The sequence below is a fragment of the Erpetoichthys calabaricus genome, chromosome 8 (assembly GCF_900747795.2).
Source record: "Erpetoichthys calabaricus chromosome 8, fErpCal1.3, whole genome shotgun sequence".
Classification (NCBI taxonomy): Eukaryota; Metazoa; Chordata; class Cladistia; order Polypteriformes; family Polypteridae; genus Erpetoichthys; species Erpetoichthys calabaricus.
This window is the reverse complement of record NC_041401.2, coordinates 102,059,886-102,110,445: the sequence shown is the minus strand read 5'-3', so window position 1 is coordinate 102,110,445 and position 50,560 is coordinate 102,059,886. Positions and strand designations below refer to the sequence as shown.

Below are 50,560 nucleotides of genomic sequence, written 5' to 3'. Positions count from 1 at the left end.
TCAGAATCAGAATCAGAATCAGCTTTATTGGCCAAGTATATGTACACATACAAGGAATTGGACTCCGGTTTTACCTAGTATTGTCCCTGATGCTGTGAGATTGACTTAAGTGTTCATGAGAGTGATGGCCTGAGGAAAGAAACTGTTCACATGTCTGGTAGTTTTGGCGTACAGTGCTCTGTAGCGCCTACCAGAGGGAAGAAGTTGAAAAAGGTTGTAACCAGGGTGTGATGGGTCTGCAATGATGTTTTCTGCCCGTTTCCTGACTCGAGATCTGTATAAGTCTTGAATGGAGGGCAGATCAACACCAATGATTTTTTCTGCAATCCTGACTGTCCGTTGAAGTCTGTTCCTGTCCTGTTTTGTGGCTGAGCCAAACCAGACTGTGATAGATGAACAGAGAACAGACTGGATTACTGCAGAGTAAAATTGGATGAGCAGCTCCTGAGGCAGGTTGAATTTCCTGAGCTGGCACAGGAAGTACAACCTCTGCTGGGCCTTTTTAACAATTGTGTTTGTGTTTAGTTCCCACTTTAGGTCCTGGGAAATTGTGGATCCCAGAAACCTAAAGTTTTCCACAGCAGACACAATGCTGTTGAGTAGTGTGAGAGGGGGCAGCACTGGGGGGCTCCTCCTGAAGTCCACTGTCATCTCCACAGTTTTAAGCTTGTTCAGCTCCAGGTTGTTTTGACCGCACCAGAGGGCCAGCTGTTCAACCTCTCGTCTGTATACAGACTCGTCACTGTCCTTGATGAGGCCAATGACTGTCATATCATCTGCGAACTTCAGGATTTTAACAGACGGGTCTCTTGAGGTGCAATCATTTGTGTAGAGGGAGAAGAGCAGAGGAGAGAGGACACATCCCTGGGGGGCGCCAGTGCTGACTGTTCATGTGCTGGATGTGATTTTTCCCAGTCTCACTTGCTGCTTCCTATCTGTCAGGAAGTTTTTGATCCACTGGGAGATGGGAGCTGGTACAGTGAGCCAAGTGAGTTTGGTGTGGAGGACTTCTGGAATGATAGTATTGAACGCCGAGCTGAAGTCCACAAACAGGATCCTAGCATATGTCCCTGGAGAGTCGAGATGTTGCAAGATGTAGTGCAGTCCCATGTTGATTGCATCATCCACTGACCTGTTTGCTCGGTAAGCAAACTGTAGGGGGTCAAGCAGGGGGTCTGTAATGTCCTTCAGGTAGGTCAACACCAGTCTTTCAAAGGATTTCATGACCACAGACGTCAGGGCGACTGGCCTGTAGTCATTTAACCCTGCGATGGAGGTTTTCTTTGGAACCGGGATAATTGTGGAACGCTTAAGGCAGGAAGGAACTTCACATAGCTCCAGGGATCTGTTGAAGATCTGTGTAAATATGGGGGCCAGCTGATCAGCACAGACTTTAAGACAGGAGGGTGACACACCATCTGGACCTGGTGCCTTCCTGATCTTCTGTCTCCTGAAGAGCTGACTCACGTCCCCTTCACAGATCCTGAGTGCAGGTATGGTGTCAGTGGGGAGGGGCAGGGGCTTGGTAGTGAGTGCTGGGAGTGTATTTTGATTGGCGTGGGTGAGAGGTGTGAAAGAGGGATTATCAAACCTGCAGTAGAACAAATTCAGCTCGTTGGCCAGTTGATGGTTCTCTTCAGTATGGGGGGATGGTTTCCTGTAGTTGGTGATGTCTTTCAAACCTCTCCACACTGATGCAGGGTCATAGGCTGTAAACCTATTTTCCAGCTTTTCAGTGTAGCACCTCTTTGCTACTCTGATCTCCTTTGTCAATGTGTTTCTGGCTTGATTATACAGGATTCTGTCCCCACTTCTGTAGGCCTTCTCCTTAGCCTGACGAAGCTGCCTGAGTTTTGTAGTAAACCAGGGTTTGTTGTTGTTGTATGTGTGAAAAGTTTTCATGGGCACACACATATCCTCACAAAAACTGACGTAGGATGTCACAGTGTCAGTAAGCTCATCCAGGTCTGTCGCTGCAGACTCAAAAACACTCCAATCAGTACAGTCAAAGCAGGCTTGTAGTTCCAGCTTTGCCTCGTTGGTCCATCTCTTCACCGTTTTCACCACAGGCTTTGCAGATCTTAAGTTCTGCCTGTAAGTCGGGAGAAGATGAACCAAACATCTGCATAAAGTCTCATGTTGTAATGCTTTGCTTTCATCTGCAAGTGACTATTGTGGCTTGCAGAGATGATCCACTCATGTATTTTATGAACAGATACTTCAAATAGAAAAAGATCCACATGTCCGTTTGAGATCTCCATTAGGAAGTTTTGACGTTTTACCCCAGGAATTGATTTCCCCCCAATATTTAAAATATGTTTTTTTCATTGTTTATCATTATCATTTTAACAGTGCCTTCACTGTACTGTTTCTAAATGTTTTTTTGGGCTCGTATTGTGGCCGTGGTCATTTTGTCGTATTTAGGCCCTATTGCTACTTCCAATGTAATTGCTGGAAACATTTTTAAGAGGGGATCATGCAGTGCTTGTCATTGAGCATTAGAGAAATAAGAAAAGAAACTCAAGACCAAAGCATAATGTTAATTCAAGAAGATAAAAAGTTAGCTAAAGGATCTGATGCTATGTTAATTTCAACCCATGGATTGCATATTTGGTTTTGACAATCAGCTTTAATTTAGTCCTTCTGTTATTTTTGACCCCTGCCTGTTTAAAGACTACTCTTTTGCCCATCACTTTTGTAAATTCCATTTCCTGTTCCATGTTTTCTTAATTTCAAAAGCTGTGTCTCTTGTCACCTGCGAGCTCATAATAATTACAGAGTTGTATTCATTCAGGATTTGTTTCTACATTCATCATCAAACTATTAATCTTGGCATCATGAGGTTGGAATTATTGATTGAACAAATCAAAGTCCCTCATTCAGTAGGGAATGCACTGGTAAAAACTGCTTATTAACAAATACACAAAACGCTAGGTGAAGGACAAATCAAGTCAGGATTCATTATTCTCAGGAAAATTAGTAATACTGGATTTAGAAATTATGTTATGATAAGGGTGGCATAGACATAGCACTCAATACTTACTGACTAAATGTGCCTCCAAATCTAAATCATCAAATAGTCCAGCACACTGAAAAAGAACAACAGCAGTAGTGGGTGACAAGAACACAAAACATGGAATCAGTGAAGATTAGCTGGTTTCCATGGGAAAAATGATGTTTGTTGATACTTAGACAGAGCAGAGCCATAAGCTGTGCTGATATATACAGTATGTCCTCCAATACTTTCCTTATTTGAAAATAATTCAGATATTTGGAGAACTCACCTCCTGGACATCTTGATTTCCATTATGTAGAAACAGGAACATCATGGTTGTTAGCTGAATCTTTGACTGTGAGTGAGCAAATGGTCTCCACTTATTTACGATCGATCTGAAAATCCTGCGTAATAGTCAGTATAGGTTACTTCTACTCCAATAACATGCAGAAAAACTTCCAGTAATTGTGAAGGGATAAACACAAAGTGGGTACCCATTATTGAAAAAGAAAGAAAAATTGAAAACTTGTTGATCTGATACACCAGACTTCCCCACATTTTGCTTCTTCTACAAGATAGAGCAGAATTCTAATTTGACAATTTCCAATGTCGCAGTATTCTCCCTGCTCTTTTCTCTGGTCTTTCTTCTACCTAAACAATAAGCCTTCTCTTTACTCTCCTACCAAATCTACATTGAGCATTACAAAGGCAGAGGGCCGACATTCACACCCATCCAGGTTTTAGGTCAAAAGCAATCTGCGGCATTTTTTTTTCCAGATTAAGGATCATTAACTCATTCAGGGCTGATGTCAACTTTTGTCAAAATTAGTAGGTAGAGTAGAGGAAGGTAATCAGCTATAAATTGCAACAAAACTCACCCTTATGTTTCAGTTTGAATCTCTTTACTAGAAGTAAAGTTACATAGGTTTGTTGATTTAACTTCGATTCCCTACTCATGCATGAGTAGCAAAGAGCAAACAATCTCTAAAATGGCACCAACATCTGTTGTGAGACCAAAGTGAATGTGCAAAGCAAAATACTCCATGGACCTTTTACATAATTTCGTTGAATAGGACTCTGACTTGTCAGACTCAAAGTTTGATGCAAGTGATCTGAAGATGGATATCAAAAACAAAAGTGAGGTACCAGCATCATCTGATCGGTCCCCAGCTGATCGTGGCGCTGAACACTTTTGTGTAGCTGATGTGCCTACAGAAGCATTTGCCTGGTAGGACCACCACTTAGAGGTACAAACCAGATTGTGTCACACTGCAACCCCTACCACCACCCACCTGCTGTGTGAAGACACCCAGGCAGCTGGCCCACCGTGCAACCTGCTGACCATCGAGGTGCCCCCACGCAGCCACTGCTGCCAGAGATGTCGAACATATGTCAACAGCAGCCACAGCACATAGTAACAGATGTTTTATGTTCACTTATGTGTGAAACCATTGCTATTTGTGCTTTTCAGAAAACTGAGATTTTTGGAAAAAATATTCAGCCCTCAAAGAGTTAAGAAGTATCTCTACCAGGCTACAGTCCTTTGGGGAGTTTTTTTTTTTTTGTGAATTTCCCATCGGGATTAATAAAGTATCTATCTATCTATCTATCTATCTATCTATCTATCTATCTATCTATCTATCTATCTATCTATCTATCTATCTATCTATCTATCTATCTATCTATCTATCTATCTATCTATCTATCTATCTATCTAGCTAAACTCAAAAAAGGCTTCATCCTGGAAAGTCAGCCATCACCCTCAAGGCTCAAGTGAGGCCTAGCTACAAAATTCGAGAATAGGACTTGCAGCCTGTACAGGCCAGAACAGGGGTTTGTTCTGTAAAAAAGAAATTCAGGGGATTTTTTTGTAAAGGACTGGGAGAAAGCTGTAAGCAGAGATGTGCAAGGATCAAAAACTAGGAAACAAACTGATCTTTTATCAGAACAAGGGGAAACAAAAAACATAGTCAAGAATTCAGAAATAAAAAGTCTTGTGCCAAACAAACTATAAAGAAACAATCACAAGTATCTTAAGGTTTATTCAGTCTTAGATAAAAATGTAAACCGCGTGCCAATACTTCTATGGTCACGTCAATTACATCACTCATAGTACAGCCCAAGAGAACTGTGAGACTCACTGCAATGGCAACCAGCAATGCCATTGTCAGAATAAGGCAACGTTCACACAAAAAACACAGTTATATGACGGCCTAAATTTAAAAAATTATAACTTTCTTGAGAACACCTAGATCACAAAATAAAAGTAAAAAATTACTTAATGGCTAAAAATCTCTTAAAAGATTTACAAATTGGCCCAAAGTATTTCAAGGAGGCACTAATGAGAAAATAACACCTTTTATTGGATAACTGAAAAGATTACAATATGCAAGGTTTCGAAGGCAACTCAGGAACCTTCTTCACGTGACATCTGGCCTGAATAAGGGACCTGAGTTGCCTTTGAAACCTTGCATATTGTAATCTTTTCAGTTAGCCAATAAAAGGTGTCATTTTGCTTAACTACTCACCACATCCATAACAGCTAACACAGTACAACAACCCTAGTATTAAGGAGGAACTAAAAAAAAAATCACAATAGGGATATTTCTGAAAGTACTATAAAAAAAGGAGAGGAGAATTGTTAAAACAGCTGTCTCAGAAAAAACAGTTTATTAACAATAATTTTTGATTCAAATATCAGAAAATAATTCAAAAATGTAAAAGGCAAAATACAAAAGGTATTTCACATAAATGTAAAAAAATGCTTATTGAAGAATAATAAAATAAAAAAGGTAAAAGGCAAACACATTAAAAGTCATACATTTACAAATGAACACACAAACAACCAATAACATAAATAAGTAAAAAGAAAAGCCACTTAAGAAAAGAATGAAGCCCTGGCTATAGCATAATAGCGACTCACTGTGGAAACCTGAGCGTAACTTGCCCTCAATGGGTTTGGATACCAACACTGTCCGCGATGTGGGAGAAAACTGAAGTACCTGGTAAAAACTCAAAATTAGAAGTGACACATAAACCACTGGAGCTGTGAGACAGTCAGTGCACAGTCATTTGCTCAGTATAAAAAGTGCAACATAAAGATTAGACAAATTAGCATGTTCATTTTAAATTATATAAGAAGTACTTTACGGAACTTTGGTCACAAATGTTTCCCTTGAATCTGGCTGTTAATTAGATGAATCAAAGCACTTGAGTAAATGAAAGCTTTGAATTAGAAATACTGGCCATAATACATGCTGTTGAAGGTAGAAGTGGTCACTTTTGGAGACAAAGGAATTCATATTTATTATCAGTTAATTGATGACATAAGAGTATGACTGAAAATGTGTTGACATTTTTGATGTTCTAGAAGTAATTATTGCAAAGGTTTTGGGCATGACTGCATTTGACTAAAAGCTGACTAAGACAGTTATACAGAAGTAAGCAGAGTTTTATGAGAATGATATTGTTAGAAGTGCTTACACAGGAGTCTGCTAAGAAAAGAGAAGATAGTTAGGATATGTTCTAAAAAAGTTGTTTCCTCATTTTACCAGGACACTATTGAGATATGTATCCACTGTAGGGATTTAGATCAGTTAATTATTTTTGTTTTTATTCTCTTCCTTAAGGTAGATCAACTATAAAAGAAAGTGCCTTTGATGAATTAATCAGAAATGCTTGTAAACTTTCGACAGCTGCTTGATGCCATTCTCTAATTAAGCTATTATATTGATTAACCTCATACTGGTACTTGTTGTTTAAGAAATACGAATTGCCTCCACAATACTTCACGATCTTGACTTAATTTGTTTACTTCAGGTTCAACGATTAGCAAAATATTAAATATTGAGACTGGGTGAATAAAGTGATTCACGAGTACAAAAGAGGGTGGCTTGTGCTTGAATTAACTTCTAATAATAGCATTTACTTATTTTGATTGATGTAGCTTTGAGCTATCTAGTAGTTGAGTGGCCACTTAATTTTTATCAGAGGCACACTTTTATACAAGTCCTATCTGACTGATAGGCAAGAGTTTGTTAGTCTTGGCAACAGTAGATCCAGCTCAGCGCCAGTCACACAAGGAGTCCCTCAGGGCTCTGTCCTCGGTCCTCTGCTTTTCTGTATTTATATGCTTCCCCTTGGCCATATTATCCGTAGTTATGGATTGGGTTATCATTTTTATGCAGATGATACTCAGCTCTACTTCAATGTTAAAAGTGGAACTTCATCAGAGCTTTCTCAGCTCACAACCTGCCTTAGTGAAATTAAAACCTGGATGGAGCAGAACTCTTTAAAATTAAATTGCAATAAAACTGAACTCCTGCAAATTGGGACTAAAATGCAACTTAATAAAATGAGCTCCTTCCCAGTCCATCTTGGCAGTGATCTCATCAGACCTGCCTCTACTGTAAAAAATCTTGGTGTCATTTTTGACTCCTCCCTCACTTATTCCGCCCACATAAATCACATTAAGAAACTTTCTTACTTTCACCTCCATAACATATCCCGTGTTCGCTCCTTCCTCTCCTTCTCTAATGCTGAGAAACTTGTCCATGCTTTTATCACATCCCGCATCGATTATTGTAATTCCATACTGGCAGGTGCCCCTTCTAATCTTATATCACAGCTCCAGCTTATTCAAAACTCAGCTGCAAGAGTCCTTACTCGAACCAGCAGCAGCGAGCACATCACACCCATCCTGCTCCGCCTTCACTGGCTCCCTGTGTCCTACAGAATCGAATATAAAATCCTACTAATAACCTACAAAGCTTTAAATAACCTCGCGCCAAACTACATCAGTGACCTTCTCCATCACTATGTGCCTGCCCGCCCACTAAGGTCCTCTGATTCTGGTAATCTTGTTGTGCCCGTCACTAATCTACACTCCATGGGTGACAGGGCCTTCAGCTGTATAGCGCCCAGACTCTGGAATGACCTACCAAAATTAATCAGGTCAGCTGACTCCATGAATTCTTTTAAAAAACAACTCAAAACTCATCTGTTCAGGAAGGCTTTTAGCTCTACTTGACTTTATTACCTTTCTCTCAGTTTACTTCTCTGTCAAGATGCTCATGTAACCTGTGTGTGTGTGCGAGACCATCAATTATGTTGTCTGTTTTTTTTTTTCAGAATTTACTGTCTTAATCTTCTTTGTTTATTTATCTGGTTTGTACAATGCTATATACTGTATATTCTGCCGTTCTTTATTTATTCTGTAAGTGCCTTGAGCATGGGAAAGGCGCTATATAAATAAAATGTATTATTATTATTATTATTATACTTAAGTGCACTCCTGTTTAATCCTGCTCCAAATGTTCATCCCCATTTTGAAGATTTAAAATATATCATTATGCTTTGTGAGTTTTGTCCATTAACCATTATGTGCCAAATGTACATTTTAGATGACCAGTATGCTATGTGGACACTGTTGCATAACCTTTACTGTACACATGTACTGTCACATTAGTGTGATACAATCTTGGTTTGTTCAAATCAAAAATTTGTTGTGTGCTTGTCAAAATACCAATACATAATGTGAGTTCTGCCTGATGACAGTTAGATGATGTAGGTACACGGCAAATGTAAAATATGCCACATATGAAGTTATGTATCTTAATACATTTTTGCAATAATTGGGAGATAAATCTACAATTTGAGCACAAAAAATGTTAGGTGCAGTGGTTAGGGTTTCTACCTCATAGCTACAGGATACTGTATTTGAAATTAGGCTGAGACACAGCCTGTAGGGATTGAGTGTGGCTGGGATTTGCTTAGAGATGCTGCAATTGAACGATCAAGTTTGAAAACTGTTCAAAAGAGTCAATCCCAGACAAGTTTGGGGACCTCTATTTTTGAGTTCTTTTTTTGTTATTCAGTGACTTCCTCTTTACTTTATGTCTTTTCATTAATGTAATGATGGATTAATTTAGAGTTTATTTCATATTCTTTCTGTCTCTTTAGATGCTTTGTAATAGGAGAATCCATATTTAAAATGTATTCTGTGCTAAGACCAGTTGTTAAAATATTTAACTTCTTATTGCAATGTCAATTTGCTATTTTGCGGCCGCCAACCCGTTGGGCTTAGTTTCTGTACTGTTGCTTATCATGTTGCAATGTAGGGCAACTGGAGGGTGAAACATGTGTTGTCACTGAATTGAGGGTTTAAAGGTCAAGGATTGTGGAAAGAAACTGAAAACTTCATGGGTGCTTGTGTTAGTTATGTGGTCTTGTTGGTTTCAGAAACTTCTCCAATGATATTTTGATTACATCTTTGTTTAGTGATTTGGCAGTAATAAAAGATAGGACTGACTCATGGTTTAGACCATAGCTGGTTCTGTGACATGTGTTTCAACTCCCATTCTCTATAAAAAAAATACATTTGACTTCAAATGTAGAAGGCATTAAATAGTTTTTGGTTTTCATATATGACTTCATTGCCATTGCTTTGTTACTCCTAGTCTGACAATTTATATTGCTTGAATTTTCAAATCCAATTTAAAACTAAGCACAAATGAACCAGGAATGTGTAACATTGAAAAACAAATCAAAATTACAAACTGACTTTGACAGTATGACTCTATTTTGAAATGCTATGGTTTCATTTGAAATATCTCTGCTAAGCTACAAGTTAAAATATTTTTTTTACATTTGAATCCAACCTGGCTGATTCATACACTCTGGTCAGTTATTTGAACCTGCAAACACAGCCACCAAATTATACTTTCTGTCTATAGGCTAAAGCACATTTTAATGTGAATATTTAATTTTACTATTCATACCAAAAAGAAAAACAGGTCAAAGGTCAAAGATAAAAAAAAAATTTCCATCAACTGCATTTTCTTTGAAGGGAAAGTCCTATACTGTCATCATGGGCGGTGTGGTGTCCAAAAAGTTTATAGATTTTTATGTAGTACAACATTCTCAGCCCTTAGCCATTCTTAGCTTGTCCGTTCTGCAAAACAACTGTAATGACTCTCTGTTAATGAACCACTTCCATTTTTGTCCACACAGATGTAAATTGTTGGAGGGTCACCACAAACCAAGGTTATCTTTATATCCTGGAGATAAAGCGCATGTTGATAGGAGCACCAGGAATCATGAGAGTTCGGGTTCTTGGCTCCACTGGCTTTGCATTAACTTCTGGCTGGAACTCAAAATGCTGGATGAGCTGATAAAAGAAAAAACGTAGATCAGGAAAATCAGAATATTGAGTTGGTCAGATTGCCTGCACAAGTAAAGTTGCTGAAACAATTCCATGTCACCTGACTGATAAGCACTAAAAAAGTACCCCAGGACCAGTTTTAGGTTTAAATATGAATTACATGCTGGGCCAAAAGGGCCACATTATGAAGAGGAACTATATTTGATCATGCTCAAGTGCAACCTTATTATTTGGAGACCTTATACAGGAAAGGGTGACCTTAGGCCAAAAGATACTCCAACACTGACAGTTAAGACAATGTTGTTCATTTAGTAGGAGACACTTGTTCTGATCCACACTGGCTCTCTGGTAGTTTAGGGTTTAGGTCATTTTCAGCATTTCTTTAAGACAGTGGTTAAACTGACCAACTTCTCTGAAAGTCATTTTGGATAAAGGAGCCTTGGAACTATTGGATGGGGAGGTTCTTTCTTCAGATTGGATGGGCAGCACAGACTTCACTACGGAAAACCCAGGAGTGATTAGGTAGCCAATTGACTGAGGTCCCCAGGACTGTGACTTTATTATTGAATTTCACTTTTACATTTTAATCTCCACCGTTGTCAACTGGCTATAGTTCATCAAGTAATTAATGGACAGAGGTCAGTTTCTAACTTGTTCTTTGTGTGCTTTAACAAATCTGCATGTGTATGTGTACTAGTTCTGTATTTAGTTATTAGTATTAACAAATCTGCATGTGTATGTGTACTAGTTCTGTATTTAGTTATTAGTATTACCTATACTTCTATTTTATCTGACAATTATTCCCAGCCTGCACTAAGTGAAGAGCACTATACAAAATAAAAAATATTATCAGTATCAATAACAAATGTTCCACATCTTCAACTGACCCAAGCAGCAACTGAGATGGTGAACATCCCCTATTTATGAGTAAATTTGTGCACTGCTAGATTGCACAAATTATAAGACTGCCTGGGTTTCAAGAAAGAGTTAACAGTGGAATTGGACAATCTTCAGGTACTGAAATGAACTAAAATTAGGAGAACTTTATTACCCTTGCAAGTGCCAAGTACATTTCCAGCTCTGCCACTCTTCTGCCCACACAGGCCCGCACACCAACTCCAAAAGGTACTGAGCTGAAGGGGTGATGTTTGAATTTCTCTGGACCCCTCAGCCATCGCTCTGGAAGAAATTCACTGGCCTTTGGAAAGTTGTCTTCATCCCAAGATGCAGCATAATGGCACAGGTGAAATTGTGTCTGCAACCAGAAAAAGTACATTTAATACATTGTAATAAATGCACTTTTTAATTATATTGGTTCTTCCTGTGTAATTAAAGTATATACTGTTAAGTAAGGCTATTTTACTTTTATTAATTTCTTTCATTATTTTGCTAATATCAGCATGCTGCCATTATGTTTGTTGGCTCTCAGTGGGCACTACCATTTTATGCTGTACATACAGGGCTTGAGTTATAATTGAGGTCTGTTGCTATATAAGAAAGTTGGAACTTGTGCTGAAAATGTTCACTAACAAAAAATGGCCATTAATGACAGTGAAGCAATATTACAGTACTTACAGTATACTACAAAACACAAATAACTTAATTAAAATGAACCATGGAGAGGTAAAGAATGTCAACCATATACTTAAAAATCCTACAGTTTCTGATAAGGAAACGGTACCTCATTAGAAAAAAAAAGGCAAAATGATGGGTTAAACATTATCAGTAAGTAATAATTGATCCCTCAGCAGAGAAATGCTGCCTTTGCTGAGGGTATGCTCAGAGTGTCAGCACCCATCTCAGCAGCTATACTCCCTGAAGTGACATAGCAGAGATGCATACCTGGTGCCTGGCAAATTATATGCAGTTGTTTCTACAGCTCAGCTAAACAGCCAGCTGCCGATTAAGCTGCTTATCTGTGTCAGAACTTACTGTGAGACTGCTCATGCTGTCAGTTACTTTCAGTGGTACAGTATGTGTGCACAAAAGTGGAAAATGATTAAAAAGTCTGTATTGCGTAATACTATTCCTCACCATTAGTGACAACTGTTACATACAATATTCATCTGCATCAAAACTTGTTTTCATTGTTAATAAGAAAAAAAAAATTACTATGGGAAAATTAAATGGAATTCTAAGACAGGGGTGTTGAACTCCAGGCCCGCAAGCCAGATCTGGCTGGTGGACCTATTTAATGTGATCAGAGTCATCCATATTCAAAACATATTACATACAGCACATGATAACAGTCTGAATACTGTTCATTTCACATATTGATCATATCTGTATATAATTTAGCTGGATTACATTTACACCAGCTATTAAAAGGCATCTCCAGTTTCTGATTGCATTTATTAGCACAGCATAGAAAGCACATCACTGCTACTAAACTGTTAGAATGGAAACTGCTAATGACCCAACAGAAAAAATGTGAAAATAAGGCAACAAGCCACATTACCATAAAGAACATTATTGATTTAACTTGATGACAAGAAGATAGACAGATAAACAGAAAGCTGCCACACTGCTCACTTTTTAAAGCTACACAGATGTCAAGGCTGGTGACACTTCTACAGTACTGACAGGTCTATACTGTCTGTGATTTTGAAAAAAGCTTTCAGACTCGTACGTCCTTGCTAATGTCAGTTATATTCACAATAATAAAGTTATTTGTGACCTTAAAAATCATGTTCAATGTGAGCCGATCAAGAATATTAAAATATTGTTCTGCCAGAGGACTTAGCTGTTTGCTCTCCTTTACACTGCTGTTTAGAAAAATTGTTAACTCTTTTCATAGAAAATGCAAAATGGAAACATAAAAAAGCATCAAAAAATGGAAAAAGAAAACAAGAAAAGAGAAAGACAATGGTGAATAGAGAAAACTGGTGTTTCTTAACGTTTTTCCACTGTGAACATCTGATGAGCGATGTGTCAAAGGCACATACAGAAACAAAATCAGCATCTGTTACTTGTTGTAGTGAGGAAATAAAAACGCACAACACAGCCTATTACTGTTATCAAATGCATCTCACGAATGGTTGCGCAGTGCACTTCCAGTAAAACAGTCAAAAACTGCTTACCTTCTACCATAGCTCACAAACATTTATTAAGTTCAGCAGTTCCACTAACTGAACACTCTGCTCTGGAAATATATGTTTTGATAAGCAATTGACAGTCTCGTGCATTAGAAAAAAAGGGTTTGTACTGTGTTTATTATTTCTGAGCATATCATATGGTATAACATTGGTAAGAAACAAGTACTATGTAAGTGAAATTCATATTTATAGTGACACCTCAAGAATTTGGAATGACTAATTAGTGCAATGTAAAATAATACTGCAGTACAATTAATAGTTAAAAATGTATTTAACACAAATAAAGGCATGTATATTAATGTTTACACAGTGTTTCAGCTGTCAGAAATAATTGTATCAATGTGCAAGAATATTTTATGAATTATTGTTGTATTTTCATAACTCAAAATGATGCTGACTTAAAACTAGAAATGTCTGTAAAAGTAAAGTATACAATACAAAATAATGTAGAATCTATGCATTATCTTAAAGTTCTGATGAACCTTGTTTAGCTTTTTTTCTAACATTACATTACAAAAGTAATGAGAAGTCAAGCAAAATGACACCTTTTATTGGATAACTAAAAAGATTACAATATGCAAGCTTTCGAGGCAACTCAGACCCCTTCTTCAGGCAAGATGTAAAAAACTCTAACACTTAACAGTGCCTGAGCAGAGGAAAACCATATACATAAAAGCTATGTGTTCAACTTGCTAACAACGGGGGCTGACTAAACACCAACCGACTCAGCAGGTGTAATTTTGCTAGCAACAAGAGGACCGACATGATGTGTTGGTATCTTGAAAAGAAACTGTAGTAATGTCTGCAATCAGAGGGTTTGATAAAAAACCGAGATGAGCTCCTAAAACAATGAAACAAAGTGCACTAAAGATTCTCCCATGTGACTGGAGAAAGAAACAAAGCATCAGTTATACCAGAACTATAAATACACCCACTATTATTCTGAGAACTATTACTTTGTAAGTTAGTAGTTAGGACAAAGCCAGCTAATGTATTGTAGTATTGGTGTAACTGTAAGTGAAAGCTAATAGTCTTTATGAAGGATAAGCGGGTTAAACATCTTCCAAAATCCAGAAAGAAAGTGCACAGCAGCAACTCATCCACATGTGGACACAGGAATTCTGTGTAAGGGAAACTAAGCAAGCACAGAGGCTATCTGTGAGTAGATGAAGCCACTTGCAGTCAATAGAAGCTTTATAACCAGCTAAAGAATGTATTGTAAGAAAGGCAATATATTGCGCCTGACCCAACACAGATTGACACGAGAGGCATGTATATAATAAAACAGATATTTATTTTCTTCACCTGTGGGGCACGTCTTCCCCGTGAACTCCACAGGCAATATGCAGTCCCAATCACAGCACACAAGTAACGCAAAGCACTCTTCTCTCCTACCACCACTCCTCCCAGGCAACCTTGTCCTTCTCCACCCGACTCTGGCTGCTGAATGGTGGTCGCTGGCTCCTTTTATAGTCCACCCGGAAGTGCTCCAGGTGTTTGATCACCGAGTTCCAGCTGTACTTCCGGGTGTGATGAATATGCTGCCCACACGGGCTCAGGAGTCCTAAATACAGCACGGGACCGAACAGGGCTGCACCCAACTCCAATTCCCATGGAGCCCTGCGGGAAACCGAGGCACCGCTCCAACCCAGGGGGGGTGACCATCTAGCATCCAGGGGGAGGTATTGCACTGTCCAGGGCTGCTCCCCCTGAATATAGTGTGCAGGGGGGTCCAGGCTGGGCATGGACCCCAGCCGCCTGCCATAGTATCTATGTTAACCACATGAGATCATGTGCCTTTTTCTATAGGACAGAAAAGATCTACCTAAGCCAAGAGATAATATCAATAAGTTATGCGAGTTTTCCTATAGGATAGAAAAAGTTTAACTAAGCTTTTTTATACAGTCTGATGTTGTCTTTTATCTATATACTGTATACTGTATCTATATACATATACAGGTATATTAATAAATATTTATACCTGCATATATCCATCTTCTATTATCAATATGTTATAAGGAAATTGTATTATTGCGACTGTTGCAACAAGCCTGTCTGGGTTGTTTGTGAAAGTAAGTCTATGGCCACAACGAAACACAACAGAGAAAGAGAAAGTGTTTAATGTGGACTTTTGCTGATTTGTGATCCTCATTCATAAATTGTACATATATTTTTATATTTCTGTTGTTCAGGGTGGGAAGTGAAACAGAGATCCCTCATTCAGCCTACATTTAACCTGGCATCCCTTAGGGGGCATCTTGTTGATTATTTTATTAAGTACCAGCATTGCTAAAGGCAAAACTGATAGTTAATGAACTGAGTGATCATACACTACTTCCAACAAAGGAGTTAATATCACAAAGACATGATATGCAGTTAGGTCCGTAAGTACCTGGACAGTAATACAGTTTTCATAATTTTGGCTTTATACGTGAACACAATGAATTTGAAATGAAATAATTACACGATTGAGGCTTTCACCATTAATTCAAATGGTTTAACTGAAATATTGCGTGAGCCATTTAGGAATTACAGCCATTTTTATACATAATCCCCCCAATTTTCAGGGGCTCAGATGTATTTGGGCAATTGACAGACAAGCTGCTCAATTGCCAGGTGTGAGCAGGATGCCTCATTATTTCATTAACTATTAAGCAGGGAGTTGTTTCCAAGTTTGGAATTTCTATTTGGAAGTTGTTGTTGATAACTCTCAATATTAGGTCCAAAGAGCTGTCCATGCAAGTAAAAACAGGTCATTATCAGAATTCTATCCTTGGTGAAGAAAAACCAATTCATGACATTTAGCCAAACCAAGAACACTCTCTGGGAGATAGGCCTATCATTGCCAAAGTCTACAATCAAGAGAAGACTTCATGAAAGTAAATACAGAGAGTTTACCACAATGTGCAAACCATTGTTAATCCTCAAACACAGGAAGGATAGATTATAGCTTGCCAGAAAATATAAAGAATAAAATAGTTCAGTTTTGGAACAGTTTTCTTTGGACAAATGAAATTAAGATCAATGTCTGCCAGAATGATGGATAGAGAAGAGTATGGAGAAGAGAAGGAACAATTCGTGATCTGATGAATACCACATCATCTGTGAAAGGTGGTGGAGGCATAGGTATGTGTGACTCCCAATATAAGTGGGTCACTGGTGTTTACTGATGATATATGACTGTTGACAAAAGTTGCAGGATGATTTCTGAAGTGTACAGTGCTATACTGTCTACTCAGATTCAGACAAAAGCTGTAAAATTGATAAGACGATGTTTCACAGCACAGATGGACAATGAGCCAAAACATACTGTGACAGCAAACCAAGTGCTTTTCAAGACTAACAAGTGGAATATTCTTTAATGACCAAGTTAATCAACTAACCTCAACCCAATTAGACATTCATTTCACTTGCTGAAGATAAAAGTGAATGCAGAAAGACCAACGAACAAACAGCACCTGAAGACAGCTGCAGTAAAGGCCTGGCAAAGCATCAGTAGGGTGGGAACCCAGTACTTGGAGAAGGCCATGGGTTCCAGACTTTAAGTAGTGGTTAGGGTTAGGGATTTTCAACCAAGTATTGAAAATGATTGTTATATTCAGGATTATGTTAGTTTGTCTAAATACTTTTGAGTCCCTGAAAATCGGGGGACCATGTATAAAAATGTCTTTTCAAATGGCTCATACAATGTTCTTGTTAAATGCCCTAAATTAAAACTGCAAGTCCACACTTCAATCACATCTTGATTGCTTCATTTCAAATCTATTGTGTTGGTGCACACAGACAAAATTATGATAATTGTATCACTTTCCAAATACTTATGAACCTAACTGTATTTTCTTTTCATGTTATTCTTTTTTAAACATTCCTTTTGTTAACAGCACAAATATTTAGAAAAGTATTGTTTTCTTTTCTGTTTTATAAAACATAAAAGTCTAGTGGATGGACTAAACCTTTTCAGAATAAGCAAACAAAGACTACGAACAAACAGCTTATGTTGGATGGCTCCGTGGCTCAATGGTTAGCACTGCTACCTCCTAATTTCATGGACCAGAGTTTGAATGTCAGCTTAGTAGCTGCTTGTGTCGAGTTTGCACTTCCTTTGCAGTTTTAATAGCTCAGTTGAAGGTGTAAATTGAAAATTCAAGGACTTGTAAATCGAGCCCATTACTGACAGATTGGGTTGATCATAATTAAGGAACTACACATTCCTGCTGTCAGTGCGAAGCATGAAACATCTTTCCATTATTGTAAAAGTCTTAGCGGAAAAAAGCTACATCATTTCTGTGAACCTACATGAAGGGGTGTATTGCTGTCAAAATGATGCAAGGTTAAGAGCAACAAAAGGTTGTGAATAGTTAATTTTATATACAGTGTACAGTGTGTGCTTGTCACCTTGGATAGGCATTATGCCAGGGCACAAGCACAAATGAGGGAGAATTTCAGCCTGGGTAGATGTTTGTGCTTTTTTACAATGTCACTACAGGGCAGGAAAGCAGCTGTTGCCAGGAGAAAGAGGTTGAGAGAGAGAAGACAGAAGGGATGTAATACTACCTACCCCCTGGAGGACACATAGTCCCATGTAGGAACCTCTTTGACGGTGTTCTTCCTTTAATAGAGCGGTTTGCAATAGGGATGCATGAAAGGCTCATTCCTTTAAAAGCAGAACAAGACCCAGTATGACCAGAGGACACTAAAAGGTTGATTCTAGTCTGGTTTTTCTGGAGCAAATGTAGTAACATCCCTAACCCCGAAAGTGGTTCTGAGAGGATGTATAATGCTTCCTCATTGATAGAGGCATATTGAGCTGAAGGTGAGATGACTGCAGGTGGTTGTTTTGTCCTCTATTTATATGCTATTTAGTGTTCCCTTTTTATATAATTGTCCTCTGTGGACTCAGTGTAAGAATGGTTGCCTCAAAGAACCACTTCTGTCTTAAGTGATTAAAATGATAAAGCCAGAATACTTTTGTATTTCTTTGAGATGCATCACACACCTTGCTCTGATTCTAATCTCAGCTTGATGTTGTATTCAGGCAACAGTACTATTAAGAAACAAGATACATCTACATAGTCCAATGCTAATAACTATGAGAAACCCACCATGCCTCTGTGCTACTGAATATTTCTTGATAAGAAGTTAGGGGCTTTATGCTTTTCTGCTGTTGCCAATGAACAGCATAGCTCACTAAAACTGTCCTAAACATGTCACATCGAGGACGAAAACTGGCACACATGTACTGAAGCCAGAGTAATGTTTGTCATGTCCAAGTGGACAAGTTAATGTTTAGCAAGGACAGAGAGATAAAGAGCTTTTTTGTAGCAACAAATACGTAATGAAGCAGTGATTCTCAAGGAGAAACACATAGGAAAAACTAATGACAAAACTAAAATTATATGACATTCTGATATTGCTTTCTTTTATATAGGATGACTTTACAGCTGCAAGCCTAAAAAGCAGTCTTCTTCATGGATACTTAACATCGAAAAGTCAGTTCATTCAAAGTGCGAGTTTCACAGATATTGCACTGGGCCACTACTTGAAACTCATTTCCTATGTCTGAATCTGAAAAGGTTGCATCAATCGTGGGCTGCATCAGGAGTGGGCAGGAGGTGGAATATAGGAACCTAATCAAGGACTTTGCTAAATGGTGCAACTCAAACCACCTACACCTGAACACCAGCAAAACCAAGAAGCTGGTGGTGGATTTTAGGAGGCCCAGACCATGGACCCCGTGATCATCAGAGGTGACTGTGTGCAGAGGGTGCAGACCTATAAAACCTGGGAGTGCAGCTGGATGATAAAATGGACTGGACTGCCATAGTTATGCTCTGTGCAAGAGAGGACAGAGCCGACTATACTTCCTTAGAAGGCTGAAGTCCTTCAACATCTGCAATAAGATGCTGCAGATGTTCTATCAGACGGTTGTGGCGAGTGCACTCTTCTACGCAGTGGTGTGCTGGAGAGGCAGCATAAAGAAGAGGGACGCCTCACGCCTGGACATACTGGTGAAGAAGGCAGGCTCTATTGTAGGAATGAAGCTGGAAAGTTTGACATGTGTGGCAGAGCAACGGGCACTGAGCAGGCTCCTGTCAATCATGGAGAATCCACCGCATCCACTGAACAGTATCATCTCCTGACAGAGGAGCAGCTTCAGCAACAGACTGCTGTCACTGCCCTGCTCCACTGACAGACTGAGGAGATCGTTCCTCCCCCACACTATGCGACTGTTCAATTACACCATGGGGGGTAAACGTTAACATTACACAAAGTTATTGTCTGTTTTACCTGCATTTTTATCACTCTTTAATATTGTTTTTTATCAGTATGCTACTGCTGGAGTATGTGAATTTCCCCTTGGGATTAATAAAGTATCTATCTATCTATCTATCTATCTATCTATCTATCTATCTATCTATCTATCTATCTATCTATCTATCTATCTATCTATCTATCTATCTATCTATCTATCTATCTATCTATCTATCTATCTATCTATCTATCTATCTATCTATCTATCTATCTATCTATCTATCACAGCTCGGTGGCAATGGTACCAGCTTAAAGGTGTCTCAGTATTGCAGTGTTTATCAGCATGCATTGTGTTTCAGCTGGCTATGGTTCAAATTTCTGATTGATGCCTTATTTGTTCTTTTTTGCTATTTTAGCTATTTTAATATTGTTACTTTTGTTATTTATTTGCATTATTCTGTGTTTTTATTGTTGTTTGTATAATGTTACTTTTATGTATTCATGCAGGTGTTACCATGTTTCATATATATTGTGGGTGGATTCCTGCCTTCACCATTTACAATAAAAATATAAAACTTCCCTTGTGCTGTATGTTACATGGGAATCATTTAATGCTCTTTTTACTTAATTGCAGTCTTTCAGCATTCAGTGGGAACAAAAAATTTCAGTTATATGGTGTCACCAAGACTTGGTTTGAGAACTAGAGAACTACTACTATAGTAAAGAAATTACCATTGTTTAACAGTTAATTAACTGGAATTCCAATCATGCAACCATCAAAAAAAGTTAGAATTACATACCAGTGCTACAGTGTTTTAAAGGCAGGACTAGACATCTTGCCACTGGTTTCTTGGGTGCACATAAGCCCATCCTTTTAGGTTGATCATTGGTGCAAAGTTCTACTCCGCAACACTACTCATCATTATGTTGTATTGAGCTGAATGTTTAACTGTAACAAAATGATGGCTCTGAGATATCACTTGGTGATTGATCACTTTATCAGATAGGACATGAAGGCTGCATTCCAAAGAGAGGCCCACTGAAAAACAAGCTGATATTAAGAGTGTTCTCAGTCTAAGTTCCTTCCAAGTTCTAACTAATCTTTACATCCATTATTTTGCATACAAGTTCCCTAAAGTAACTTTGGAGATCAGTGAAGTTCAGTATCCCTAACCTGAAATTCTAAAATCCAAAATGCTCCGAAATCTGAAACTTTTTGAGCACTGACACTATGGCACAAGTGGAAAATTCAGCACTAGAGGTTTATTGAAAATGTACACACCAAAAATAAAATCTGTTTATAAAACCTGGTGCATCCACATTAAGCAATTTACCTTTATACATTTCAATCATCTTGTAAATGTATCCCCCATGAAGCTCAATGATACACAACTGATGATTTGGGGGTTGGGGTATCCCATGACGTATTGAGTGCTCAGTGGAAATGACATAAGATCAAAGATCAGGGAATTTGGGGAATTGGGAATATATGTGAAGCATCGAGTACCTCAGAGCAACAAAACACAGTTCACAGAGCTTTGTCCCCTGTGAAGCGACATAATAACACCTGTACTGAAGTTCAAAAGTAGTGCACGGAACCGTTATAATTGCTGCACTATCACCTAAGAGGGAACATAAAATGAGAGCTTCTCCTCTGTGTTCTGGGGTTTAACAGAATGTCACTACTTACTGTTAACAAAAGCAGGTTCATTCTTGCTATCTGCCCTTATTACAATATGACTTCAGTAAATTGCTCTGATTACGTTAGGAAAACTGGATGTTGGCAAAAACATGTTATGTTTTATATATGCACATGAACACCATACAAAAACTGAATGTAGCGCCTTTAATCCTTTGGTCAGTTAATGGCTTCTAGCATAGCATTATGGAGTGAAGGTTGGCGGAGAATATTCCTGACCTGTCGGCCCGGTACCCTGAGAAGTGGCAACAGGAAGCTCTTATTTACTGATGAATAACCAAAAAAGTTCTTCAGTGTAAATTCACGCCAAGATCCTCTTAAAAGGGAATGAAAATACAGTCTCTAGATCATATTTATCACTTTTGAAGTTTAATATGTTTGTCATGTCAACGTGCATTATAATAATGGCTAGGTAGTATGAATTATTACACACATGAGTTGTCGTTTAGCTGGTTTGGCTCTATTTCCATACTTGATCAAGGGTGACCACAAGATATTTCAATATGTATATACAAATATTCCAAAATGAAAAAATATCTGAAATCTGAAATACTTCTGGTTCCAGGCATTTTGGATTATGAATACACACATTCTATCTGTTTCTGCTATAACATTGCCAAGCCTCACAACTCTAAGAAAGTTCTATGTATGTGTACTGATAAAAGGCATACTGAATTATTTCAGGTTCCTCTAATGAGAAGAAGTCTGCTCTAGACATTTAAGTCACTTGCCTCTTTTGGAAACAAGTAATCTTCCAGAATGACCTCATTCTCCAATGTTATCCTCCCATTTCCAGGCACAACAGGGTACAACCTTAGGGAAAAAAAAACAATCACAGGTATAATTAATAAAATCAAAAAGATGCCTATAACCCAGCCACAGGGGATGCACAAACCAGTGTTTCTTCGTGCCGGCTCCAAGCCCAAATAAATGGGGAGGGTTACATCAGCAAGGGTATCTGGTGTAAAATTTTGCCAAATCAATATGTGGACAACAATACTAATTTCCATACCGGATCAGTCAAGCCCTGGGTTAACAACGACCACCACCACTACTGTTAGCCATCAGGGTGCTGGCGGAAATTGGGCTACTGTTGGCCGAAGAAGAAGAAAAAGAAGGAGAAGAAGAGGGGGGAGACGTGTCCTGAGGCAGGAGGAAAGGAGGAAGGTAAACAAAGTGGAACTGAGGGTATTAACTTTGAATGTTGGCAGTATGACTGGTAAGGGGAGAGAGTTAGCAGATATGATGGAGAGAAGGAAGGTTGATATATTGTGTGTGCAAGAGACTACATGGAAGGGGAGTAAGGCCAGGTGGATTGGAGGTGGATTGAAATTGTTCTATCATGGTGTAGATGAGAGGCGAAATGGGGTAGGGGATGGATAGATAGATAGATAGATAGATAGATAGATAGATAGATAGATAGATAGATAGATAGATAGATAGATAGATAGATAGATACTTTATTAATCCCAAGGGGAAATTCACATACTCCAGCGGCAGCATACTGATAAAAAAACAATATTAAATTAAAGAGTGATAAAAATGGGTTATTCTGAAGGAACAGTATGTCGAGTGTTTTGGATGTGAAAAGAGTGTCAGACAAAGTAATGATTATGAAGCTGGAAATTGGAGGTGTGATGATGAATGTTGTTAGTGCATATGTCCTGCAAGTTGGGTGTGCGATGGATGAGAAAGAAGATTTTTGGAGTGAGTTGGATGAAGTGATGAACAGTGTACCCAAGGGACAGAAAGTGGTGATTGGAGTGGATTTCAATGGACATGTTGGTGAAGGGAACAGAGGAGATGAGGAGGTGATGGGTAGGTATGGTGTCAAGGAGAGGAATTAAAAAGGTCAGATGATAGTGGATTTTGCCAAAAGGATGGACATGGCTGTGGTGAATACGTATTTTAAGAAGAGGGAGGAACATAGGGTTACGTACAAGAGTGGAGGAAGATGCACACAGGTAGATTACATCCTATTCAGAATCTGAAAGAGATTGAAGACTGCAAAGTGGTGGCAGGGGAAAATGTAGTTAAGCAGCATAGGATGGTGGTCTGTAGGATGACATTTGAGATCAAGAAAAGAAAGAGAGTGAGAGCAGAGCCAAGGATCAAATGGTGGAAGCTGAAAAAGGAAGACTGTAAAGTTGAGTTTAGGGAGGAGGTGAGACAGGGACTGGGTGGCAGTGAAGAGTTACCAGACAGTTGGGCAACTACAGCAGATGTAGTAAGGGTGACAGCAAGAAGGGTGCTTGGCGTGACATCTGGACAGAGGAAGGAGGAAAAGGAAACCTGGTGGTGGAATGGGGAAGTACAGGAGAGTATACAGAGGAAGAGGATGGCGAAGAAGAAGTGGGATAGTCAGAGAGATGCGGAAAGTAGATAAGAGTACAAGGAGATAAGGCGCAAGGTGAAGAGAGAGGTGACAAAGGCTAAAGAAAAGGCGTATGATGAGTTGTATGAGAGGTTGGGCACTAAGGAGAGAGAAAAGGACCTGTACCGATTGGCTAGACAGAGGGACCGAGCTGGGAAATATGTGCAGCAGGTTAGGGTAATAAAGGATAAAGATTGAAACATATTCACAAGCAAGGAGAGTGTGTTGAGTAGATGGAAAGAGTCCTTTGAGAGGCTGATGAATGAAAAGAACAGATTAGCAAGGAGGAAGTAAAGACAGCTATGAAGAGGATAAAGAATGGAAAGGCCATTGGTCCAGATGACATACCAGATTGTTTAATGGAATCTTGGAAAGTGAGAGGATGCCTGAGTAGTGGAGAAGAAGTGTACTGGTGCCGATATTTAAGAATAAGGGGGATGTGCAGGACTGCAGTAACTACAGGGGAATAAAACTGATGAGTCACCGCATGAAGTTATGGGAAAGAGTAGTGGAAGCTAGGTTAAGAAGTGAGGTGATGATTAGTGAGCAGCAGTATGGTTTCATGCCAAGAAAGAGCACCACAAATGCGATGTTTACTCTGAGGATGTTGATGAAGAAGTATAGAGAAGGCCAGAAGGAGTTGCATTGCGTCTTTGTGGACCTGGAGAAAGCATATGACAGGGTGCCTCGAGAGGAGCTGTGGTATTACATGAAGAAGTCAGGAGTGGCAGAGGAGTACATCAGAGTTGTACAGGATATGTACGAGGGAAGTGTGACAGTGGTGAGGTCTGCGGTAGGAGTGACAGATGCATTCAAGGTAGAGGTGAGATTACATCAGGAATTGGTTCTGAGTCCTTTCTTATTTGCAATGGTGATGGACAGGTTGACAGACGAGATTAGACAAGAGTCCCCATGGAATATGATGTTTGCTGATGACATTGTGATCTGTAGCGATTGAGGAGGTTAAGGAGACCCTGGAGAGATGGAAATATGCTATAGAGAGGAGAGGAATGAAGGTCAGTAGGAACAAGACAGAATACATGTGTATAAATGAGAGGGAGGTCAGTGGAATGGTGAGGATGCAAGGAGTAGCGTTGGAGAAGGTGGATGAGTTTAAATACTTGGGATCAACAGTACAGAGTAATGGGGATTGTGGAAGAGAGGTAAAAAAAGAGTGTCAGGAATAATTTGTGACAGACGGGTATCAGCAAGAGTGAAAGGGAAGGTCTACAGAACGGTAGTGAGAACAGTTATGTTATATGGGTTGGAGACAGTGGCACTGACCAAAAAGCAGGAGACAGAGCTGGAGGTAGCAGAGTCAGCTCAAGTTGGACATTTGGGAGACAAAGTCAGAGAGGCGCGATTGTGTTGGTCTGGATATGTGCAGAGGAGAGATGTTGAGTATGTTGGGAGAAGGATGTTAAGGATAGAACCGCCAGGGAAGAGGAAAAGAGGAAGGCCTAAGAGGAGGTTTATGGATGTGGTGAGATTGGACATGCAGGTGATGGGTGTAACAGAACAACATGCAGAGGACAGAAAGATATGGAAGAAGATGATCCGCTGTGGCAACCCCTAACAGGAGCAGCCGAAAGAAGAAGAAGACGACAAAAGATGCCAATTAGTTTTTAAAGAATACATAAAATCCTTACCGCAGAATCTCTTTTATGACAGCTTTCATGTATGTCATCTGGGAAAGGTGTTCCTTAGTGGGAATCTGGTGGTCCGGGCAAAGTGAGGAGACCTCAAGGTAAAGGTGTTCTTGCACAGCACGGTCTCTAGCCAAGTGATAGAGGGTCCATGACAGGGTGTTGGATGTCTAGAATAAAGAAGCAGGAAAGCGGTCTGTTAAATTAGGTTAAAACAGTTGTAGTATGCCAAAAGCCTTCATCTAAACTTAAAAAACAAAACTCTGAAGGAGATGTAGAGATAAATGATCTACAAGCTAACCAAACCAGCTTGATGGACTGAATGTTCTCTTCTCATGTGTGACACATCTTACATTCTAACTATGACAATAAAACTGCAAGTCTTCCTTCATTATATTAAGAGCTTACATAATGTGCGGTAGCACATTGCACTACTTCTAGTCAGAGAGGATGTAAAACTTGATGATTGAAATTGCTGATCTCATCACCTGAGGATGTCAGATTAAATGGCAAGAAATCACAGGAAATTACATGAATCTATGCCAACTTCAGATTTCCAAAGTATTGCATCACCCTTTTCTGACAGCCAATAAAGTGCTACCTGACAAATGCTGAGCTGTATGAATTTCTATTCTATAGCGGAACGTCAAACACAATCAGTTAGGTAGATATGTCCCCCTTTGGTTTGTGAGGTACAAAACACCTGCGTTCCTTATTCCTCACAGTTGCATTACATGCATTGTACTTCCAGTTGAGCACTCATCGGCCCGAGGACTTAAGATAAAATAAAAATCAGGTTGATTCTCATCTCCATTACTATGTCACCTAACCTGAATGTTACACCAGTCTATTGTTGGTCACACTCACATACTCATTCTGGGCTAAAGCAGAGTCACCAATCAACATAACAAGTAAGTCTTTATATAGAAAAATGGATGCATTTTAATCACAACAGGTATTTCATAATAAAAACTGGCATAGTGCATTACAATGACCCAATGGACTATTTAATTTAATTTCTAAACAACTGATACTCCATCAGAATGTGGTTGCCTCTATTGTTTTCAGTATCAACGCCTCCGTAACCCTGCATTCATTTGCACAGTTTGCACAGGCTCGTTACAAGTACTTTATCTGTATTGACCTGTCCTCTCAAGTATTGGCCCTTGACTGTAAATGTAATATTGGCCAAAGGTACTTATGATCTAATTTTCAACAAAACAATACATATATGCAGTAGGCTATATGGACCAGAAAAGAGTTTTAACAACATTAAAAAGTATGACAGCTGTTTTGATATTAGAAGGAGCTCTAAACTAAAGTGATTGGTGTATATTATTGGATTAACCAGAAATGAGACTTCATGGCAAAAACTGAAATATCGTCCTCACTATTAACATATTTGTAATACTAACTAGATGTTTCCCGTGGCTCCACCCGCGTAGTAGTGAAACAGGAGACACTTTAAAAATCAATAAAAAATCAGGTATCTCTAGCTAAGCGGAGGCAAGGTGCGCTTCAACACGTGGCGAGAAGTACAACAACTCGAACGGAGACTGGTGTGTGAATGAGGAGGGCCCTGCCTGGGTCCCTACTCCTGACGCCACGTTTCCCCCTATCCATGGCCTGCTGCCTCTGGTTTGGAATAGCGTGACTATATCGCTCCTGCAAGTGAACTATGATTCATAGCACTATGAAAAAAGTCGCAAAATCAACCGGAATGTTCAAGCAAATCATAGAAAAAAACAGATCTAAATCCATTAAGTAGTTGTTTCGTGAAAAGTGGACAGACAGATAGACAGGCGTTGGATTTTACATACATAGAGATGGACCAATACAGCTCCAAATAAGTCTCTAATCATACAGCATCAAAGAGAGAAGGGATACCACACAAAACCTTGTAGGTAAGGCAAAGTTGAGTAGACAAAGCTAAATCTCATTGCAGATGATCATGAAGCCTGATTGTCATCCAAAACAATACAGATCCATAAAAAATGACAGTTCCCTTAATATAAACTACAATATTCCCAAGTGATATTAAAAAAAAAATCTACAAAAAAAAAAAACACACAGGAGGAAAAAAGTGACAAAGTCACAATGTCATCCATCATGCTTTCTAACATGTGAGTCAGAATTTCACTGTACTCTGTACATGTGATAATTGTTACAACAACACTGGTGACCCCAAGCCCAGGCACAACAGTCTCATTGTACACTCACCGTGTCAACTCCCCCTAGCAGGAGCTCCATCAAGCTGCTGTACACTTCACTCAGGGAAAGTTCACGGCTGACAAGCAAATGTGTGAGATACATCCCATCCACTACCTCGCCTTTCTTTGTCTTTTCTTCAATCTCCATTACTTTTTGATCAATCAGTGACTTTGCTGGAATTATAGAAACATACAATCTTTCAGGATTGCAATTGGATTTTTTGAGGTAGACTTTGGACCAGAGAGCACAAACTACATCATAGTTCTAGGCTCCCTGACTAGGCACCGTCTCTGTGAAGAAAAAGGCATGTTCTCCCTTTGTTTACATGAGTGTTCTCAGGTTTCCTATTCGTGTTGCAAAGACACGCAAAGTTAAGCTAACTGATTAAAGTAAACCGCACCATTCTGACTGGTGTCACATCCAGGACTGGTTTTTGCCTTGCACATAATACTGGCTGGATAGCCTCTCGCTCCTTGTAACCCTGTAAAGCGATAAGTGTGTTTAAAAAATGGAAGGACATGTGATTTTTAGGTAGAATAAATAATTGTTTCAGAAATTTTTCACTTATCCTGTAGCATCCCATTTAATACACATAGATATACACACATATATATATATACAGGTATGTTATATATATATATGAATATACTATATGCATACACATACTAGCTGTGTTGCCAGGCTTCACTAAGGGAAATTCTGTATGACAATGGTTTTTGACTTTAGACTTTAAACCCTCAGGTTGTGAGTTCCAAGTTCTGGTCCTGACACTATTTGGCTATGAGCAAGTCAATTTACCTGCCTGTGCCCCTACTGAGAAATAAAAGAAATGTAACTTTTATTTGTTACTGCTTATCCCAGCTTTTCTGGTACATTTGTAAATATTGCAAAATGCAATTACTACAGTGGCCATGTCTTTCAGACTGTCATCCTGCCTGTCTGCATGAAACAACCAGCCTCCCAGAGGACCAGGATTGTTAATTGCATCATATTAAATTTAGCACTTGCTAGCATCCACCAAAAAGTGTTTATTAACTGAAAGGATTCCACCAGTGTGAAGCAGGCAGCTCTCTGAAACCAGATCCATTACAATAATTATTTAAATAACAGCAATAAAATGCAAACTTTAATTATATACCTTGTTTTATGCGGTAAACATTATCCCAAAGTATTTAAGTACAACACAATTTACATAAAGAGAAAACAGTGTTTGAAATATTTAAAGAAATTGCTGCAAATTTAAACATGGACAATTCTTAAACACAATCATTAAGATTTGAGTCTTACAGTTAGGTTGTGCCTACCATTCAAAAAGAGGGATATCAGTTTAATCCTTTCCAGGGTTCCAATGGTGCAGGACCACCTGGCAAGTGGCAACACTGGCTGCAAGGCATACAACAACAAGGCATACAACAACCCTGGACAGGTCACCAGTACCTCACAGGGCCCAATCACGAACACACTCATACTTGGCTTGATTTGGAATCACTAATTAAACTAACATGCATGTCTTAAGGGAATATGTAAGAAAATAAAGTACTCAAAGAAAAGTAAACACTCTACAAAGAAAAAGTCAGGACATGAAGCTTTGTATGTTTACTATCTTGGTTTTGTTTGTGATATTAATGTCACTGGTGTAAGAAGTTTTACTAAAGTGGCCCAGCTCTGCTGTCTGTGCATGTAGTAGTCAGGAAGGATAATATAAATATGGTCTCCCTCACCACTATCTGTATAATCCACATCATAGACTACCTAGATTCCAATTCTCTTACCTACGTTATACATGTCATCCCAGGCGCTGACAAATTTTTTCCAGAAGGGTAAAAATGAGCGGGTCCATTTGGGGAACAAGGGGACTGTCTCTGAATGAGTTAACATATCCGCTGCAGCTTGAATGAACTTCTGTGTGTCCTTGGGAATCTCCTTATCTAGGCACCCCAAGCGAGTTTCAAAAAGGATGCTCGAGATACCTGGAGAAACAGGCAAATAATCACAGGGTATATGAGGAGCCACCATGCACCTTGCATTTAATGATCTCATTCATTTAGAAACAATACACATCATTATTTGTGTTGAATTAGAAACAGGGACACAAACCAAAGCAGGCATGATTACCTTCAAAGCCAAACTTGTAGAGTTCTCCAGCTAAGTTGTTGACTGTAGTTCCATCAGGATTCTGCTCTCGCAGGTAGTAGATTCTACGCAGGAGGTCTGACACCACATTGTTCACAACTGGTACATAGGCATTCACTTCATTGAGCTTCAGCATTTTAGGATTAAGTGCACTGCGAATGTGGTACCACTCTTTTCCTGTGCTGTGCAATAGAGAGCACACATTTCAATTGAAGCAAAACCATTAACAGGAAAAACACCACACATGTGCAATTTTTGCTATTTCCCCATCAAACTGAAAAGCTTGAGAAACCCAATTTAAATACTCAGTTATAATGGCTCTAGAAGAGTATTCAATGATAAATCATCACCAACAAAAATACACCATAAAAATGCAATTATTGTCCTACAGACTGACACATAATCATTAAGCAGTCTCTGTGCTGCATGACTCAACTACAGTATGCCAGGCAATCAGATGTAAAGGCATTCTTATCCTACACTGATTCTTGCAGTTGTTGATATGAAACTAGAATGACATGGTGGCTCAGTTAGAAGCACTGTCACCTCATAGATTTGGAGCCATGTTTTCTATGTGCCTGCATCGCATTTCCTCTCAAAAGGTGTGCTGGTTAGGTTGATTGGCAGTTTCAAATTATCACGGTGGGGGTGTACATATAAGTGGGATCTTGAATGAACTAGCATCCTATCCATGACAGTTTGGTCTTATCTTATGCTCAGTGTTACTGGGAAGGGCTTTAAATAACCTGTAACCCTGAACTGGATTCAGCATTTTGAAGAACATTATAACTTAAGATCCAATTCGGATATTTTGTTTTGCATGTTCTTTATTTCTTTTCACTTTACCTGTCTCATCATTGCATGCATATATGCATTGATAGATAGATAGATAGATAGATAGATAGATAGATAGATAGATAGATAGATAGATAGATAGATAGATAGATAGATAGATAGATAGATAGATAGATAGATAGATAGGGGTGGCGCAGTGGGTAGTGCTGCTCCCTCACAGTTGGGAGACCTGGGGACCTGGGTTCGCTTCCTGGGTCCTCCCTGCGTGGAGTTTGCATGTTCTCCCCTTGTCTGTGTGGGTTTCCTCCGGGCGCTCCGGTTTCCTCCCACAGTCCAAAGACATGCAGGTTAGGTGGATTGGCGATTCTAAATTGGCCCTAGTGTGTGCTTGGTGTGTGGGTGTGTTTGTGTGTGTCCTGCGGTGGGTTGCCCAGGATTGGTTCCTGTATTGGCTGGGTTTGGCTCCAGCAGACCCCCGTGACCCTGTGTTCGGATTCACCGGGTTGGAAAATGGATAGATAGATAGATACTTTATTAATTCCAAAGGGAAATTCACAATGTATGAATTATTTCTCAGAATCCTGTTTATTTAGAAAGTGCCTTAATTTCCTAACATTTTTAAGATGGAAGAAACATGATTTGGACAACTTTGTAATATGCACTTTAAATGACATGCTAGAGTCAAAGATAACTCCTGGATTGCGGGCTGATTCAGTGAAATTAATGGGGATTGCAACTGAGTTAAATGATGACAAAATATAGTTGTGATCAGTGTCATTCCCTCCAACAATTAACATCTCTGTTTTATCTGTATTTAAAGACAAGTAGTTCTCATTCATCCACTCCTTTAATTTACTAACACAACTAAGTAAAGACAACATCGGAGAAACTTAATTTAATCTAAATGAAAGGTATAACTGGGTGTCATCTGCATACGAGTGAAAATTAACATTATGTTTCCTAATGATAGATCCCAGTGGAAACATGTAAAGTGAAAACAGTAAAGGTTCCCGTACTGAGCCCTGCAGGACACCATAGCTCACGTCTGTGTATAATGATGGAGTACTGTCAGCACATTTCTGTACATATTGGAATCGGTTTGATAAATAAGAACTAAACCAAGCGAGCACGGTTCCTGTAAGCCCAACATCATTTTCTAGCCTGTGCAGTAAAATAGAATGGTCAATGGTGTCAAATTCTGCACTTAAGTCCAACAACATAATTACAGTGGAGTTTCCTTCATCAGAGGATATCAGAATGTTGTTTACAACCCTCGTTAGTGCCATTTCTGTACTATGACCAGTGCGGAAACCAGACTGGAATTTCTCAAATAAATAGTAATGCGTAAGGTGTGACTGAAGCTGATTGGCGACTACTTTTTCTAGTATTTTAGAGAGAAAGGGTAAATTTGAAATAGGCCTATAATTATTTAGTATGTGTGGGTCTAGGTCTGACTTTTTAAGTAAAGGTTTAATGACTGACACTTTTAGTGCTTCAGGTACTGTGCCATGCAATAATGAACTATTGATAATGTTTAGAATAGGCGCTGCAAGAACATCCATTGCACTTTTTACTAGTTTTGTTGGCACTGGATCTAGGAAACAAGTAGTGGGCTTCATTTTAGAAATTAAAGTTAAGACTTCCTGCTCAGTTACAGGATTCAAATTACTAAAGTGCTGAATGCAATGTGAGACAGGGTCTGCTAAGCTAGTATTTGGTTTGTACTGTGATGCTGAGATCTGGGATCTTATATTTTTAATTTTCTCATTGAAGAAGTTCATAAAGTCTGTACTGCTAATATCTGTTGATATTTTGCACTGTTGATCTGAATTTCCATTTGTTAGTTTAGCCACTGTTCTAAACAGTACCCGAGGATTTTTATTATTGCTATCTATTATTGTAGAATAGTATTCTGAGCGAGCTTTAAAGAGGGCTTTTGTATATTTATTAACACTCTCTGTCCATGCAATTTGAAAGACATGTAGCTTTGTTGTTCTCCATCTGTGCTCCAGTTTTCGACACTCTAATTTAAGAGCTCGAGTGTTTTCATTAAACCAGGGAGAGCTTCTATGTGCTTTGATCACTTTTGTTTTAAGGGGAGCCACTGTGTCCAGAGCATCTCTCAAGGTCACATTATAATGTGATGTTAGCTGATCTAAATTGTTTTCCACGTTTACATTTGATGTTAACTGATCTAAATGGTTTTCCACAGTTACACTCGACTTACTCAAAGTATCTATAAATTTTGAAGCAGAATTACAATCTAGATGTCGCACTGTCTTTGTTTTAATCTGGGAGTTTGTTGGCAGGGGCAGGACTAAATCAAATGTAATTAAGTAGTGATCAGAAATAACTTCACTTAATGGAGTAATATTTAAATTTTGAATTTCAACTTTGTAAGTTATAATTAAATCTAATGTGTGGTTATGATTATGAGTTGGACCTTTGACAATCTGACAAAATCCTACTGAATTTAACAAATAAGTAAAACATTTGCTAAAAGTGTCAGTTCCCACATCAATGTGTACATTAAAATCCCCCATCAGTACTACGTGATCATAATTTATAGCCAAATCAGATAGAAGGTTGTTAAATTCAGTCATGAACAATGAATATGGCCCTGGTGGTCTGTAGACTAGCACTATAATTGTGTTGGAATCTGTTTTAATATTTAAAATGAATGCCTCAAAGGATGTAAAGTTGTCTACATTTTTAGACGTGATTTGAATTTTGTTACAATTAATTATTCCAAGGCCTCCTCCTCGACCAGAATCTCTAGACTTATGAAGGAACGAGTATCCTTCTGGTGATGCCTCAGCTAGGGGAACAGTGTCACATTTACTAAGCCAGGTTTCAGTGAGAAGACACAGATCAGATTTTGTACTTAATATAATATCATTTACCAAAACAGCTTTAGTGCCAAGAGAGTGAATGTTCAATAAGCAGCATTTAAAACTGCATGCTTCTTTCTGAACTGCTGATATATTTTTTGTTTTAATTTGAAGTAAATTTCTATTACAGATGCCCCTGGTGGAGGGTCTGGTTTTATCCCTTGGTCTAATTATACACCTTATTTTTTGGTTATCAATTAATTTAAGATTTGTATCAAGACTAAATTTACTGGATGCCCCATGACAAGGATTATGGGTAACAGCTTCAGGATAGTAACAGGTGGGATAGACAACAGCCTGTGATTTAAGATCACATGACTGCGGCCTGGATGGTGCTCTAATCAGTCAACCACGCAGTTTTGCTGCCATATTTTGGGATAATAAATAAGATCCCCTCCAGTTAGGATGAAGACCATCTGTTTTTTAATATCCAGGCCTTTCCCAAAAATCATCCCAATTGTTCACAAACGCTATGCTTTTATTTGCACACCAGGTTTCTAGCCAGCAGTGAAAGGACTGCAATCTGCTATAAATCACATCCCCTCTATATAATCTTGTCACAAATGAATGTTCACATTTTTTTGGTTTTGTGTAAATTGCAGGTACAGTATGTCTATACATTGGTTTCAAGTGATGGGATAAAACTGAGTATGTTTATGTTTTTAGTCTGGTTGCTGTTTTAGTAAAATATACTGATGGAGACTTTCTGTTTCACAATTAATTTTATTTTAATTTAAATTTTTTAAATAGCAGAAAATATAATAAAAGTGACAAGTTGAAAAAAAAATGTAATGTTAAAATTCAGTATCCCACCAATATGCAATAATGCCCAATGCTGACTTATACTTTCCTTAAATCCCTGATAAAATTTTACTTCTTCCAATTTTACAGTCCAGTAACTAAATCGCTCTATTAATTTAGCAATTACCATTATGTTATTTAAGAAGTATCCTCCTTGTGTAGCTGTGGAGCAAAAACCTGAAGCCATTGAACATGTAAATGCTCAATAAACTACATTGGACATACACAAAGCAGCATGATAGTTCCTTGGCATTTACTGACATAGTAAATCATAACCTGCCAAATTACAGAAATTTTTAATTAGTATTTCCTTGAACACAAGGTGCCCCATGCATTTTACTGCATTTTTAAAAGGGAAAAATTACTGAGACTCTGGTATTTGGTGCTAGTTTCACAACAGTGGCCCCTACATGCTCAATAATTTCAACTTAACACTAGAATTACCAAAGCCTACTAAAAAACTCATAATCCTGGCCAACCTTAAATCCCTTTGCACCTCTCCATCAGCATCTTTGCCCATGCAAATGTGAATTTTAAGGAAACCACATTTGTACCTTTACCAGATTAGTCACTGTACTCCGGGTTTGTATGTGCATGTAAACACACTGTGTGTTTTAAAAAGTGTATGTTGATACAGTATATACCCTGATACACTGTAAATGCAAAAAAGAATTACTACATATTACTACAAATTTAAATATGTTCTGCCCAAGGTGTACAAAATAGCAATTGACAAATCTTCGTACATAATGTAACTTTTAAAAAGTTAAATCCCATTAAGCTGCTTTTCTTGTTTTTAGCAAAAGACTGATATGAAGATAGTGAAATTGTCAAATTAACCAAATCTTTCCAGGGTGGCATGGCGGTGCAATGGCTGCACTACTGCTTTGCAGTAAGAAGACCTGGGTTTAGGTCTGGGTTCCTCACTATGTGCAGTCTACATGTTCTCTTCTTGTCTGTGTGAGTTTCCTCCAGGTGTTCCAGTTTCCTCCCACAGGCCAAAGATATGCACGTTAGGTGACGTGGCAATCCTAAATTGCCCATAATATGTGGTTGGGGTGAGTGTGTGTGATCAACCTGTGATGGTTTGCTGCATTGTCCAGAGTTTGTTCCTGCCTTGCACCTTATGCTTGCTGGGATAAGATCCAGCACCCCCATGACTCTGTCCAGGGTTGGAAAATTACTGATTGATGACTGAATCTACCCAGAACTTGCAGTCTAACATTTACCAGATGAATGCTATGCACTGCTCCTGTCATTATTGTTGCATTTCTGCCTTAACATCTTACATGCATTGAAAATACTTTGTTTTATGTGCATGGCAGCAGCTCTGAAGTGGACAGTGCATAGTCACATTTGTTGGGAATATCACTTAATAATTTCTCCATAGTATAGCTCTCTTATTTCAGTGTTTGCCGGGTCTTCAGATATTACCCAAGAAGCTACGCAGACTTCTATAGTTATTTGAAAAAAACATTAAGATACGTGCAGACTTAAATAGGTCACCGCTTCAACCTCTTTTGATTTTTTCATTTGCAATAACAAAAGTGTGTCCCTTGATAACTCACTGTGATATAGTGCCAAAGGACAGTAAAGTCCACCAAGGTGCTCTATAGATGTATAATTTAATATGAGGATGTGGTACCCACTGCACGGGCCCAGTGATATTCAGTTGCAACACTGACTATGTAAGTAATGTAAAAACAACAGGAGAAAGAATATATTCACCTCTGCAGAAATTAAGAAGATCTATCCACCACTGGTGGGATTTAGTTATCACCATTTAGTAACACTATGTTAAATGTAATTGTACATCTAATTGAATTGTTAATTGTCACTGTTATCAATTTTACTATTGTAAATATTTTTTACGCCTGTATATTAGACGAATGAAACAGGAGGTACATCGGCACTACACCCCACGTCTCCACAAACGTTCTTGAGAAGCTGTCTAAACTGTGAGGAGGGACCTTTTGCTTTGTGGGCAAGACCCTCAGGGATTGTTTTTGTCACAGACACAGTGAAAAAGGGTGGACTGTAATAAGAGTATAAGTTTAATATGTCACTGTACTCTGTGTAACTATATCTTATAAATCTGCCTTTTTCTACTCACATGCACAGTTGACAAAGAGCCACATTTAACACAGGGGTTCACCATATAGAACTGCTAGGCAATCATTATAAGACAAGACAGACAGACACAACTGCAAAACGGGCAGTCAGACTGAAGACTGTTGTATATTATTTTTGTCTGTCAAAGTCAGCATGAAACTGTATCGTCTTTTGCTTTGTTTGGAATTGCATGATTCACCTAAGTGGGGGCCTGCACGTGAAGAAAGAGTATAAAGCCTTGGAACATTGCCTGGCACACCTTTGAAGCCAACGGACAGATGGGAGATAACGTCATTCGATCCTGAAAATCCTTCCACTGCAACAGTAAAAATGGCAGACTCTACACATTGGGCCCCTACTCCCAAACTGGGTTCTTGCCATTGGTTTCCTTCATCTGTTATGCAGCATAAGCTGTCATTAAACAAAGTTAAGTTATTTCTCTACTGATTTTTTTTAACCGCCATATCACTAAGGGAGAGGTATCGCCTTTTTATATTATATCTATATAGTTTTGGGTTATGTAAAAGAACTCATTTCCATGGAGCTAAGGCCCCCTGCTGGATATAGATTTTTTGTGTGCTTGCCAGTTAATTCCTAGAAATTATACTTGGCAATGAAGTTGAAAATTGCTTGGCCAAATTTCCAAGGATGCTCAACTCAGCTGTTATTTAAACTTGCCCTCAACCTGCACATTTACTGTGTTAAAAAATTACTGCAAATAAACTACCGCACTACAGCAAGTTATATTTCACTAACAGGCAGTACTGTACACATACCGACTCAAATCTCAATAGTTTTCACTATGTAGCTCTACCAGCATCCTTAACTCTGAACGTTTTCTGAGTGGTGTTTGCATGGTTTCCTCATGTTTGCAATGATATTCTTTCTGGCACTTAGGTTTTTTGCTCAAACTTTCCAAAGATGTACATGTTAAATTAACTGGATATATCAAATTATATGAATTTTATTTCTGTTTTTTCAGGTGAAGGTAATGGTAACAACACAATGAGCAGGGATGATGAAGTCTACCTATTCCCAGCAACTTATGATTTACATGGTTATGCAGGCATCTGCGATTTATATCACTGAGACAAAATGTGGCATTCTTGATCTAACATTAAACCTGAATAAATGCAGAGGAGTACAAAGCATATAGAAGAAAGTATTTTGTCAAAAAAGCTAATAACTAAGCTACTAGGTGCTGCAAGGAAAAGATACAAAATAATAAGGAAAATGCAACAGCTCTACAGCTACAGCCACTTTAGATCGTCAAAGACAAGACTGGGTACCCATCAAGTAAAGTCAAGTCAAACATATTGGTATATGTGTGTAGTACCGTGAAATCTGTACTTGCATATCACCACAGAACAAATGGCAATAATACAAAAATAAATAAATAAAAGGTACCGTAATGATGCAACATACTACTTATATGCCATTATATGCAATATATACAAGTCGTTTTTGTAAATATTATATGTTTATGCACACTGTTTTTCATGTTACAATATGTCAATTCTAATGACTGACTTTTTAACAACCTTACAACTTGTAAACAGAAGCTATCCCTGTACCCACTGGCGCTGTCTGACAGAAGAGAGGAGTGAGAAAAGTGAGTGTGCAGGATTGCTAAGGTCTTTGATTATACTGTTTCCCTTTCTAAGACAGCAAGTGTTGTACAGATACGTAGGTAGGTCTGGAAGAAAAGGCAGATAGATGCTAGTGATATTCTGTGCCTCCTCCATCAACCACATCAGTGCTTTACAATCTTGAGCTGTGCAGGTGCATTCCTAGGATGTGATGGAACTAATGAGGATGGGCTCCACTGTGTATCTATAGACGTTTGCAAGAACAGATGGAGAAATGTGAGCTGTCCTCAGATGTTTGAGGAAGAACAAACAGTGGTGACCCCTTTTTTAAGAACCAAAATGTGTTTTGCCCAGTTAAAACTGATAACTCTTTCAACAGTATTTCTTTCAAAGCAGATGAAAGTCTGGTCTGCCTTTGCTTTCTGAAGTCTACAACCAACTCATTGGTTTGTGGACATTAAGGCTGAGATTACTGCCCTGGCACTACTGTGGAGTGCCTGTGTTGAGGGTCAGCATGGAGGAAAATGCCAATCCTCATGTTAGGAAGTCCAAAATCTAATGGCAAAGGGTGGTGTCTTAAATTCAGAGGTTTTGTGGTTAGCTATGATGGTACAACAGTGCTAAACGCTGAGCTGTGATCTATAAACAGGACTCTGGCATAGTACTTTTTTATTATCCAGTTGCTCCAGGATGGTATAAAGTGCAAGGGGTATAGCATTCTCTGTGGACCAGTTGTGGCATTATGCTAACTGGAGGTGATCATGATTATTTAGAATATTCTGTTTAATGTGTCCCGGCACCAGTCACACAAAGTACTTCACATCAAGTGGAATGAGTACCACAAGCCTAGTTTTTCAGATAGTCCACTTCTGTTTTATTGGGCACAGGTTTAATTATTGTCCTTTCGAAGCAGACAGGGGTCTGATACAGTGAAGTACTAAAGCTAATTGGTTGTGACAGGTTTTTAAAATACACTCTTACTGTATATTCCATTCAGACTGGATGCATTTTGGACGTTAAGGGGTAAGTTTGGAATTTTTCAAGTCTTAGCTTTTTCTTCACAAACATGCTATATATATATTTGCCATGTCTTTTAAAGTTAAGTGCTTTCTATAAATTTAAATAAATATCTCACCCACACTGGCGCTTTGCAATGGAAGGTATGGGGAATGGAGGAAAGGCTTAAAAACTTACTAAATACATCCATTTTTCAAGCCAAGACAGCTGTCAAGTATTGATCCACGCCTTCTTTGTTTCCGACACATGTTTGTGACAAAAAATGGAAATACTCATTTTATCGCATATTCCTGGTACTGTTTTTCTAGGGGTAAGGATATGCTTTCTGTTCAGTTGTGCAAATTCTCACATAAATATGGAAGTAGATCAAAACTAAATCAACTACATGGCACAAAAAGTTTACTGTCATTTGATATTTTGGTAGGAATCTGCCCCCTGGAGTGGTGAAAGTTTTTTGTGCAGGAAAACTAAGTGCTGAGCTATTGAATATGACTGGGCTTCTTTAAAAATGGCTGAATCTCATAATATTGGTATTTTTCTGCTCACAAAAGATATGTATAAACTATATTAAAATGTGTGCGTAATTGCAAGATACAGGTCAATACCTGTCCTGGCTTGAAAAATGGATGCATTTGGTTAAGTTTTAAGCTTTTCCTCCATACCCCATTGACTGCAATATAAAGCGGCAGTGTAAGCAAGATATTTTTTTTTATTTATAAAAAGCGATTAACTTTAGAACACAATGTTGCATTTTAAATAAATATAATAGCATGTCTGTGAAGAAATAACTTTGACTTGAAAAATACCTAACTTATCGTGAGTAGTGAGAAAAGCGCTATATAAATGTAAAGAATTATTATTATTATTCTACAATTCATTTAAAAAAAATCTTCCTTACATTATGTACAGAAATAATGAAGGATGAATAATGTGCTGTTGCAGGCAATCAAATGCATGGCTACTTGTTGTGATCAAAAGAGGCACAGAAAACATTTCATTAGAGTGGTAGGAAAAATGAAGAATATATAGGATTAGGTTTTACTTTATAGTGTGTAAGCATCCTTAATCCCTGATAAAGTTTGTATGAATTGTTATCACTGGTAAATTCCATCTCCAGTTTACTCCCATACTGAGGTTTAGCCAGTTTGATTGCTTCTTTGAGTTTGCATCTGCATTTCTTCTATGTTTCCATGTCACCATTTTGAAATACATAGCTGCATATCTGCAGTAAAATTCTGACGGTTACTTATTAAGAAATGTACAGATTTCATAGATGCATAGTCGTCCACATATTTTTTGTGAATCCTGTTATGGTATTTGCATACTCATCCAGATCTTACGAGGAGTCTCCAAACATTTCCCAGTTTACATAATTATACAGTTCTGTGCTTCTTTAGTCCAGCATTGTGCCACTTTTATTGCCATTTCTTCACGTTTCAATCTCTGTTGTAAACTGACAGCAGGGTACTGATAGGAACAGTAGAGGGCGATAAACATCTTTCAACTTGGTGTAGCAATAATCAATGGTATTATCACCCATTGTGGGGAAGGTGACATACTGCTCTTGTTTAAGTTCTTTAACTTTGCTTTGTTTAAATCCCTTCCAACAATAAAGGTCTCAGGATGTAAAAGATCATACTCTGTAATAATGTTGTACAGATTATTGAGTGCATTGTTTACATTGGCTTCTAAAGGAATATAAACAGCAACAACAAAAACACTACATATCTCCCTCGGAAGATAAAATGGATGACACTTAATCAACACATATTCCAGACCAGGTGAACTTTAGAAATAAGGTGTAGAATGTTTATGACTTATGCAACAGACCAGATCTACTGACAGAGCTCAACAGGCACAAGCACCACTGAAGTCAAAATATTCAAAATATGTGACATTCAAAAGTCCATGGGTTTTACATCATATTACAGAACACAAAACTAGAGTCTTTAATACTTTTTTTTCTAAGATATATTATTATTGTCTACAATTCCTTCACTGCACCCCATAGGATGAGAAGCGCATGCTATAAATCATACCAATAAGGGCACTGTTAACAGGGCAGAAAATACAGAAAAACAAATGACTGTCAAACTGCAGAAAGTCATTGCGGGCATAATCCAAGTTTTAAAATATTGTCAAAAAAGACCTTATACAAAAGGCCTACAAGGCTTCAATAAATTTAGATTGCACCCCAGCTATGACATGGCTGAAACCACTCCTAAGAGATGGTGGGAAATCATCCTGATTTTTTGGAGCTAAGCTAATTCTAACTACTTCAGTTCCATGTGGATGGTTGCTATTTTGCATCAAAAAGTGTTCCAGTTAGACAGAAGAGAAATCTACAGTTAAGTGAAATATAGGAAGGTTTGAGTAAAAGATTAAGCAGATCCTATTAACATAGGAATGTTAATTCCGTGTGTGCTGCTCTAATCATACAATAGTGTATCTGATTGCACTTGTCTGTAGAAAACCAAGTACTACTCCAATGAGACCTAGAGGAGTGCTTGGAATTTCCCATTTTTCATTTTCATTTGCATTTGTTCTTTTCTGTTTATTTTTCCTTTTAATACTGAGCTTCCACACACATGTCAAGGATAACTAGAATTGAAGAAAGCATTATTATCAACACCAAAGTAAATGTAGCTATATGGAAACACTTTGAAAGTCAAAGGAATTTTGGACAAGTCATGTCTTGTTTAACCATATTTCTTTTCTTGTTTGACATGCACAAAGGGTGGCGGGTGTCACTTACTGTACATGCAAGCCATAGTCCTGTTTTCGGAGGTCTCTGTACTCTTTCCAATGTGAGAGTATGGTGCGCACTGGATATTTCCCCTCTTGCTGGATCACCTGCTGAATCAGGTCAGCTGTCGCCACATTGACCAGTTTCAAAGAGCCAAAAGTGGAGCGCCAAATTGGACCATAAAGCTTTTTGTGCTCAATCTAGGAAGAAGAATACTTAAGATTTGAACTGTGAAATGATCAATTGATTCCAGTAACCCATATAATACTTATTCAATAAGTAAGTTTTCATTCTCGTCTCCTCAGGTTTGCTGTTGACATCAAATGTATTACAAAAGAGGAATGTGACCAAAGAAAATACTACATCATTTTCTAATTCTGAGAAACTTGTCCATGCTTTTTATCAAATCCCGCATTGATTATTATATCTCCCTACTGGCAGGTGCCCCTTCTAATCTTACATCACAGCTACATTTGATTCAAAACTCTGCTGTGAGAGTCCTTACACAAACCAGCAACAGCAAGCACATAACACCCATACTACTTCGCCTTCACTTGGTTCCTGTGTCTTGCAGGACTGAATATAAAATTCTATGAATAACCTATTAAGCTTTAAATGGACCTGCACCGGGCTACATCAGTGACTTTCTCCATCACTGTGTTCCTGTTTGCCCACTAAGGTCCTCTGAGTCTGGAAATCTTGTTGTGCCCCACACTAACCTGCAATCTATGGGTGACAGGACATTCAGCTGTTGGTGCCCAGAGTTTGGAACGACCTCCCTAAATTAATTAGATCAGCTGACTCCATTCATTCTTTCAAAAAGCAACTTCAAACTCATCTGTTCATGAAGGCATTTAACTTCTCTTTCAGTCCATCTCTCTGTCCAGATGCTCAGTATAATTTGTGTGTGTGTTATGTCACAAATGATGTTATTTGTTCAGGCTTTTCTTTTTAGTACTGAAATAAGAATGTTCCTCTTGTTTATTGTCTTTTATTCTGTTTAATACTTTGTATATCCTAGATTTATCTGTTTAGTGTTCCGCAGAAAATATTTATATTCAGTGTTACATATACCTTGCTGCTTAAATAAGCACCTTAAGCATGGGAGAGGCATATATAAATAAAATGTATTATTAATATTATAATTAAATTTAAACATAAAATATTTCATTTTCCTACACAATGGCAATGATAAGTTCCACCCATTCATTTTCTTAAACGCTATGTCCAACACCAGATAACAGTGAGTCAGGACCTAGTTTGGCAGGATCAGACTCTCACTGGGGGCACATTTACTGTGCCAACACACAATAAAACGCATATCCTGCCAGAGAGCCTAAGAACACAGCAGATTGTGGGCTGTTTTAAAAAACAGCTAAAAACTTTTCTATTTAGGAAAGCTTATTAAGAAGAATGCTATAATTATTGTTGTTTTATCTGTTTTTACCTTGCTTTGCCATTGTTTAAACTTATGTAGCACTTTGAGATTTACTGCTAATGTAAAGTGCCCTATAAAGATAGATAGATAGATAGATAGATAGATAGATAGATAGATAGATAGATAGATAGATAGATAGATAGATAGATAGATAGATAGATAGATAGATAGATAGATAGATAGATAGATACTTTATTAATCCCAAGGGGAAATTCACAAATAAAATTATTATTAAATGTTATTAAATAAATTATTTAATAATATTAAATAAAACGCATTATTATTATTATTATCTTTTGGAAGTGCAAGGAAGACTAGACCAAAGCAAAACAGAATGTCAATCTAATAGAAATTAAGGACTTGCATACTGTATGTCTGAAGCCTGCCCATATAGCACAATTTCAACTACCTGGAAAGGGGTCTCTTTTTTTGAACTGCCTTTCCCAAGTTTTCTTCCATTTTTTCCCTGCTAGGTTTTTTTTTTTGAGTTTTCCCTTGTCTTCTTAGAGAGTCAAGGCTGGGGGGGCTGTCAAGAGGCAGGGCCTGTTAAAACCCATTGCAGCACTTCTTGTGTGATTTTGGGCTATACAAAAATAAATTGTGTTGTATTTTATAATGATACAGAGAAAAGCAGAATTTTAGTTGGACATTAATGAGTTTTGTGTTTTAAATGTCGGCTACTTCTCTAACAATTGAATGTGGGACACCAACTTACCTTTGCCTTGCATAAACTGCATGCTTCACATAAGCAAGTAGTGACCTTGTCCTCTGCGTGCTAAGAATTAAACTGCAGATTGACTCTTGCTGGGCAATAACATTTTCTATTAGTGCACTTTGTGCTTTTATACATCATGGTAGCTATCTTTGTATCGTCTGATAACCACAATAAATTGCAAAAGGTGTCAGTTATTATAACTTCACTTACTTATATGAGCATTTAAATGGGTACAGGGAGAGGAATAAAGTCAAACACTCAGCTTTAACAAAAACAGAAGTAGCTGCTGAATTTTAGGCTGCGCTTTATAAAGACAGAAACAGTAACTTCCATTTTATAGATCTTTAGATGGCACCTTCATTAAGAGTTTGGAAGTTCCCCAACATTAAGTCTTTTTTCAAATGTGCCTTTTATCTACTAATCTAGTGTTTTTATAGGCTAAAGGTACTTAGGCATGTTGCTAATTCTTTTCTTTTTTTATAAGATAAAACCTTTTTGCACTAAATTAAAAACCATGCACACTTAACAAAATTGGCACTGTTGAAATGGAAAAGAGTTTATAAATTTGCACTGAACACAAGCATTATGCAAGATTAAATGAGCATACACACACATCTGCTTACATGGGCATTTGCGCACATTTATCCATCCACCAACTTAATGAACTGCCTAATTCAATTACGTTCACAGGGGCTGGAGCATATCCTCACAGTGCTGGATAGGATACCAGCCTGTTACAGGGCACATTTAGAGTGTCCTTTAGCCCATGGTCTATGTTTGATGATGTGAAAGAAAATAATAGAGAACCTCGAGAAAACCTTGTGCAGATGTTAGAAGGACATGCAAACTCTACACAAAGTACCCAGGATGGTGTTTGAACCTAGCAGTTTTCTTAAAGGAGTGAGACAGCGGAGCTAACCACCATGCCACCAGATCACCTATGTGATTGTATTTTATACATGGAAATTAATGCAGGATCACCAGTACATCAAATTATATTGCAAACATAATCTAAGTAGAGATATGACAGCAAAATGAAAATAGGAAAAAGTTACACATCAACAGTGAACTTAAGTGAACTAAAACAACAGGAAATTAAAAGGCACGGAGCTGAAGAGGAATGTTATTTTTTTGAGCCAAGTAAACAGAATAATGGGGCTGTTACTAAGCACTGTCATGCAACTAGCAGTCTTTCTGGCTGACATACAACTAGCAGTCTTTCTGCCCATCTTTAATATATTTTTATAGATTTGTTTTTGTTTAAGCCTGGTATAGGTAAGAAAGAGATATTATTAAGTTCAGTTTTGTGTCACAAACAGAGATAACTGTATACTGAATGGGATTGGAAATAAGATTTGCTTAATGTTAGTAGAAGCCTAGAGGTCTATTAAAACAAGCAAAAAAAACACACCAGACACTGAATATGAAATCATTTTTAAGATACTTTTATTTTTATCATTTCTGCTGAACAAATTGTCCTTATGCAAGCAATTTAATAATCCAAATGTAGCTGGAATGAGCAATTAACAAATGGCCGAAGTAGCCTAATAAAGCAAAAACGTAAAGGAATACTTTCTTCTCCACAGCACAATTGTTTCTAAAGTCCCACCATAACATTTATTCATGTGGTTCAAGTTAAATTTGGGGTTAAGAGAAGCAGCAAATCTTCAGAACAACTGCGTGTCACATAGCCTTGTGAATGACTAAACGAAGAAGAAAGAGCAGTGCATTGAAAAGAGACATGAAAGCATTGGAGAGAAAAGAAGGCAAAAAAGGATGCACAAGAGAACATTAATAATTTATGGAAATTCAGAAAATAAGGAAAGTAATAATCAGCCCGGAAATCCCACGAGAGACACTTTAATGTCCCGCAAGACAAAGCAGTGAGACCAAAGGGCAGCTGCTGTACAGGCTTTTAAATGATTGACACGCAGCACAACAAGCACAACACGCAGCTCGGTACGAGCAGCAGCAAGCCAGCAGCTGATCCGACCAAATCTCCTTAGTGTGCGTTCAGCCAACTTCACAATGTGAGTGGCAGAGACGTGAAGCAGCAGGCGTTTAGCATGCCCCGAATGGGGTGGGGCAGGGTGGGTAAGCAAGCGAAGCAAGGACAGCTGCTGTACAGGCTTTGAAATGATTGATGTGCAGCATGGGCTCACGAAGCGAGCTGGGGCAAAGCCCCCTAGTATACTGTAAATATATATATATATATATATAGTTACCAGTAAGAGGTGCCATTGAGACCAAACCACAGACACAAAATCACCCAACACAAGATTTTTTATTTACTATCCAACCTTTCCAAGTGAACACGGCCAATAAATACACAGCATAATGCTTTCTACTCCTTCTGCCCTTCTGATGAATGTCATCCACCTGCCTCCCGACTCTGTCTCACTGAGGAGATGTGGTGGGTTTCTTTTAATCCAGACTTGGGAATACTTCTGGTGCCACAGCAGTGGTCATCCAGAGCTCTTCTGTGTCATTCAGAAACAAGGAGAGGCATCTGGCCACAGAAGTGGCCTGACAGCGCGTTTTCAAAAATCCTCTTGCAGCCTCTAAGGACCCAAACAGCACTGCTCTTCTACACTCCACCTCCCATGCAACCCTGCAGGAGTCCTAACTGAGACAAGCATGGAAGGACACTGACACCTTTTGCGTGGGGGAATGAACTGCCTCTGCTATCAATATTAGCCCTGTCAATCCATGAGCTTTTTACCCATACTGGGACAAACATCACTAACCATCCCAAAAAGAATACAACTCCTTCCATGCTATCCTTCCATTATGGCCTCCTGACCAGGTGAGGAATAACTGTCCATCCAACTTGGGCCCAATAAAGTGTAATTGCAGACTGCAGTACCTATGAGGTCAGTCATGTAATGCCCCAATATCACGAAACGCCCTCAACGTCAGTCACGTAACACCCATCACATTACACTATGATTAACATTAACGCCCCATTACAATATGGTTAAGATTAGAGTTGTAGGAGGGTTATCTGAGTAAAAGGGCATTTTGTGATTGATGTTGTGGGCATTACCTCAACTATGTCATAGGTATTGCAAGCTGCAGCTAGACCCTTCTCATTTGGGCTGCCAATACACACACACAAATGCACACATATAGTACATACATGCATAATGAACACACACACTGCTAAAGCTACAAGAGTTCCTGTCCTTAACTGAAACATTTATATGTTATTGTTCATTATTAATTCATAGATAAGCCAAATCCAATGCGTTTTTAGCTACTTAAGCATAGGAAAGGTATCCATATCGTCAGTGGTAATCTGGTTTGGTTGTTGCTGTTTGTTTTTTCATCTTCTTCTTCTTATTAATATTCATATTGATCAAGCCTGCACCTGCTCTTACCTGCTCGCACTCGTTTCATTCTGGTGAGTAATACACAGTATCGGCACCACCTTTCAAGATCAGCGCTTGCTCACTTCCCATCCAACAAAGAAAATGACAGAAAGACCTTATTAATGAACGATAAAAAGCGACAGCTTACTCAGAGTTTTTAACCCATGAAAAATCACTTGTGCCTCCATTATATGCCCACCCAATACGAGCGCGGGTCTTTCCCTGGCTCCGACGTTTACCTGCATAGCGTGGCTGCGGTTCGCGTAGCCCTTCACGAAGAGCCCATAGGCGGTGGTCGCAGCACTCGGTCCGGGCAGGTCCTCCATACATTTGTACTTCTTAACCGTTCTCTCGACTGATACGCTCGACTGAATCCCTCGAACCCCATGCCAGCAGAGAGCCCGAGGACTGTTAACAAGTTTACCCAGAAACATGAGCAGGGCGGACCACAGCTACAGGCGGTAAGTGAGTCTCCAGCGCTGTAGTTTACGAGTATGTGACTCGCCAAAAGAGGCGGGTAAGCAGGCACCACCGTCTTCGAGTGCCCGTAACTCTGTCAACGCCCCCCCCCAATAGCAGGCAGAGCTCTCAGGTTTAAGCTGCGATTTACTGGGGTGCCTTTAGGAGGAATCTGCACGCCTTTCAAGCGCTCTTCTCGTTGGCTACGAGGCTGAAGTTGGCCAATTATTCGCAAATCCTTATTTGGCTGGCTACCTATTCTCTGCTCCTTATTCAGTTCGAGCTAGCTAATTCTGACAGTTTGTGCGAACTTTGCAAAACTGCAGTTGAGCTTTACCTGGCCCAAGGATGGGTACCTGGGTAAAAAGGACTGGAAAAGTTGGCACACTCCAATATCTAATGAATGGGATTTACTGTGATGTTTAAAGGGCACTGCAAAGGGTTAAAAAGCGTTGGGTCACCTCAATTGTCACACTTTTGTAAAAAGACAGATAGCTTTGTTAAGTTTCAGTTGAGTTATGCCTGGCCTATCGTGGGTACCTGGGTCAAAAGGACTGGCAAAGTTGGCACACTCCTATAGCTGATGAATGGGATTTACTGTGATGTTTAAAGGGCACTGCAAAGGGTAAAAAAGCGTTGGGCCACTTCAATTGTCGCACTTTTGTAAAAAGGCAGATAGTTTTGTTAAGTTTCAGTTGGGTTATGCGCAGCCCAACTTGGGTACCTGGGTCAAAAGGACTGGAAAGGGTTAAAAAGCATTGGCCCACCCCAGTTGCCACCGTTTTGTAAAGTGTAGTAATCACATGGCATTTCTTGGAAAAAAATGTTGAAGATTCAGCAGGTGATATTTGTATGACTCAAATATTTTAAGTACTATTGTTTTGTTCAATGTGAACTGGTATACGTATTAAATTGTAAAGCAAGATAATGCTTTGGTTTTTGTACTTAAGAATTTACATAGTTAAATTGTTAATCAATTCTCTGTAAAACTCTGCATAACTACATAGGCCAGAATATTATTAATCAAAATCTAAATGGCATGTCTGACAACAACCTAAACCCTTTACAATACTTGTTACCCAGCCCAGTTACTTAGTGCTTGCTATAATCTATGTTTTTAAGTCATAGTGGAGTAAGTTGCAAGGAGATACGTACACCATCTGTACGCCAGTTTGAATATGATCTGCCTTGTGTGTTGTTCATTACGCTTGTGTCCGCTGCAGACACCCCCAGCTCTTGACAGTCCCTCAAGCCCAATATCACTACCATCGTCAGTTGTTATTCTTGAGAGAAGGTAAACTTTTTTTTCTCAAAAAAAACCCTGAATTTTGTATAGGGTGGTGCAGTGGTAGTGCTGCTGCCTCACAGTAAGGAGACCTGGGTTCACTTCCCGGGTTCTCCCTGTGTGGAGTTTGCATGTTCTCCCCGTGTCTGCGTGGGTTTCCTCCGGGTGATCCGGTTTCCTCCCACAGTCCAAAGACATGCAGGTTAGGTGCATTGGCAGCCCTAAAATTGTCCCTAGTGTGTGCTTGGTGTGTATGTGTGCCCTGCGGTGGGCTCCTGCCTGGGGTTTGTTCCTGCCTTGTGCCCTGTGCCGGCTGGGATTGACTCCAGCAGACCCCCGTGACCCTGTGTTAGGATATAGCAAGTTGGGAAATGACTGACTGAATGACTGAATTTTGTATGTTTTCTTGCACAGTCTGAAGAAATGAAATACATTTTCACATCTTATATTATCAGCCCACGTGAATTTGTTACATTTGTTTTGTATTTGTTGCCTTCCCTTTAATAAATCATATTTTATATCCAGAGCAGAATGTGAACTGATGTAAAAAAAAAAAAAGTCACATATCAAAAGTTTGATTTTCCTCTCGGCGGCACGGTGGCGCAGTGGGTAGCGCTGCTGCCTCGCAGTTGGGAGATCTGGGGACCTGGGTTCGATTCCCGGGTCCTCCCTGCGTGGAGTTTGCATGTTCTCCCCATGTCTGCGTGGGTTTCCTCCGGGCGCTCCGGTTTCCTCCCACATTCCAAAGACATGCAGGTTAGGTGGATTGGTGATTCTAAATTGGCCCTAGTGTGTGCTTGGTGTGTGGGTGTGTTTGTGTGTGTCCTGCGGTGGGTTGGCACCCTGCCCAGGATTGTTTCCTGCCTTGTGCCCTGTGTTGGCTGGGATTGGCTCCAGCAGACCCCCGTGACCCTGTGTTCGGATTCAGCGGGTTGGAAAATGGATGGATGGATGGATTTTCCTCTCTTTGATTGTAGGCCAAGCATAAAACAAGGTGTTTATATGTTTGTTGTAAATTGTAATTAATTGGTTAATTTCATATTACCTTATGTAACAGAGGCAAATTCAGATCAAATAATAGGAAAAAGTTGCTTTGTCATGGGGTTGTCACAAGTGGTAACTTTAGTCTCAAACCCAATCTGTTACCTGTTTCTGTTGGTTGTTGATGTGAGTGTTTGGTGCCAGGCTGCGGCTCTTCTCACACATGTACTGTACTTGCAGGCTGACCAAAACAGGATTGACTGAACTTATCATTTATCATTAACTCTGTTCCTCATTAACAGATGGTATAACTGTGTATAAGCAACCAAGCTGGGTAGCGGGTTTTATTCACTTATTAAAAATCTTAACATGTATATAACTAATTCTCTTCTCGTCAAAGACTGGACAGCCAGTGTATCAAGTCTGAAGGTGGCATTGTCTTGTGTTTTGAAGTGTGATGAGCTAACTACAAAGGCAAAATATACATGTTTCCTTGTAATCCTGAAGTCTTCTACATTTTTCCAAACATACATTTTTATCAAATTTTTGAAATACATGTCTTAAGTGTAAAATATAGAAGACAAAATGCAAATCAGCACAGCATATACAGTCATATGAAAAAGTTTGGAAACCCCTCTCAGCCTGCATAATAATTTACTCTACTTTCAACAAAAAAGATAACAGTGGTATGTCTTTCATTTCCTAGGAACATCTGAGTACTCTGGTGTTTTCCAAACAAAGATTTTTAGTGAAACAGTATTTAGTTGTATGAAATTAAATCAAATGTGAAAAA

At 38.8% G+C, this 50,560-nt stretch overlaps 1 protein-coding gene across 1 annotated transcript; it reads right to left on the bottom strand.

Moving 5' to 3' along the window:
- Nucleotides 1-9,878: 9,878 nt before the first annotated feature.
- si:ch211-113j14.1 (sterol 26-hydroxylase, mitochondrial) lies at nt 9,879-47,600 on the bottom strand. Its single transcript, XM_028807189.2, has 9 exons — nt 47,282-47,600; nt 41,528-41,718; nt 29,550-29,749; nt 29,207-29,404; nt 27,444-27,607; nt 25,227-25,393; nt 21,935-22,016; nt 11,209-11,412; nt 9,879-10,163 (listed from the first exon to the last, which is right to left on the bottom strand). Exons 1-9 carry the CDS (start codon nt 47,474-47,476, stop codon nt 10,047-10,049), a joined length of 1,518 nt encoding a protein of 505 aa, XP_028663022.1. The 5' UTR covers nt 47,477-47,600; the 3' UTR covers nt 9,879-10,046.
- Nucleotides 47,601-50,560: the final 2,960 nt, after the last annotated feature.

What these genes read in the sequence shown, in the direction of transcription:
- si:ch211-113j14.1 (XM_028807189.2), bottom strand. Translation starts at nt 47,476, where the DNA reads ATGTTTCTGGGTAAACTTGTTAACAGTCCTCGGGCTCTCTGCTGGCAT. An exon ending in CTACAAGTTTGGCTTTGAAG is followed by an intron (nt 29,405 to 29,549) that starts GTAATCATGCCT and finishes CTGTTTCTCCAG; the next exon opens with GTATCTCGAGCATCCTTTTT. An exon ending in TGCTAGGGGGAGTTGACACG is followed by an intron (nt 25,394 to 27,443) that starts GTGAGTGTACAA and finishes TCTTTATTCTAG; the next exon opens with ACATCCAACACCCTGTCATG.